At 44.1% G+C, this 71302-nt stretch overlaps 3 protein-coding genes and 1 long non-coding RNA gene across 4 annotated transcripts in view; all 4 read left to right on the plus strand.

The window, feature by feature from the left end:
- LOC120879100 (protein FAM135B-like) overlaps positions 1-9407 on the plus strand; it is a 122174-nt gene extending 112767 nt beyond the window's left edge. Inside the window, exons 7-8 of the mRNA XM_040262161.1 lie at positions 6511-6664; positions 9058-9407. Of these exons, the coding sequence (XP_040118095.1) occupies positions 6511-6664; positions 9058-9137 (234 nt within the window). The 3' untranslated portion in view covers positions 9138-9407. The remainder of the gene's footprint in view (positions 1-6510; positions 6665-9057) is intronic.
- A 7147-nt stretch (positions 9408-16554) lies between these two features.
- Positions 16555-24823, plus strand: FAM135B (family with sequence similarity 135 member B). Its single transcript, XM_040262160.1, has 4 exons — positions 16555-16784; positions 17783-17856; positions 21507-21661; positions 22739-24823. The coding sequence occupies exons 1-4, from the start codon at positions 16629-16631 to the stop codon at positions 24757-24759; spliced, it is 2406 nt and encodes an 801-aa protein (XP_040118094.1). The 5' UTR covers positions 16555-16628; the 3' UTR covers positions 24760-24823.
- Positions 24824-27001: 2178 nt separating this feature from the next.
- On the plus strand, positions 27002-36991 carry LOC120879126 (protein FAM135B-like). The gene is made up of 6 exons (XM_040262176.1): positions 27002-27168; positions 28671-28762; positions 29783-29880; positions 31817-31968; positions 35489-35599; positions 36969-36991. The coding sequence occupies exons 2-6, from the start codon at positions 28745-28747 to the stop codon at positions 36989-36991; spliced, it is 402 nt and encodes a 133-aa protein (XP_040118110.1). The 5' UTR covers positions 27002-27168; positions 28671-28744.
- Positions 36992-37121: 130 nt separating this feature from the next.
- On the plus strand, positions 37122-46287 carry LOC120879101. The gene is made up of 2 exons (XR_005724704.1): positions 37122-37232; positions 37539-46287. It is a non-coding gene; the product is annotated as an uncharacterized LOC120879101 (long non-coding RNA).
- Positions 46288-71302: the final 25015 nt, after the last annotated feature.

Raw genomic sequence — 71302 nt, forward strand, 5'->3', positions numbered from 1 at the left:
GAGCTTTAAGCCAACTTTTTCACTCTCCTCTTTCACTTTCATCAAGAGGCTTTTTGGCTCCTCTTCACTTTCTGCCATAAGGGTGATGTCATCTGCATATCTGAGGTTTTTGATACTTCTCCCGGCAATCTTGATTCCAGCTTGTGTTTCTTCCAGTCCAGCATTTCTCACGATGTACTCTGCATATAAGTTAAATAAGCAGGGTGACAATATACATCCTTGACGTACTCCTTTTCCTATTTGGAACCAGTCTGTTGTTCCATGTCCAGTTCTAACTGTTGCTTCCTGACCTGCATACAGATTTCTCAAGAGGCAGGATAGGTGGTCTGGTATTCCCATCTCTTTCAGAATTTTCCACAGTTTATTGTGATCCATACAGTCAAAGGCTTTGGCATAGTCAATAAAGCAGGAACAGATATTTTTCTGGAACTCTCTTGCTTTTTCCATGATCCAGCAGATGTTGGCACTTTGATCTCTGGTTCCTCTGCCTTTTCTAAAACCAGCTTGAACATCAAGGAGTTCACGGTTCACGTATTGCTGAAGCCTGGCTTGGAGAATTTTGAGCATGACTTTACTAGCATGTGAGATGAGTGCAATTGTGCGGTAGTTTGAGCATTCTTTGGCATTGCCTTTCTTTGGGATTGGAATGAAAACTGACCTTTTCCAGTCCTGTGGCCACTGCTGAGTTTTCCAAACTTGCTGGCATATTGAGTGCAGCACTTTCACAGCATCATCTTTCAGGATTTGAAACAGCTCCACTGGAATTCCATCACCTCCACTAGCTCTGTTCGTAGTGATGCTTTCTAAGGCCCACTTGACTTCACATTCCAAGATGTCTGGCTCTAGATTAGTGATCACATCATCATGATTATCTGGGTCATGAAGATCTTTTTTGTACAGTTCTTCCATGTATTCTTGCCACTTCTTCTTAATATCTTCTGTTTCTGTTAGGTCCATACCATTTCTGTCCTTTATCGAGCCCATCTTTGCATGAAATGTTCCCTTGGTATCTCTAATTTTCTTGAAGAGATCTCTAGTCTTTCGCATTCTGTTGTTTTCCTCTATTTCTTTGCATTGATCGCTGAAGAAGGCTTTCTTATCTCTCCTTGCTATTCTTTGGAACTCTGCATTCAGATGCTTATATCTTTCCTTTTCTCCTTTGCTTTTCGCCTCTGTTTTTTTCACAGCTATTTGAAAGGCCTCCCCAGACAGCCATTTTGGTTTTTTGCATTTCTTTTCCATGGGGATGGTCTTGATCCCTGTCTCCTGTACAATGTCATGAACCTCATTCCATAGTTCATCAGGCACTCTATCAGATCTAGGCCCTTAAATCTATTTCTCACTTCCACTGTATAATCATAAGGGATTTGATTTAGGTCATATGAATGGTCTAGTGGTTTTCCCTACTTTCTTCAGTTTGAGTCTGAATTTGGCAATAAGGAGTTCATGATCTGAGCCAGTCAGCTCCTGGTCTTGTTTTTGTTGACTGTATAGAGCTTCTCCATCTTTGGCTGCAAAGAATATAATCAATCTGATTTCGGTGTTGGCCATCTGGTGATGTCCATGTGTAGACTCTTCTCTTGTGTTGTTGGAAGAGGGTGTTGGCTATAACCAGTGCATTTTCTTGGCAAAACTCTATTAGTCTTTGCCCTGCTTCATTCCGCATTCCAAGGCCAAATTTGCCTGTTACTCCAGGTGTTTCTTGACTTCCTACTTTTGCATTCCAGTCCCCTAGAATGAAAAGGACATCTTTTTTGGGTGTTAGTTCTAAAAGGTCTGGTAGGTCTTCATAAAACCATTCAACTTCAGTTTCTTCAGCGTTACTGGTTGGGGCATAGACTTGGATAACTGTGATATTGAATGATGGAAAGTTTAGCTATCTTCATTAGGTAATAAATGAAGGAGAAAGATGAACTTCCTAACTAACATTTAACAGATACCTTATATAAACCAGACACTGTACTGAACAATTGAACTTTATTATCCCCACTTTCCATGTTTGGCAACTGACATTTCAAACGTTGAAGGACTAACTTAGTCACATGGATAGTATGCAAGCAAGAAATAGAACCTATTTGACTTCGGATTCTGTGTTCCAACCAAACTTTATCCCTGCACAGCTCCCTGAAGTTTTCCATTAAGTTAAAGTCCACTTGTCGGTTTCAACCTCCTGGATGACCGTGGAGGTGCGAGCTGCATAATTGATAGTGTTTTCAAAGGCCATCAGTGGGTGTGTCCTAATTTTAAAATTTCCTTTTGGTGTACCCTGACATTGCACTGAGCGATCATATAAGTCTGTGTTTTACCCAAGTGGTTTTGTTTAATCCTTAACCCTAATAGACCATACTATGATCACTTCCTTTATGTACATGTTGTACAGATGATCCCATGGGGGTGGGCCCTGGCCAGGAGTGCCTTCCGTTGTGAGTCTGCACACAGTCTCATGTTTGGCTCACCCTGCATGAATCCTGTTGTATTATTTAGGGTTTCCATGCCAGATTGTTGATCAGGAGGGTGGCTAAAAAGTTCTCCCTTTGTACTGGGGAGATTGGGCAAGGTTTTTCATTCCACTTCTTGCAGTTCTATGAGGGGCATAGGTTCATCCATGCTGGCTCTGCAGGCCTGGAGGGTCAGTGAATGGGATTTTCTATGGCAAATCACTCACTTTCCAAATATGCAGTTGAGTACTTATTGAAATACCATTTGTTTTGTTTATAATAATAGGCATATAATATCAGGCATATTTTATTAGGATTTCTCTTTGGCTTAGCATTCTGACTTCATATTATCTCAGTAATCACATTGAATCAGCCTTCTGAAGGTTCTCCAACATTCTGTGTTGGAGAATAAGATTCGTGTAAGAATAAGATTCGTATAAGATTCATGTCTAGTCTGAAAAGTGGAACTTAATAATGGACTTTATAGATCTATAGACTTTATAGACTTTGCCTCATCCATGGGTCCTGGAGAACTTTCAAAAGGAGACCTTGGTGATAAGAAAATGCAGTTGTGAGCAGGACTGGAAAAAGGAGGGTTTTGGGGCTGTTGGAAGCAAACAAGCTGGGAACTCAGAGGTCCGATGCCTTTGTTAATCCCCTGTCGCTTTTATTTCTGCTTAGTCACGGCTGAGGGAGGCACTGCAGGGCTTGTATTCAGGCCTCTGTCGCAGTTAAGTGGAGCAGCTGTCCTCTGCCAGCGTGGTTCCCAGAGGCACACGTGGCAGGTGAGCGAGGACTGCCTTCGCTGAGCCCCTGAACTTGAGAATCCTTTCTGCTGTGGGCAGAAACGCAGAGTGACCCTGCGCAGCTCACTGTATTCTTTGAGCCACAGCCTTCAACCTGCGAAATGGGAATTGGATTTCTATCACTTATTTGGTCTGAGAAGAAAGAACTTCAAGGCATAAGTGATAAAAATAAGTAACAGAGAAATGTCCCAGAACATCTTCCAACATGAGTCTGTCTGTTTTAGAAAATACATGCATGTATGTGCACATAAATATACATGGGTATGCATGTATATGGAAGCTTCATAGAAGGATGTACAAGAAAGTTATTCACTCTGGGGAAAAGGGAACTATATATTGTGTTTCCTTTGGTAATACTGAGATTTTTTTTTTACCATATCTGTATTATATTTTGAAAATCAAAGTGCAAATATCTGCCTGATAAGGTGCTTGTTAAGGATCCAGTGAGATACAGTGTGATGGAAATGTCTAGATGGTTCATGAACTGTGAATTATTTCTTGCTCCGTAGACCTGGAGAGTGCAGCACACACGCACCCTGCTATGCACAAACTTTGCTTGTCTTCCCACAGCTGTACTGCTTCTGGTCGTAGTATAATAGGAAAGATGAGAAGTAGGAATATTCAGATTACCCTGGGCCCCTGGTGACGACAGGTGTCCTGCCTGGGTTTTCTGCTTGATGAAATGCAGAAGCCTTTCAATGCCAAAGCTTATTGAATGTCTTTCTTCAGTTCAAATCAGTAGGGACCTCGTTAGGCAAAGCCAGGGTTAATTTGAGGTGCTGGGGAGTGAAGGATGCTGCTGGGACTTTCCACAGGGAATTCTGTGATGCCCAGTTTCTACCTTTAGACCTGAATCTCTCCTTCCTGCTCTGCCAAGGACAATGGTGGCCAACAGCGGGTGGCCGAGTCCCTCTCTGGAGGCTGCTCTGTCTGAGAGAGCTGCTGACCAAGGTCACACCTCCTCCCTGGGTGACCAGTAACAGTCAATGCATGAGTCCAAAGGCCTGGCCAGAGAGCTCTGCAGGTCCAGAGCTTCCCCTGGGATTGACTGAGGTCTCTGTGCAGCGGGCTCCTCCCTCTGCCCCACCCCCTTCCCATGGATGTTGCTCTCCAGAGCACAGGCCACGATCTTCCTGCCGGCTAATGTCTGTCGTGCAGTCTTTTACCAGGGAATTTAAAAAGCAAGTTGAAATCTTTTGAATTGTGGCACTGGAGAAGACTCTCGAGAATCCCTTGGACTGCAAGGAGATCAAACCAGTCAATTCTAAAGGAAACCGACCCTGAATTTTCACTGGAAGGATTGATGCTGAAACCCAATACTTTGGCCACCTGATGTGAAGAGCCAACACATTAGAAAAGACCCTGATGCTGGACAAGATTGAGGGCAGAAACGGAGGTGACAGAGGATGAGATGGTTGGATGGCATCACCGACTCAGTGGACATGAATATGAGCAAACTCCGGGAGATAGTGAAGGACTGGGAAGCCTGGTGTGCTGTAGTTCATGGGATTGAAAAGTCAGACATGAGTTAGTGACTGAAAAAAAACAAGGAATTAACCTAAAACTGACTCAGAGAGAGGTGACGGCAGACCTGACTGAGACTTCTATCCAGGTTTCCTAATTTGTACCACTTTGCATTCCATGACCCAGCTGGAGAAGGCAATGGCACCCCACTCCAGTGCTCTTGCCTGGAAAATCCCATGGACGGAGGAGCCTGGTAGGCTACAGTCCATGGGGTCACTAAGAGTCAGACATGACTGAGCGACTTCACTTTTCTCTTTTCACCTTCATGCATTGGAGAAGGAAATGGCAACTCACTTCAGTGTTCTTGCCTGGAGAATCCCAGGGACGGGGGAGCCTGGTGGGCTGCCGTCTATGGGGTCGCACAGAGTCGGACACGACTGAAGCGACTTAGCAGCAGCAGCAGCAGCAGCATTCCATGACCCAGCAATCATGATGTAGTGATGAGAGTGCAAACAATTGCACCCACCTTCGTGACACCATTGGGAGTAGAGGAGGTTCAGATGGCTGCTGACCCCTATCAGACCTGTCCTGCCCCCACCGACTCAGCCCTCTTAGGAGGAGGCAAGGGAGAAGGAGACAAAGAGGGCAGGAAGCTGCCTCATGGACAGCATGCAAGTCAACTCACAGGAGCCAAGAGGATGTAGTTCCGACAACATTTTACCTGGAGTTTCACCCAGCAGGACAGGCTAGGAAGCACGAGATGGTGAAAAGACATTTGCTTGCTCCCCTCATAGTCACACAGGCCATAGATTCCTACCCCATGGAATTCTCCACTCAGTACTTGGTGTGTGTGGGTGTGTATTCAGTTGCGTCCAACTCTTCGTGACCCCATGGACTATAGCCTGCCAGGCTCCTCTTTCCATGGGACTCTCCAGGCAAGAATGCTGGAGTAGGTTGCCATTTCCCTCCTCCAGGGGATCTTCCCAACCCAGGGATCAAACCCATGTCTCACTTTGCTCGCATTGGTAGGTGGATTCCTTACCTCTGGCACCACCTGGGAAGCCCACAGTACTCAGTACCTCTCTTTTTCTGTCCAAACCCATCTCTGAGAATCCTTTCTCTCATTTTTAAGTCCTTCCTGAAATTCACCCGAAGTCATCCTTCTCTGGCAGGGTTGCAAGAAATTCAGAATTGTCCTGGTCCTCCTCCATCGTGTCTCGGCCTACAAGTAACTTGTGGACTCAGGCATCTGTTCCTCTTCAGATAAATGACTTGTAATGTGTCATGATGGGTGTAATGTGTCTTACACCTACAAACACAGTGTGGAGCATTCTCAGGCTCCATAGTCACACCCACAGCCTCTGACACTGTCAACACTGAGAGCTGAAACTCACCGACTTCCTCCTATTTTGCAGCAAAGCGTTTTTCTCCTTCTCAGTACTGTGCTCTTGACCCGCCGATACAGAGGTCTTTCTAAATGCCTGTGAAAAGGAGCGCCCTCTGTCGGTCACATGGCTTCTTCTTACAGCGGCAAGAGAGGGCGACATTCACTTACCCCAAACCTGTGAGGTCCGTGCCCTCATCACGGTCATCATCATCATCTAATGTTGTTATTACTATCATTATTGTTTTAATTTGAAAATTATAAGACGGAGGCTTGGCCAGTTTCAGTGGGTTTCCCATGCGGAAAGGTAGGGAGGAGATTCCAACTCTTTTGCTGCAGTCTTGACCGTCTTCCCCAGTTTTCTCAGGACCAGGCCACAGGGATGGTCCTCAGCTTCTGCTTCTGTTTCCCGCCACAGGGGAGCTTCTACGTGCCCTCTGAGAATTGCATGCAGCACGCTTACAAGTGGCACCGGGAGCTGTGCTTCCTGCTCTTGCACGCCTACCGGGGACTGCGCGCCTACTTCCTGACCATCCTGAGGGACATCCCCGAGCTGCCGCGCATGGAGCTAGGTAAGGGGCTGGGAACTAGGGACTGGGGAGACTCACCCCAGCAGCTGGCCCTCTGCCCTCGGCAGTCAGCATGCTCTTGTAAATGTCACAGTAGCAAGCACTGTTTCAGGTAGGTTTGGTTTGGTTTTTGTTTTGGTGTTTTGGCATTTTACATCCTTCCAGCAGGAGGACATCTTGGGCATGCCAGTGCAGGAAGAAAAGGCACACGTGCCTCTAGTCATCACATTCATTTACTCATTCATGCATTCATCCACCAAGTTATTCAATTTATTAAACATGTATTAAACGTCTACCCTGGGCACATAATGTGAAGTTGCTTTCTAAGGGAAAATGCCTGTTTACACCCTTTTTCTTCATGAGGCTGTAGCTATGGGCTTGAAACTTACAAGAGTGTAAAACAGTCCAAGAAATACCTAAATGTATGTGTTTAATGGGTGACTAGAGAAAGCTCTCAGTAGTCATCATCTTGGCTTTCCAGGGATGACTTGCTTCTTGTACATCACCAGACATCATGATCACTGGGCCCCGTCCCTCTTGACTGACAGATGGTGGGACTGCAGCTCAGAGAGGTGAAATGACCACTCCGGGTCACACAGCTGTGTGTGGCAGGATGAGGCAGGAGCACAGAGGTGCTGTGCTTGGGGCAGCCTTTTATATCAGGTCACCCTCATTCACAGCAGGTAGTGGGTTATTGTTCTGCTTGAAGTCCCCTGAAGAGGCCCTCTGTCCTTAGAACAGAAGCCAGGCCCTCAACCTGGTGCATGCTTAGTCGCTTCAGTTGTGTCTGACTCTCTGCGACCCCATGGACCATGGCCTGCCAGGCTTCTCTGCCCATGGGATTCTCCAGGCAAGAACAATGGAGTGGGTTGCCATTTCCTTCTCCAACTCAGCCTGGTATTCACAGTTAATAACAGTCCTGCTGTGGGGAACCTCAGCATCTCTCCCTGAGCCCTGAGATCTCACCTGTGGAGCAAGTCCTAGTGTTGGTGGGATCAGTGGCCTTGTGTGTGTCTGTTATTACACTGAACATGCCTTACAACAATCCTGTATTTGCATATTTCTCTTCCCCACTAGACTGGGGGTCTTTACGGGCAGAAGCCGGATCTGAGCCCAGATCCCTCACACACAGTGCTTGGTGTGCAGAATGAAGAAGTAGGCGCAGCATTGTTGTTGCCTTGACCTCTGGCGCCCTCTTACCAGCTGGGTTTTGTCAGCTCTAAGCCCCTCTTTTGAAAAAAAATTGTATTTGGCGGTACCGCATGGGATAAGGGATCTTTATTCCTTGACCAGGGATTGAACCCGTCTTCCCTGCACTGGGAGCACAGACTTCTTAACTGCCGACTGCCAAGGAAGTCCCTCTGATGCCCTCTTTGAAGCACATGATGTTGGAGTTGAAATTTTTCAGGTCAGATGCACTAAAGGAGACCCGCACAGCTCGGGGCCAATTTAGCTCAGACGGAAAGTGAAGCGAGTGTCCTGTAGCTGGCTTCTTGCTTCAACCTTTTTTTTTTTTTCTAACCGAAAAAAGAACTGAATTTATTTGTTTATTCACTCACTCCCCATGTTTTTATGGAACGTTTACTGTGTACCAGGCATTGTACCAGACCCCGAGTGCACAGCCATGGACACTGACCAAGGCCTGTTCTGCCTCGTGGGGGGCTGAGGGCAGCTGCCAGGTAGGCAGGTGTGTGCCCACCCGTGAGGCCCGTCGGAGCTGAAGGTTTCCTCGCACTCACCTTTTCGACGATGCTTTAAGTAAAACTCGTGCAGCAGCCGCCCGCAAGGTCTTACCACAGCCGCGTGGAACTAGGGAGAGTTCAAACACAGGCAAAACTGTGAAGCCACAGATGGCCAGAGTCCACCCAGTTCCAACTGAGAAGATGGCAAGGTTGCAGGCTCCTCTACTGCCTGCGTGGAAGGTCGTGATGAGGTGGTGGTGCTGAGCAGGAGGCTAGGCTCTGCCATCCCACGTTCCTGGACTTCTGAACATCGACCTGAGTGAAGGAGATCTAGATCTAGGTCCCAGATGTCAGGACCCAGATGTGTGTGTGTGTGTGTGTGTGTGTGTGTTTGCATGCACACATACCCACAAAAGCACAGCAGAATGTGGGATTGCTTTGGACCACACAAGTGAACTTGGGGATCTTCTGTTTCTCAGAAATGCTTCACATGGAACATGTTGACTTTAGCCCAGGGTGACAGCACATGGCTTCAAATCATGCTTCTTATAAACAGGATCTTTTAGACACAAGAGATGACAGGAGTCCACAGAGCCTGTATTTTTTTCTGTGACGTCAATGCCGACTTGAAGTCTGTGCTTCTTTCCTTCCATTAGCAATTCCACAGCTCATTATGTGTCTGTTTCATTGTGCTTTTTTTTTTTTCCTTTCTAGAGTCACTTGCTGTTGAAGAAACACTCTCTCAGCTGTGCTCAGAGCTGCAGGTAATCAGGGAGCCAACTCCTTGCTTCTGAACAACAGCAGTAGTTATAGGGGGCAGCATTGGTTGCTTGGTGTAGAGATCAAAGATGAAAAGACACGCCTGGTAACCTCCTGTTACATCTTCAACTGAAGAAACACTCTCCCATCCCACTGCCCTAAATCTCTGGGTCTCTTAGACGTCTATTGTGTGCCCGGCCACATGCTAGATATTTTGAAAAACACCAAACAGGTTAACAGGTCTCAGTTTCCCTGACATTTACACTATTTATTGGGCTTCCCCAGTGGCTCAGCAGTAAAGAATTTGCCTGCAATGCAGGAGCCACAGGAGACGTGACTTTCATCCCTGGGTCAGGAAGATCCCCTGGAGGAGGGCATGGCGACCCACTCCAGTATTCTTGCCTGGAGAATCCCATGGACAGAGGAGCCCGGCGGGCTACAGTCCAGAGGGTCGCCAAGTCGGACGTGACTGAAGCAACCTAGCACTCACACTTTTTATTGTTCATTATCCATCCACCTAACAAACGTTTGTTGACTTTGGGGTATGTGCTTCTCATGGAGGGTGACAGAAATCTTGCGGCTCGGCTCAGACGGCTCACACATATCATGAGGCTAGCTTCAGTGATGACGATGATGTTGAAACAGTGATGTGTATTGGCCAGATGTTCATCAAGCGTGTACTAAGAGTTTGTGCTTAATAAGTACTTGGCCGATGCAAGCAGTTGTTTAAGTCTCTGGAGCACTGTCACACCCCAAGGTGTTGCCAGGTCTGGGTGAGTACGGTTATCCTCATGTAATGAGAGGCACATGAGGTGGAAGGCAGCATGCACTTCAGGGTTGGTGACCTGCTAATCCATGTCTGGGCAGGACTTGAGATGGTCTCATTGCAAACTAGCATTTCTGCCTTTTACACCAGTGTTTCTTATCCCTGGCCTTTCAGTAGAAGTACACTGGGACTTTAAAGAAACATCTTGACCTGGGTCCCAGCTAAACTGGTTGAAACAAAGGAGATGGGAATAGAGTGGAGCTCATGGGTTTGCATGTTTAATTAAAAGCTCTCCAGATATTAATAAATCAAAACTGCCATGAGGTATCACCCCACACTTGTTAGAATGTGCTGTGCTGTGCTTAGTCACTCAGTTGTGTCTGACTCTTTGCGACCCTATAGACTGTAGCCCTCCAGGCACCTATGTCCATGGGGATTCTCCAGGCAAGAATATTGGAGTAAGTTGCCATGCCTTCCTCCAGAGGATCTTTGCAACCCAGGGACTGAACCCAGGTCTCTCACATTGTAGGCAGATTCTTAACCATCCACCAGGAAAGCCCACCTGTTAGAGTAGCTCTCATCAAAAAGACAAGAAAAATGTGCCGGCAAGAATATGGAGAAAAGAGGACCCTTGTGCCCTGTTGGTGGGAATGTAAATTGATGCAGACACTATGGAAAACAGTATGGAGGTTCCCCCAAAAAATTAAAACTAGAACTACCATACAATCTAGCAATTCCAACTTCTGGGTATTTATTCAAAGGAAATGAAATCACAAAGAGATATCTGCACCCCCATGTTCATTGTAACATTATGTTCCCAAGACATGGGAATACCCTGAGTGTCAACCTGAGTGCATAAAGAAGATGTACCGTGTCTATGTGCAGTGGAATATTATACAGCCATAAAAAGAAGGAAATTGTTATATTTGTGACAACATGGATTAAACTTGATGGCATGTTGCTGAGTGAAATAAGTCATTTAGAAAAAGACAAATGCTATATTATCTCATTTATATGTGGAATCTTAGAAAAAAAAGGCTCATAGGAAAAGAGACCACATTGGTGGTCTTACATTATAAGTAACTTCTGGGGCTGTAATATACAGTATGGTGATTATAACTAACACTTCTGTATTATACATTCAAATTTACCAGAAGAGTAGATCTTAGAAGTGCTCATCACAAGAAAAACTATTTTAGCTCTATGAGGTGATAGGTGTATTAAAGAAGTTTATTGTGGCAGTCATGTTGTTACCAGCTAGGGTTGTTGGCCTTCTTAATCAATAGAAATTGATCAGAGGCCAGACAGGAAATTCAGGCAAGGCTTTACTGGGGTCCCTGCTGCAATAGGAGGGAGTGAGAATAAGTAACAGGTTCCCTTGCTTGCTCACTCCTCAAGGTGGGGACCAGCTGGTTCTTTATATCGGGTGAGGATAGGGTATGTCCAGGGCCAGGGGAAGGGCTTAGGTGCTGTGCCCACCCCTTAGGAGGTGTCTTGTGCAGGGGGCATGCTTTTGCTCCAGGCTCTTCAAAACTGGCAGTTGGGTCTTGGTCTGTTTGTGTCTTTTGCCCGGAATTTGTTTCAAGTCTCCATGCACCCGGTTATTTGTAGTCTCACACAGTTTCTTTGTATCTGTTGCTGGAGGAGAGGGGTGTCCAGATGCAGGCATTGCAGCACTGCTGCAGAGGGTCCCAGGTCCCAGCCTGTGCCGGGGTCACAGTCTGTGGATATGTCGTCATGCTGTGTGCCTGAAATGCACACGTGCCCCAAGTGCTGCCCCCACGGCAGCCCCGTGAGTGCCTGGGGTCGGGGGGACACAGGTGTGTCCCCATTCATTTTGCACAGAGGAGCATGCTGGTCCCTGAACCACTAAGGGGTGGGCCTGGGGTCTGAACCCAAGGCCATTTGGGAGCCACTGCAGTATTGATGCATCTGGTCCCCGCAGTGGTTCAGGCAACAACTCAGGCTGCTAGACATATTTCATGAAAAGCCAGTGGGTTGCCTGTCTGCTTTGGCACGGAGCCCACAAACTGCAGGGAAATGGCCCCTGGTTTTGAGTGACAGTGTTGCCGCAGACTTTAATCTGGTTCAGAGTAACCAGATTAGCTGCAGGGAGGGAGGCAGCTGGGTGTCAGGGAGCGAAAATTGGAATTGGGGTGTGCACCGAGCTGCTCTGTGGTTTGCTGAAGGGCTGGCCCGCTGTTGAAGAAAGAGAGCTGCCTCCCCAGAACCTTCCTAAAAGGCACATCACTGCATACAGGGTGTTTAGAGGCAGGGCATCGCCACCAAGTGGTCAACCAAGCACTTGGTCACAAAAGCATCCGTCTCAAGGATGGACTCTGAAGTGGAAACTGTTTTGGGTGAGTTAAGACAATTTGAAAACATAGAGCTCTACAGTCAAGGAGCAATTCACCTGCACTTTTTTTAAATTTTATTTTTATTTTTTGACTGTGCCACGCAACACGTAGGATCTTAGTTCCCCAACCATGGATCGAACCTGTTACCCCGGCAGTGGATCCCTGGGTTCTTAACCACTGGAGTGCCAGGGGCATCCCTGCACTTTTACTCTATGTGAATCTTATTCACTTCGCTTAAGCACCTACTATGTGCTGGCTACTCTGTTGGAAATACAACAAGCACGAAGATGGCAGAGAGCTTCCCAGGATTAACAGCCCACATGAGGCAGGAGCCGTCACTGCTGGACCAGGAGCATAAGATGGGGGGCAGGGCTGTAAGAGCACAGGCGGCTCTCAGTGAGGTCAGGAGAGAGGCAGGGAGGGACCACCGTGAAAAACCAGGGCAAGACTGGACTTGATGGAGTGCCATGGGTGCTTGGGACCCAGGATGGCTTCAAGGGGTGCATTTGAAGCTGACTGTGGGAGGCTGGGCTGGGAAGGTGAGTTGGAGCAGCTGGTCAGGGTGCTGTGCAGTGTGCTTTAAGAAAGGACAGGTTGTGCTCTCTGTAACCGATGAAAAGGTTCTAGTGAAACTCAGCCACGTGTTTCGGTACAGCAGACAGGGTCAGATCATGCAGTGTCCACCAGACAGAAGCTGATCCTGATGTTTGAGTCCTACCTTCAGAGATAAGCCCAAACCCTGTGATTCAGTTTGGGGCTTCAGGTGGTGCTAGTGGTAAAGAATCTGCCTGCCAGTGCAAGAGACTTAGGAGGCGTGGGTTCAATACTTGGGTTGGGAAGATCCCTTGGAGGAGGGCTTGGCAACCGACTCCAGTATTCTTGCCTGGAGAATCCCATGGACAGAGGAGCCTGGCGGGCTATGGTCCATAGGGTAGCAAAGAATCAGACACGACTGAAGCGACTTAGCAGATGATTCAGTTTGCAGCCAGGACTGAGACCCGTGATGAGAGAACACAGCTAACTCAGGGGAGATAAAGCAGGCTTTCTCCACCTGACCCCTGCTTACCTAGAAGATGCAATGCTACTTTCATCTCCTCCAGGAAGCCTTCCATGACTTTTTTACAGTACTCAGAATCCATTTCTTTCATAGCACTTGGTAGGTTTAACTGTGGAGATAGATAGCTATCACGTGCCTCTTCCAGGACTACAAGTATGTATCTTTGGCTCCCCAGAGCTCAGCATCCTCCAAGCTCACAAGAGACATCAGTAAACCACACAAGGGGGTGGGGGTAGGGGCACGATTGAGCAAAGGAGCTTGGCTGGGCCCAAGTGAAAAGCGTGAGGGCAGTCGCAAGGTGGAGCAGCTGTGTGTTTTGCAGGCAACTTCCCCCTGAAATGTCACTGGGTCCAAGATGCCTCCTTGTTAGCAGGAAGGACTTCTCTTTTTCTCACCAGAGAGACCCTTCCACGCCCATCATCTGTAATTGAACAGGCCCAGGCCTCCGTGAGGGTAGGAAAGTCCTCTTGTGGCTTAATTAGAAGCTTTCTTAATCTTATCTGGAGCCATTTCTGTCATCAACTAGGGGAAAAAATAATTCTCCCAAAGACACATTTAATGAATGGTTTTGCCTTATCTCTCTGGTGGCTGAGCTCAGAATTCATGCTGCGTTTGCCAGTATTGCTGAAATGGACGGTGGGGAGGGCTGGGGTGTTGGGATAAGAAGCCCAGTGAGGGAAGTCCAGTTGCTGAGGCCCAGGTGCCTCTCAACAGATGCAGAATCACCCATTTACTTAGAAAAGAGCTGCTGAGTTTTTATCATCCATCAGCTGCGGAGAAGGTACTGAGAATATTGAAAAGGATACACCTCAGCGTGCAGGCCAGGCAGGGCACTGAGCAATACCTGGCAAGTGGTGCCCTGAGAGTGGTCTGTGCAAGGTCAAGTAGACTTCAAGGAGAGGAGGGCTAGTCTCACACTTGAAACACAGCAGAAGTTTCAAAAGAATCGTCAGAAGCAAGGCAGACTGATGTGTGTATATGTATGGCTGATGCGTCTTGCCATACAGTTGAAACTAACACAACATTATAAACAGCCCCAAGCATCCAGTATCATGCATCGAACCTGGACTGGTGATTCATTTCATATATGATATTATACCTGTTTCAATGCCATTCCCCCAAATCATCCCACCCTACGGGGAGGGAGGAGGGAGAGGGGTTCAGGATGGGGAACATGTGTATAACTGTGGTGGAGTCATGTGGATGTATGGCAAAACTAATACAATATTGTAAAGTAATTAACCTCCAATTAAATAAATTTATATTTAAACAAAAAGAAAGCAGTTCTAACAAAAATTAATTTGAAAAGAAAGAAACAAGGCAAACTACATTGGCTCTGGAAACAGTTCCCTGGTAGAGAACAGACAAGTCCAAAGTGGTGAAGAGAAGAGGAAAGGAGATTGGAAGAGGGGAGGAGACCTTCCAAGGAAAAGTGAGAGCCGATCAAGGGTCTGGTGCTTGCAAAGAGCTGTGTGTTCAGGTTGATGTGGCTGGAGCCATGGGTAGCCCCAGGCCAGAGGTACAGCTGGAAACATGATCAGGGCAAAAAAGTGTTTTGCGCTGATACAGGAGCTTGGTGTCCATTAGTGAGGGTAACAGGTTGGAGAATTTAAAGATAAGCCACTAGTAGTCCATCTAAAAGCTTTACTCTCCAGCCTTGAGGTTTTCCAGTGGCTGACCCTGTCCCCCACCCTCCTAGTCCTTCTTTTTCTGACCCTTAACACTTTGGGCCATGGATTATGGGCCTGAATCAAGACTGAACATCCCGTTTTCTCCCTGACTCCCAACAGAACCAGTGATGGAAGCAATGCTTCCATGAGAAGAAAGTAAGGGTCATTCTTTCATTTTGGAGTTTTGCACCTTGTGTCTTCATCAAAGACATATCTTTCCCCTTGGAAGAAGCAGCTTAGAGACACTACAGTTGAATGATGCTTTGTTATCTGGAAGCTAGTCATTAATTACAAAGCTTCAATACCCAACAATTAAAGAGCCTTACTGGGTGTCAGATTTCTTCTTTTCTGTTTTTCTCGCTCTCAGATGCTTCACTCCACCCCATGTGCATTTTGCTAGTGTCAGCTGTTAGTCCAAGAAGAGTGAAGAGACCTTTCAGTGTTTCAGGCTAGGCTTTGGACATCATTACGTCTAATAAACAGTTATTTGCTTTGCACCTTCATTTTGCAGATGAGAATCTGAGGCACACAGCAAAGAAGGAGCTCAGAGATGAGTTTGAAATGGCATGGTTATGTATCTTTGCATCATCTTCCAGGGCAGATAGATCCCTAAACTTTTTTTTTTTCAATGTTCTTGAGTTCATGTTTAACCATATCTTAAGGATAAGGATACTATACACATTTGTATTGAAGTATTGTTGAATTATAATATTACATTGGTTTCAGGTGTACAACATAATCTTTGATATTTTATAGATTATACTACATTTAAAGTTATTCTAAAATATTAACTACACTCTTCATGGAAAACTCACTTTCCTACTTCCTGCACTGGATGAGGCTCTCTGTAGGCAGAGACTCTCTTATTCATCTTCGTGTCCCCATGTATTCTAAGCATGAGCCTGGGTCATGGGAGATGCACTTTAAATTATTTTAGATAAATGATGAAGCCTAGGATTCAGTGTTAGGCTTGGACCACTGGTTCTCTGGCTGTCCTCAGAGATGTAATCTCTCTTCTCACCTCTCCAGAACAAAAGTCACCCCCAAGCAGGTGGCTCTCCTAGCTTTAAACTGAAGCTAGCCTGAGGTTCCTCCAAGAGCTCTAGGCCCTTTCTAGGCTGAACCTTCGAGCTTTCGTTTAGGCAGCCTTGGATTCTACCTAGGAAATATGAAGTCGTGGCAGCAAGATGGTGCTGGGTCTGTGGAGCCCAGCCATGTGGAAACCACCTAGTGAGTTTGATGCTGTCTGTGAAGTTATAAAGACTTCATCGTTTCTCAGATGTTTTCCAGCACCTACTCTGGAAAGGCAGCATGGTGCCCTGGCTTTGTGGGGGGATGATCTTACAGCTTAATCCCAGCTTTTTGTGACTTTGGGTATGCTCTATTTAATTCTTTCATTTTATTTTTGTGTAAAATGATAGTTACAATCATTGTAGAGATTAAGTAGTTCATGCATATATTTAAAAAGACGCTTCATGCTTTACTTACCAAGTAGTAACTTAATAATTGGAGGCTATCATGATGGCCAGATACTGGGTTCAGAACATAATGGGCTATAGAGGAGAGTCTGGGGAGAGGGATTCATTACAAGCAGAGAAGCCAGCAAAGGCTTCAGAGGAAGATGGCAGTGGCTACATGGAGCAGAGGTCCTTCACTGCAACCTTTTGCCTCCCCAGATGTTGAATAATCCAGAGAAGATAGCTGAGCAGATAAGTAAGGATCTCGCCTGGCTGGCCTCCCACCTGATGGCCCTGTGGACCCAGTTCCTGGACACAGTGACGCTGCACTCCCAAGTGACCACTTATCTCACCCAGGAGCATCACACCCTGCGGGTAAGGGGTCAAACAGTATAAGTTCTGTAGTCACATGGCAGAGATATCTCAAGGAAGCTTTTCAGCAGTTGGTTCATCGGGCAGAATAAAAGTCAGGATTGGCTGCTGTCAATCCAAGTGCTAGTCCTGACCCACCATGAACTTGCAGAGAAACTTTGTGAACTTCCTTTGGTTCTCAGTTCTTTGCTCTGAAAGTTGCTTAATTGAGTCGTGTCCGACTCTTTGCGACCCCCTGGACTCTACAGTCCATGGAATTCTCCCAGGCCAGAATACTGGAGTGTGAGTAGCCTTTCCCTACTCCAGGGGATCTTCCCGACTCAAGAATCAAACCAGGGTCTCCTGCATTGCAGGCAGATTCTTTACCAACTGAGCCACAAGGGAAGCCCATTTGTTCTAAGGAAGTTCTTTGCTCTTCTGTTCATAAAGTACCAGTCTTTGCTACCAAGTGATGGCGAGCCAATATTAAAGGATACGATGAAGTACTTGGAAAGTATTTTGAAGAAGTGTCTTCACATGTCATCCATTGTTCTTAAGGCCTTTTTTTTTTTTTTTTTTTTGGTGGGGATGCATGCATAACAAAAGATGTTGGTCTTCTCATTTCCAGCAAGAGGAAAAATAGCTGAGTCTCCGGACACACTTACATGACTGAGTTTGCACATTCTAATTCATCTGCATTTATTTATGGCCTCTGTTTTCAAGTGTCTTTTATTCTAGTAGAAGAAATAAGACCTAAATTTTAAAAAAATGACAGAATGCCAAACAAGAGCAGATTAAAACATATGTTCAATTGTGTCCATAAATCAGATTTGTGTTAAGAACTAGAAATGAGAGAGGGCAGCTGTGGAGGGTATAAAGGTGTTTCAGAACCTCTGGGTGGTGGGCTCAGCTCTCTTCTTATTAATATATGTTACTTCCGTCACTGAGCCTTAATTTCCCTTTAGAAAACGAAGGCAAACCCACCCAATGAGTCACGCTGTTTACACTGTTTTATTCTTTAGGTCCGAAGGTTTTCTGAGGCCTTCTTTTATATGGAGCACGAAAAGCTTGCAGTCCTGACTTTTCAGGAAAACCTGTAAGTAACCAATGGCATGTCCACATCACACCATGAGTGCCAAGGACATTCTTGTTCAAAGTTAGCTCTTCCCTTCATCCCCGATTATGGAGAGAGTCTGCCCATCTCTTTACATTCAGGTGCATTTTCTCTGAAGGCAAGAGCCAGACAGATTGCAGAGGTTGGAGCTGGCAGGTGGCAGAGAAGGTCAAAGCCAGTTTTTGCTGTTGTTGAGTATCATGATGGTTCTGTAGACAGATTCAAGACTTCCTAGGTCCCTGAAGACATCTGTGCTGAGTCCTCTTTGCAAAATGAAATAGGAGCAGGTGGTATGGCCACAAGCTATGTCAGGGGAAAAAAAAAAAAACTACAGAATTCACCTGAGACTTTGTAGCAGCTATGAAATGCATTGAGCATAAGAATTAATACTGAACTACCTAATTAGGAGGATAGATGGGAAAAAAATGTAAAAATACTCAGAAAAGTCAGAGGGTTGACGGAAGAGGAGATCATTGTCTCTCCTTGTAGATTTCCCTGGTGGGCAGAGTCAGTGCTTCCTGCTTCCTCCAAGATGTTTGGTCTTGGCTACACAAGTTTATGGGTTTCTTTCTGTTTCTGAACAGTATGTTTTTCTCCAAAATAAATTTGGATGGAATAATGTTTGAGATGCCCCAGTAAATCCAGCAAGAAAAACACTGAAATTCATCTATCACTTAGGACAGACCGGAAGATCTTTTCACTTTCATCTTTTTTACACCTGTAAAACCTGTATGTAGTCATGTGTGGATGTGAGAGTTAGACCATAAAGAAGTCTGAGTGCCAAAGAATTGATGCTTTCAAATTATGGTGTTGGAGAAGATTCTTGTGAGTCTCTTGGACTGCAGTGAGATCAAACCAGTCAATCCTAAAGGAAATCAACCCTGCATATTCATTGGAAGGATTGATGCCGAAGCTGAAGTTCCAATACTTTGGCCACCTGATGCAAAGAACCAACTCATGGAAATATTGATGCTGGGAAATACTGAAGGCAGGAGGAGAAGGGGATGACAGAGGATGAGATGGTTGGGTGGCATCACCGACTCAATGGGCATGAGTTTGAGCAAGCTCTGGGAGATGGTGAAGGACAGGAAAGCCTGGTGTGCTACAGTCCATGAAGTGGCAAAGATTCAGACCCAACTGAGCAACTGAAGAACAACCTGTATGTCAATATAATATGGCGAAAGCATTACTTAGAGGTTAGGAATGTTTTGGCCAAAGTGATAAAATACCACTTTTCTGAGGGTGTAGCATTTGAGCAGAGACTGGGATTATACTAGGACTCCAGGTCTGGGAGTTGGTGATGGACAGGAAAGCCTGGTGTGCTGCAATCCATGGGGTCACAAAGAGTCAGACACAACTGAGCAACTGAACTGAATTGGGGTTATAATACGTCATATCCTGATATGAGAGAAGACTGTTGAGTCAGAGGGGATAGCTGGTGTAAAGATTTCTTATATGGGAACATAAGGTGTTTGAAAGCATCAAGAAGCAAGCATAGCCACACTGGAGTGAGCAAGTAGGAGAAGTCGGGTAGGACCGAGCCTATGTGGGAACTTATGGATAAAGAATTCAGACTTCGTGCTATGATAATTATAACTAACGTCTTAAAAAACTGGCAAGTGACTATGGTGGAAAGACCTTGGGTTTCAGATCTCATATACATGTTTTGAAATTTTGATCCTGGAACTTCTACTACTTGTGACATCTGACTAGTTACTGAACCTTTCTTTGTGGTTAGGTGTAAAAGGCAGATTCCTTCATTTAGCAAGGGCCTATTTAGTGTTGACTGTATGCCAGACACTATTTTGGGCATTGGATATCCAGCAGTGAACCAAACAGACACATTCTCATGGAGCTCATATTTTAGTAATGGAAACATATTTAAACATAAATAAATAAATATGATATGCCAAATGTAGTAAATGCTATGGAGAAATATATCAGTGTGACAGGCTGTAGAAGGTGCTATTTCATAGATATACCAGAGACGGGCTCCCTCAGGAGACATTTGAGCAGAGCTCTAAAGCAGGTGAGGGTCTGAGCCCTGCAGATACCTAAGTGATTATATAATTTGTCCCATAGTGTAACTTCAGATATTAGAGAAATTGATTACCATTTAATTAGTAGTAGATATTAACCTATAATAAAGAGCATACACTAGGATGGCAATGATGCTAGGTAGGAGGAGGTAAACTTAGAAGGCTCTTGAGAGTCCCTTGGACAGCAGGGACATCAAACCAGTCAATCCTAAGGGAAATCAACCCTGAATATTCATCGGAAGGACAGATGTTGAAGCTGAAGCTCCAATATTTTGGCCACCTGATGTGAAGAGCCAACTCACTGGAAAAGACCCTGATGCTGGAAAAGACTGAGGACAGGAGGAGAAGGGGCCGACAGAGGATGAAATGGTTAGATATCATCACTGACTCAATGGACATGAATTTGTGCAAACTCTGGGAGATAGTGAAGGACAGGGGAGCCTGGTGTGCTGCAGTCCATGGGGTCCCAAAGAGTCAGACATGACTTAGTGACTGAACAACAACAACAGAACTTTTAATTAGGTCATTAAGAATAAGAACTGTATCCTAAAGGGGTGGGAGAGAGGGGTGGGAGGTAGGCTCAAGAGGTAGGGGATATATGTGTACTTATACTGCACATTGTTGTACAGCAGAAACCAATACGACATTGTAAAGCTGTCATCCTCCAACTAAAAGTAAATTTTAAAAAATAAAAGAATAAGAACTATAGAAGTGAGAGGGAAATTCTATTTCAGATGAGAAAATTACCAGGGGACAGGTCCTCAGTGCTGTGAACAGATTGAAACCTTAGATTGAGATAGTGAACCTGGGCTCTGTGATGCTGGCAACAAAGCCTGCACACAGGCATTCTTGTCTAGAGTCAGAGGCGGAGGGGAGGGAGGTCATGGTGTTTGCATCAGAGACAGAAGCATCCTCGCAAATCAGGGTGGACAAGTGAAACTCAGCTGTCAAGGCCTGTCGTGTTCAAGCACAGACTAGAGTGTGTTTCTCAAGTAATAGGTTACAGCCATTTAGTGGACTATGAGTTTGTCTTCATGGCTTTAGAACAACACTTTTAAAATGAAATAAGATAAGATAGGTAGTAATAAGAAGAAGTATTTCTGAAGCTTTTGTTTCAGCGTGAGTGTTTCTGGGAGTGTGTGTGATTGTCCTGGGCGGCCATGGAAAATGAAGGGCATTTCTTGCCATGGGTTGCACTATTTAAAAAGTGTTTAAAAGTGACGTACAACTGGTTTTTTGCAAGGGTATGTTTTATCGCCTCTCTTCCTGTTTCACCAATGCCAGCCAGTTCTTTTCACATAGGAAGGAAGTGTTCAGTGACAGTTTGTTGAATGAATGAATGTGAAAATGTTGATATGAAGACCTATAGCCGGGGCTTTGGGGGCTGGATAGGTAGCTGGGAAGAAAGGAAGGGTGGATAGACAGATGGCAATTGTTACTGTCTACTGTACACCTTCTAAATGCTGTCTTGGGGCGAGAGGGAAGGGGCAGCAAGAATAAAACCTTTAAATCTCCCTTGGGGGTGGAAGGGGAAAAAAAAAAAAATAAATAAATAAATCTCCCTTGGATGCTCACCGGGTCCATGTTTCCCAGGATCCAGACCCACAGCCAGCTGTCCCTGGATATCCGGAATTCGGAGTACCTCACCACCATGCCCCCGCTGCCCGCAGAGTGCTTGGACATTGACGGAGACTGGAACACCCTGCCTGTTATCTTCGAGGACAGATATGTGGACTGCCCAGCCACAGGTGTGTCTTTTTAGTTTTGGAAAAACTCAAGAGTTGGAATTACCATTGGGTTCCCATCGGCTGCTCTGCTTACCTCCCAACAGCCATGGGAACAAATCAGTGAGGTGTTTTGTCAGTTCACAGAGGAAAAGCAGGAACTAAGATTAAGCTTGTTGTTGGAAATGACTTCTCCCCGGTGAATGGACAAACTCATGGAACTCAAGGACAGTTACAGGAAAGACCCGCTGGGGTAGGATGTGGGAGGGAGGTTCAAGAGGGAGGGGACATTGTGTATAGCTATGGCTGATTCATGTTGATGTACAGCAGAAACCAACACACTATTGTAAGGCAAATATCCATCAATTAAAACATAAAAGTGTAGGTGACTTCTGAAAACAGTACAGCGTTTCAAACAAAACACGTTGTTTGGTTTTCAGTTAGTTGTACCCTGACATCTAGTGTCTAAACTGTGCATGACAGCTTGAATGTGTATAAGCTCCAGAGATAGCAGCCAACCCAGCTGCTCAAAACAAGTGCAAAACATTGGCTTGTGTGTGTGTGCGCGTGCATATACACCTGCACATATATATATATATGCTAATATATGTTATAGGTATGTTAATCTTCTTTATATTTATATGGTTGAACTACAGAAAATTTGAACAGTTGGAAAAGATATTTAAAATAAGCACCACTGTCTATCAGAATCCAACATGAGTAACTGACATCCTTTGTTATCATTTAGTTGTTAAGTCACGTCCAACTCTTTGCAGCCCCACGGACTGTATCCTGTCAGGCTCCTCTGTCCATGGGATTTCCCAGGCAAGAATACTGGAGTGCGTTGCCATGCCCTTCTCCAGGGGATCTTCATGACACAGGGATCGAACTTGCATCCCCTACTTTGACAGGTGGATTCTTTACCACTGAGCCACCAGGGAAGCCCTTCTTACTTGCAAAATTTCAAGAATTTAGAGGTTATCTCTCAGGATCAAGGAAAAGAGTAGACAAACTTTATTATACAATCAGGTGGATCATTTGTGAATGTAGATTCTGAAGAGTATAACACATTTTTCTTTCTTTCTTTTTTTCTTTCTGTAGGATGTAATTTGAATATTTACCCTAATTTTGATGTTCCAGCAACAAGTCCAGCAATAATGAACCTAAACAACAGAGAGGAGAACCTTGTTGTAAATAGAAAATCACCTCTGAGGGAAAACCTAGTCTTGGACTCCATGGAACCACCCCCCACGGACTCTGATGAGGAGGTTATTAGGTGTCCAGGGCCCAGTAAGAATGTCGCCATACCCATTCATGTGGACGTATGCTCTGAATCTCAGGTATATCTGACAGTTGGTGAATTCCAGAGCAAGGCAGGTGTGCCTGAAGTTGATCATCAGACTGGCCCAAGGTCTGATGTTGGGGGGCATCCTCTGGCAGATGAGGACCTGCCCAGGAGGAGCCCTGGTCCAGAGGATGGCCAGGCCCCAGCACTGACCTACATTGACGTGAAATCTAGCAATAAGAACCCCTTCAGAGCAGAACCCACAGTGCTCACTGGTGCCCAGCATGAGAGTGGGTGCTCCAGAGACAAGCACGGATTAGGCAGAACTGAGCGAACCAAAGGGGTAGCAGGTGGAGGTCATCACAGTGCTGTCTCTTCAGAGAAAACCACCCTGCATGAGTTAAGTAGTCTAGGAAAGGGGGTAGACCAAGGGAGCAAGGTGGTGCTGCTGAGTCTGAAGGTCACCCCCTCGGAGCCCTGCGAGCCCCTGAACTCTTCTTTGAGGGACCCCTTGGACATCAAGGGTTCGCCAAAGGACCCTCAGGCAGAGGAGAAGGAGGAAGTATGTGTCCTCTCTGGGGTCATCAAGAGATCTGCTTCCATCATCTCCGACTCAGGCATTGAGAGCGAGCCAAGCTCCGTCGCCTGGTCCGAGGCTCGCAGCAGAACCCTGGAGCTACCCAGTGACAGGGACTTCTTGCACCAGCTGGTCCGAAGACACACCCTGCACAGAAACTCCCTGGAAGGGGGGCACACCGAGAGCAACACGAGCTTGCCGAGTGGGATCCAGGCCTCCCTCACGTCCATTAGCTCTTTGCCTTTCGAGGAGGAGGAGCGGGAACTGGCACTCACAAAGCTGACCAAGTCAGTGTCCGCGCCCCAGATCAGTAGCCCCGAGGAGTCTGCTGAAGATGCGGACTCCACACAGCATAGGGGAGGTCCCTGTGAAACTTCAGCCGTGCCCACCGAGAGCACCAACCCCTCAGGACGCTGCCTTCGACCCAGCGATGGCCCCGCAATCCAGGAAGCTGGGGTCGACCATGCCCTTGTGGAGGAAGTCTCAGATGCTGACAACTTGCAGGGCCCCGGTTATATAGATATCCCCAAAGGTCAAGAGGATCGGTTTGACCCCCAAGGCCCCTGTTGTCTGGATGGCAGGACTGACAACCCTCCAGGTATTGAAACCAAAGGTATGGGTTTAAAAATACCACACCTCCTTGGACTTGCATCACCTGTGCACAGAGCTTTGCCCAGAGAACTTGTGGAGACTCCAAAAGACGTGCCTGGAGACTCCGATGCAGGGACAGGAGCTCCTCTCGACAGCGGCATGTTGGATGTTGAGAGTTTCACCCACCCCAAGGTGCCTGAAGTGAGCTGTGCACCAGCCACCAAAACCATCAACGTGGATTCTGCAGGTGAGCAAAGCAGCTCCCTTGGTGTCATGGAGGATATGGCACCGAGCAGAGGGGCTGACACCTTCCCAGAGGATGACCGTGAAGCAGGCGTGGGCTCTGCCGTGACTCAGTCCGTTCCCTCCCCAGTTTTGGGAAACCAGGAGCCCAGGGCAGGCACCTCCATCATGCTGTCCCACGTGACCTCTGCAGAGACCTTCTCTCTGGACAGCCTGAAAGCTGTCGAGGTCGTCAACCTGTCTGTTTCTTGCACTGCCACCTGTCTCCCTTTCTCGTCTGTGCCCAAGGAGACCCCTGCCAGGGCTGGATTCTCTTCCAAACAGACCCCGTTCCCCATCACTCATCAACCTTTGGGTTCCTTTGGAGTCGTTCCTAACCATTCCAGAAAGCTGGAGGAGGAAGTCAGCGAAAGGATGTTCAGGTAGGTTTGCTGATGGCTAACCTATCCCGGTATCATCTTTCAGACTTTCCCACATATTTCTCAGGTTCACGCATACTGTTGCAGGATGGCGTACTAGGTATTTTCTGATTTAAATAAAGTAAGATGCTCCTATTGTACAAGTCAGGAATGTAGAATAGTAAAAGGAAGTAAAAATGATCAATAACCTCATCTCTCAAATATAGCCCATGTGTAAGTTCCTCTATATTTTTTCCTATGTGCATTCTTATGTATATATTGTGTTGTTCTTCTTTACTCACTAAGTCATGTCCAACTCTTTGCGACTCCGTGGACCACAGCCATCCAAGCTCCTCTGTCCATGGGATTTCCCAGGCAAGAACATTGGAGTGGGTTGCCATTTCCTTCTCCAATGTATATATTATTAATTTGCAAAAGTAAGATAATTTTTACAAACTCCAAGGTTTTTCCAGCTTCATATATTGGAAACATCTTTCTATGTTTATAAATCTGTTTTCCATTACCATTTTAGTGTTTAAATAATGTTCCATTGTCTAAATGTACCATGAATTATTAACAGAATCCTTTAGAGATAAACTGTAAATGTTTTTTCAGTTTTTCTTATGATGAATGACCTCTGTCTTTGCACAATTCCTTTAAGCCATTTGAGAACAGGACTAATTCATCAGACTTTCTTCCTAAATACCTCTTGTGTGATTATTAAGTTTATCATTCCTTTTGAAATGCCAGAATCCATGCCTTTATCCTTGTCTTGGGATTGTATTCATAGTAGTCCTTCCCCTATAAACTATGCATTTGATTAAATATAGTATTGAATCATTTAACCAAAATATCCCATTTCACTCACTTGTTCAAAAAAGCGTTGAACAGTTACATATTAACAATATCTCCAAAAGAAATGGCACAGACAGGTAAATTTTGGATCCCATGTTTTATGAAGGCTATTCAATACCTATTATATGCCCATGTCATGAGTTTAATTAATACATGCCAGACACTGTCCGGTACTGGCTAGTGTTCTGGTCTCTCAGTCTAAGAAGGAGGTGGAGAGATGACAGAAGCAGATGAGAGCAGTTGAGTGCACGGGGTGGTTCATGTGTGCACAGCTGAGCCAGAAAGAGCAGGGCCTAATTTTTCTGTGGAGCAGTCAGTGTGGATGGAAATGGATGGTGGCCAGGAGAAGCTCTTTAGAGATGATGCCTAAGTGGAGGAGAAACTATGAGACACCATGTTGATGACAATGATAGCAATGATGATAAGGCTGGTAATAGATTTCATCTTTTTATTTCACTATTTACTCTGTTCCAAGTACTATTTTAAGCATTTTGCATTGATTATATCACTCATACACAAAACAGAGACACCTTTATGAATTCAATGAGGGTGTGATTCCTCATTTTTCACAAATGAGGAAACAACACAGGGCAGTTACTAGTTGGCCCACAGGTGGTTGTTGTTGCTGTTTAGTCACTAAGTTGTGTCTAACTCTTCGCCACCCCATGGACTGTAGCCCACCAGGATCTTCCATCCATGGGATTTCCCAGGCAAGAATACTGGAGTGGGTTGCTGTTTCCTTCTCCAGGGGATCTTCCCAACCCAGGGATGGAACCCACGTCTCCTGCATTCACAGGCAGATTCTTTACTACTGAGCCACTAGGGAAACCTCCAGGTAGTAAGTGTCAAAGCTGAGATTGTGACCTTGGGGTTCTGACTCCTGTGTTCATGCTTTCAATCACCACCTGGTCAGGTAGCCAGGCAAAGATGATGATAACCAGATGGAAAGGGCATTTCAGGCAGATAGACTCGAATGTACAAATGCATGAAAATAAAGATAAGAGACATAATTCATGCAGGGAATGAAATATCTTCTCCAACTGTTCTTTCTGGGGGCTGGGGAATGATGACGGAGAAGTAGGTGGTGGCCAGGGTAATAAACTTTCATTCCTGGAATACTGCTTAAAGATTGTATGGGTCCTTGAAGCTGGATAGAATCTCTGAGGTTCTGTTCATTGCAGGAACCACATCTGCAGAAACCAACTCAAGCTAGCCTTTGTTTTTCCTGGATTGCTTTCTTGCCTCCTTCAGAACCAAGCCTCCTTCACTAGCCTCTCCCTTGAGGTACCATATTCACCCTTTGCCGCTTGGCAGAGACTTATAGATGTTCATCACTCCTGCATCTCAGCTCAACTCATCCCCTGTTCAACGTGGAGCACACAGCTCACCTTGTGATTAATTAGTGTATTCTCCAGTTTTTATCAGGCCAAAGAGAAATTTAAAAAAGAGCTGAAGATTGATGGATTTCTGTACAGTGACTTATCTGTACTAGCTTCTGACATACCGTATTTCCCACCAGAGGAAGAGGAAGAAAATTTGGAAGATGGGATTCACCTGGTAGTCTGTGTCCATGGCCTGGATGGTGAGTTCTAACAGGTTTCCTCCGCAAAATGTGATATAGACACATCATCACATTTATGGTTGACTCTAGATCAGGGACTTGTTCAACAAATGTTCAGTAGGCAACTGTGGAATGATAGTAAGTATACTGGATCTAGGAAAATGGCATGGCCTTGCTCTCAAAGGAAAGATCTCTTTGGCCAAAAATATGTTTGAGTTAATGAAATACCCAAATAAATGAATTAATGCAATGGAGGGATAAATAAGTCATATCCACTTTATATGGGATCTAACAAATAATTAAGGGACAAAGAAATGAAAGGGCTTCTCTAGGGCTTCGCTGTTGCTGAGCAGCAAAACCTGTGGTCACATACTTCTTATGATAACCAAATAGGGAGTGGCGATGACTTCACTTCCATGACACACTCTTGTTAATATCCTTAATTTTTCTCACTCTTGGGGCTAATGCACTTAATTGTCTGTATCCAGTCCTGGCTACATGCACTGCATACCAGAACGCTGAGTCAATAGGTCTATTTTGGTGAAGTGTCCAAGAATCCAGCAGTAGATCACCCATTGCAGATGATTATGGCGGTGGTGGTAGTGATGATGAAGACCAGGTTGTATACATCACTCACCATGGTCCCAGAGCCTTCTTAGATGCTTAATATATATTAATGTTGTTGACCCTGACAAGAGCCCTGCAGAGTAGCTGCTATTATCCGCCCCTTTTATAAAGGGGGAAACTGAGTAAGAGGGCAGCTAAGTAACTTGTATAAGGTCCCACAGCTACTGCAGTTGACTCTCCATGGTGGTCTAGTGGTTGAGACTTCGCCTTCCAGTGCAGGAGCTGGGGATTCAATCCCTGGTCAGGGAACTAAATCCCACCTGCCTCATGGCCAAAAAAACAAAAGATAAAACAGGAACAAATTCAACAAACTGTAGCAAATTCAATAAAGACTTTAAAATTGGTCCACATCAAAAAAAAAAAGTTATCAATGCGGGAGGGAATATATATATGTACTTGCAGCTGATCTGTGCTGTTACAGCAGAAACCAATGCAACATTGTAAAGTAATTATCCTCCAATTAAAATAAATAAATTTAAATTTTAAAAATGTAGAAATGTAAAAAAAAAATAAATTAAAAAAACAGTTATCAGGCTGGGTTTTGCTGCTTATCAACAACACTTGCAGAATGTCCTGAATAAATAGAACTGTCGAAGAAGGGGGAGGCAGCGGGTCTTCAACTGTTCCTGGACCGTTATGTTCACAAGCCAGAAACTGATAGATCGGGGAATAATCCCAGTGAGGGAGGGCTGCCAGGGTGGCCCTGAGCCTGTGTGGACGGGTGGAGGGGGCAGCACGGGGACCAGTGGACTGGACATGTGTTAGTTGCTTTTATTATGGACTTAATGAAAAATGGGAAATAGGAAGGAGACGAGAGAAATGAGAAATAAATCCTTAGTGTGTCAGATGTCACATGATTCAATGTGGGTCTATGTGGGGTCATCTCTCCTCTTTAGGGAACAGTGCAGACCTCCGGCTGGTAAAGACTTTCATAGAACTGGGGCTCCCTGGAGGAAAACTGGATTTTCTCATGTCTGAGAAGAATCAGGTATGACAACAAAAACATCTGAACTGAAACAACCCCTGACTCATGTCTTAGATGAGCCTCCTAAAGTCACCGTGATGGTTATGGCCACACAGGTGGGAGGGAGCTTTGCCAGGTAACCCTGGCCAGGTGCTCAGGTCTGGAGAGCTCCTTTTCCTTGGGGAGGAGAAAATAGTAAGAAGGGGGAACATGTGAGTCAGGTGACTGGCCCTCTCGACCTCACAGGTCGTAGGTTGGCTGACAGCTTTGGAGCATAAATAATAGGGCATCTGTGGGTCTGTCTGGGGAAGAGGTCACTGGTGTTGGTGTAACCGGTGGAGCTGGATCGTGACCTTTTCATAACCAGAGGGAAACTATGGAGCCTTTGCCATTTCAGGGCTGGAGCTTTAATGGGGTGTCAAGGTAGATGAGACTTGCAAGAGTCATGACCAAGAGGTGGGGTTGGGTGTTGTCACTGATTCCCAGCCCAGGGGACTTGAGATGGATGAGGCTAAGTATCCTCTGGAGGCAGAGAATGGCTTGTCACTAGAGGGTCTCATGGCCACGGAACATGGGAGCCATACAGAGAATAGTCAACAAGCGAACACTGGATTTTAGTCTCATTGCTCCCCTCTTAGTGGTCGGTCCTTTTGCCTTTTCTCTGACACCTGCTCTGTACAAGGCCATGTACTCTGCAGCGTGAAGGGACAGACATGTGAGGAAGAGGAAAGAGAATAATTTCAAACATCTTCGATGTGCTGAGCACTTGCACCTGTTTGCTCTTTTAATCTTCACAACCTTTCTTTGAAGTGTGGACCCTGTTTTTTCCCCACGGAAGAGGGAACCCATAGTCAGTCCAATCTGGAAAGCCCCAGTTGGGGGCTTTTTTTCTTGCTGTTGAATCCTAATTTATAGCCTGAAGGTCAGGCATGGGCATACCCCCAGGATGTGCCCTGAGGCTTAGTGGAGGAAAATGGGCTTGTGCGCAGAGCCTGGCCTTGTGCAACTGCCCCCTCGGTACCCATTTCATCTCTCTCCTTCCAGATGGACACGTTTGCAGATTTTGATACCATGACCGATCGGTTACTGGATGAAATCATTCAGCACATCCAGTTGTACAACCTCTCCATATCGAGAATTAGGTAAAAGGAAACCACAGGTAGTTAATGTTGGGGGGAGCAGTGCCATTTTTAAGTGTTTGCTGTGTACGAGTTCAGCATGATGCCATCAGAATACCAGGCTGGGATTAGTTAACTTAGGGCTTTCAAGGGACTAGATTACTTTCAGAGCAGCCGTGGGTCCCAGGCCTGCTTGACACACCTATGTCTGGCATAGCCGCTGTGTAGGAGCCTATAGCTTGTGCAGCTCAGTACAAAGAGAACTGGGCTTAAATATGTGTCTTCCGTGTGCTCAGTCATGTCTAACTCTTTGTGACCCTTTGGACACAGGATTTCTTCAGGCAAGAATACTGGAGCGGGTAGCCATTCCCTTCTCCAGGGATCTTCCTGACCCAGACATCAAACCTGCGTCCCTGCATTTCTTGCATTGCAGGCAGATTCTTTACCTGCTGAGCCATTGGGGAAGGCCTTAAACAAATACTCTAGGTTTTAAATCCTTATTCTTTTGACAGTTACAAGTTTGTGTCCGCATTCTACCATGTAACCTTGAACAAGCTTTCTACATCTCTGATCCTCTGTTTCCCCATACATTAAGTGGGACCAGCCCGAGGGGATTCATTAGCTGCTGCATAAAAGGGCTTCATTCAGCACTAATTGTGACCTTACAGTGTAATAGTGTCAATGTTGAAAGGATTAAGGGGATAGTCAATAGTGTGTTCCTCAGGCACTTGCCAATGTAGACACATCTGGAAATGAGTCCTCGATATCCACGATCCCATTTAGGCCTTGGGGATGATCTATCACTTCTTTATTTCACAAATGAGGATTCAGAGGCCTACAGAGTCAGGTAAAAATAAAAGGACATGGGAATTCCCTGGAGGTCCGGTGGTTAGGGCTCCATACTCACTGCCAGGGCCTGGGTTCGATCTCTAGTCAGGGAACTAAAATCCCACAAGCTGCACAGCACAGACGACAAACAGACTATCAACAAACTGAAAAATTCATGGGAATTCCCTGGTGGTCTAGTTGTTAGGACTTGGTGCCAAAGAACTGGGTTCAATCCCTGGTTGGGTTACTAAGATCCTGCAAGCCCCACAGTGCGGACAAAATTAATAACGATAATACTAAAAAGTAAGAGGATACCAGGGCTTCCCTGGTAGTTCAGACGGTAAAGAATCTGCCTGCAATGCAGGAGACCCAGGTTTGATCCCTCGGTTGGGAAGATCCCTGGAGAAGGGAATGGCAACTGACTCCAGTATTCTTGCCTGGAGAATCCCATGGACAGAGGAGCCTGGCAGTCTGTAGTCCATGGAGTCACAAACAGTTAGACAGGACTGAGCAACTAACACTTTCACTTAAACTTTTCAAGAGGATACCCATGAAAAGAGCTAGGGAGCTCTGACTCTCATCTAGTTGGGTTTCTACAAATAACTATTTAAGCTGAAAGTCCTGATGTGTGAGATCCACAGATCTCAGAGCAGTGGAGCAACCGGAGCAGAGCGTGCGCGGGGGGCTGAGTGGGGTGACGGAGGGCGGAGTGGTCCTGGAGAGGCAGATAGAAGTGGGCCAGGCTGAGAAGCCGGGATTTGACCCTATGAATGACCAGGAGGGGTCATGCCCCATGTGTATTCCAGAAAGAACCCCCAAGTCCCCCGAGGGAGGCGTAGAGACCAGAACTGGGTGGAGGGGCTGCTCTAATAACACACAGTGGGAAGGTGTCCATACTTGTCCATACTGGGCCCAGGGTCTCCGTCACAAAGGCTCCATCCTGGGCTCTACATATCCAGCATTTGGAAACCCAATGGGAATGAATTATTGCTCCCCTCACTTCACACCGCATGTCCCCCTAAATCCTGAGGGAGCTGGAGGCTGGCTCACACCTCAGTTCGCCTGGCACAGCATCTTCTGGGCTGCTGCTGTCCTGCGCTCGCTCACGTGGACCCTTCCCATCTCTCCGTAGCTTCATCGGCCATTCTCTCGGCAACATCATCATCCGATCGGTCCTCACGCGGCCTCGGTTCCGGTATTACCTCAACAAACTCCACACCTTCCTGTCACTGTCTGGGCCCCACCTGGGGACCCTGTACAACAATAGTGCCCTGGTCAGCACAGGTAAGATGCCACCAGCATTAGCACTCCTCAGCATCATTGCAGGGCCCAGGGGAGGGCAAAGCAGAGATGGAGGCTCTTCCTGATGGAGCCTCCTGGCTTTGGAGCCAGCCTCTTCAAAGTGGTGGCGCTGGCTGTCTGACACTGTCCCTGCACCATACCTGCCTGCCCTCAGGGCAGACTGGGCTGCTCGATGTCCTCACAGGAGGTGGCTCAGATCCGTTTGCTTTCACATTATTACAGATCATAAGCTGGGAACATGGGTTATTCGAGACGTCAATATATAAGAAATGAAGTTCTTTCCTTTGTCAAGCTGTCTTCCCTCACAATCCAAGGAAGCCAGTTTTAAACAGAAACAAATGATTTAGACCACATTTTCCCCAATAGTAATTTTGCAACACTAGTGAAATGTCTCTCTGAAAAATGAGACATTCCCAATAATCCTTCCCATCTCGCACATTTAGAGTGATTCTGTATGGCTCGCTCTCCTTATATTTGCATTCATCCACATTTGCGTGGCAGTAAGTCTTCCCAGGTGTCTCAGGGGTAAAGAACCCGCCTGCCAATGCAGGAGAAATGGGTTTGATCCCTGGGTTGGAAAGATTCCTGGAGTAGGAAATGGCAAACCACTCTAGTATTCTTTCTTGGAAAATCCCACAGAGAAAGGAGTCTGACAGCCTACAGTCCATGGGGTCACAAAGAGTCAGACACAACTGAGCATGCACACCATCACGTCAATCATAATATGTACCCGCCCTGTGTCTTACTTATTTCCTTGCATTTTTATCAAATTCATGTATTTGTGCATGTGACATAATACTCATCCATGTTATTGTCAGCATAACCAGAGTAAATAGCTGGACTTCAAAATGAAAGGTTGATTTTCACTTTTCTGTATCCTAAATGGATCTGTTGAGTTCAGTTCAGTTACTCACTCATGTCCGACTCTTTGCAACCCCATGGACTGCAGCATACCAGGCTTCCCTGTCCATCACCAACTCCCAGAGCTTGCTCAAACTCATGTGCATTGAGTCAGTGATGCCATCCAACCATCCTATCCTTTGGCATCCCCTTCTCTTCCTGCCTTCAGTCTTTCCCAGCATCAGGGTCTTTTCCAATGAGTCAGTTCTTCACATTAGGTGGCCAAAGTATTGGAGCTTCAGCTTCAGCTTCAGCATCAGTTCTTCCAGTGAGTGTTCAGGACTGATTTCCTTTAGAATGGACTGGTTGAATCTCCTTGTAGTCCAAGAGTCAAGAGTCTTCTCCAACACTACAGTTCAAAAGCATCAATTCTTCTGCACTCAGCTTTCTTTATAGTCCAACTCTCACATCCATACATGACTACAGGAAAAAGCATAGCTTTGACTAGATGGACCTTTGTTGGCAAAGTAACGTCTCTGCTTTTTAATATGCTGTCTAGGTTGGTCATAGCTTTTCTTCCAAGGAGCAAGCATCTTTTAATTTCATGTCTGTAATCCTCATCTGCAGTGATTTTGGAGGCCAAGAAAATAAAGTCTGTCATTGTTTCCATTGTTCCTCCACCTATTTGCCATGAAGTGACGGTCTGGATGTCATGATCTTAGTGTTCTGAATGTTGAGTTTTAAGCCAGCTTCTGCACTCTCCTCTTTTGTCAAGAGATTCTTTAGTTTCTCTTTGCTTTCTGCCATAACGGTGGAGTCATCTGCATATCTGAGGTTATTGATGTTTCTCCCAGCAATCTTGTTTCCAGCTTGTGCTTCATCCAGCCCAGCATTTCATATGATGTACTGTGCATATAAGTTAAATAAGCAGGATGACATTATACAGCCTTGACATACTCCTTTCTCAATTTGCAACCAGTCTGTTGTTCCATGTTCAGTTCTAACTGTTGCTTCTTGTCCTGCATACAGGTTTCTCAGGAGGTAGGTCAGGTGGTCTGGTATTCTCATCTCTTTAAGAATTTTCCACAGTATGCTGTGATCCACACAGTCAAAAGCTTTGGCGTAGTCAATAAAGCAGAAGTAAATGTTTTTCTAGAACTCTCTTTCTTTTTCTATGATCCAGCGGATATTGGCAATTTGATCTCTGGTTTCTCTGCCTTTTGTAAATCCACCTTGAACATCTAGAAGTTCTTAGTTCATATACTGTTGAAATCTGTCTTGGAGAATTTTGAGCATTACTTTAATAGTGTGTGAGATGAGTGCAATTGTGCGGTAGTTTGAGCATTCTTTGGCATTGCCTTTCTTTGGGATTGGAATGAAAACTGACCTTTTCTGAGCCTGTGGCCACTGCTGAGTTTTCCAAATTTGCTGGCATATTGAGTGCAACACTTTCACAGCATCATCTTTTAGGGTTTGAAATAGCTCCACTGGAATTCCATCACCTCCACTAGCTTTATTCCCAGTGTTGCTTCCGAAGGCCCACTTGACTTATCACTCCAGGATGTTTGGCTCTCATTAAGATCTTTTTTGTATAGTTCTGTGTATTCTTGCCACCTTTTCTTAACATCTTCTGCTTCTCTTAGATCCATACCATTTCTGTCCTTTATTGTGCCCATCTTTGCATGAAATGTTCCCTTGGTATCTCTGATTTTTTTTAAGAGATCTATAGTCTTTCCCATTCTATTGTTTTCCTCTTATTTCTTTTCACCGATCACTGAGGAAGGCTTTCTTATCTCTCCTTGGTATTCCTTGGAACTCTGCATTCAGATGGGTATATGTTTCCTTTTTGCCTTTGACTTTCACTTCTCTTTTTTTCTCAACTATTTCTAAGGCCTCCTCAGACAACTATTTTGCCTTTTTGCATTTCTTTTTCTTGGGGATGATCTTGATCACTCCCTCCCATACAGTGTCACGAACCTCTGTCCATAGTTCTTCAGGCACTCTGTCTATCAAATCTAATCCTTTGAATCTATTTGTCACTTCCACTATATAATTGTAATGAATTTGATTAAGGTTATACCTGAATGGTCTAGTGGTTTTCCCTACTTTCTTCAATTTAACTCTGAATTTGGCAATAAGGAGTTCATGATCTGAGCCACAGTAAGTTCCCAGTCTTGTTTTTGCTGACTGTATAGAGTTTCTCCATCTTTGGCTACAAAGAATATAATCAATCTGATTTTGGTATTGACCATGTGGTGATGTCCATGTGTAGAATCGTCTCTTATGTTGTTGGAAGAGAGTGTTTGCTATGACCAGTTTGTTCTCTTGGCAAAACTCTGTAAGGAGCGTCTATATATGTATGTATGTATGTATTTCAGACTGTTTCCTTAGGCTAGATTTATGGAAGGGGATTGAAAAATCAAAGGGTTTGGTTAACTTCATGACTCCTGAAGCCTGTCTCAAAAGATTTTATCTCTGCTTTCAGAATATAACAATACAAATGTACCTCGAACTTCCCAAGGATTTGCTAAATTGCACACTCTCCTTTTTTAAGTTAACTAAAAGCCACAGTTGAATGTTAATCTTTCCCCTATTCTTTTTTGCCTTTTTTTTTTGGTTGGATGTGTTTGATGTGGGTCTGGTTTGGTTGTCATCTTTCTAGGCTTATGGCTCATGCAGAAACTGAAGAAATCTGGGTCGCTTTTGCAGCTGACCTTCAGGGATAATGCTGATCTGCGCAAATGTTTCCTCTACCAACTAAGCCAAAAGACAGGTGAGTGGATTCCCCATCTGCACCCTGAGGTGCCAATGAGTGGGAGCTGGAGAGCCAAACCTTGAGACCCAAATTAGATTCAAAGTTGCATTAATTCACTCACAGAAGGATGCCATCAGGAGCTGCAGTGTGACATAGCTTCCTTAGTTCACAGAAAGCCCAGCAGCTACCCAAGAACTAGCTGCCCCTTGACCGCCTCCCTCACAGCCTGGGGGCCAGGGGCAGGTGTCTGCAGTGTCCTCTACCCTGGAGTTGCAGCATCCACTTCCCACCAAGCTTTTAATGTCCCCAGGTCTGTGTGCCAACCAACGGCTCCTTTACCAGGTGCAGATTCCCCTACCAAAAGGGCAGGTAGCCACTGTCCATCTCTGTTGACAGGGCAGGGGGACATGGGAGTGCCTAAGATCACACCTTCACCCACACTTGCAATGAGGAAGCACATACAGGTGTTGAAGACTCTACCTGCCAAGTGAGTGAGCAGAGCATAGTGGTGACCTCATGTCACTGAGGGAGCAGAGAGGTTGACCAGTTGTCCCACTGAGTCCTTCCCAGCAAGCTGGCCTGGCCCAGGGTCTGTCCCATGGCTCACAATCTTCCATCAGTGTCAGAACACTGACTCTGATGCTATCTCTGCCTCCCTGGATGTGAGCCTGGCATAGCCCTGGACAAGTTCCAGGGCTTGATAACCTTGGACGAGTCCCTTACCCATGTCTGTCTCTGTATGCTACCATGAGAGCTACACCCCCATGGGGAAGGGAGGGAAGCAGGCTTGGGCAGAGGAGCAGTTGGATCACAACGTGGCCCCTCCACAGTTATCCTGCAGAGGGAAGAGTTCTGGTATCTGCCCCCTGCGGATCACTGAGAGTTGGCCAACCCCAGCTTGTGGTCTTGGGCTGATATCTGGGATGAAAAGGCTCATTTCATTGGAGGCATCCCCCACAGGATCCCTGAGCTGAAAGCAGTCCGATGGGGGACCTGGGTAGAGCATCACAGTGTCAGGATATCCCTGGTAAGCTCGGGGACTGAAAGAATAGGCTGTGATGCTTCAACTGGGACATCCCTGGGCCTCAGAGCAGGCTGATTCAAGGAAGTGAGGTGACCTGCAGAGTGATGAGGCTGTTTTCCTCCAGCAGGTGATGCTACTGGGGCTGGAATGCAGGGAACCATGGGGTTGGGGAAGAGGAGTGGCAAAATACTAGATTTATTTCCTTACGGACTCCTCACTGTTCCCAGCCCAGAAAGGCATTCTTCTCACTTACCTGTTATTTATCTTCCACTGCTCAGGGTCGTGATCTCCTTAGTTTCTGCGGCTGATGTAGTCAAAGCCGCCCCTCCCCCCTAACTTGCAGAGCTTCTTTCCCCCTCCCAGACCCAAAGACCCTCATTCAGTGACTCCACTGGTGTGTCTGGTGTCTTCCCACTTTTCCTTTCTCCCGGGCAAGTTTGTGAAATGTGTACAAAGCAGAGGCTGTGGGTTGAAACTGCCTGAGCAAAACAGCACCCACCCGGTTTATTGCAGGTCTGCAGTATTTTAAAAATGTTGTGCTGGTTGCTTCTCCCCAAGACCGCTATGTGCCCTTTCATTCAGCCAGGATTGAGATGTGTAAAACCGCCCTCAGAGACAGACACACAGGTAAGCCACATTTCCTTTCCTTTTTTCTCCTTTTTCTCCTTCCCTTCCCGTTTCTCCTCCATCTCCCTCTTCTTTTTCTTCTCCCCGCCCCCTTCTCCTCCTTCTTCTTTCCTCTTCCTTCTTCTTCATTTTCGTGACTTTCTGATTTGAAAAGCAAAAGGAAATCATGATGAAGGTAACTCTGCCTAGTAGGGCGCATCAGATATTCCGCCAAGGACTAGGAGCCCAACACACACCTGGTGTTTTTCTGTAGATTCCACTGCTGAACTTTTGCCCCCACGTCTCATCCAGCTTCCCTCCTTCCAGGCCCTGTTTACGCGGAAATGATCAACAACCTACTCCGCCCTCTGGTGGATGCCAAGGACTGCACTTTGATCAGACACAATGTGTTCCACGCCTTGCCCAACACTGCCAACACCCTGATTGGCCGAGCGGCTCACATCGCTGTGCTGGACTCCGAGCTCTTCCTGGAGAAGTTCTTCTTGGTGGCGGGACTCAACTACTTCAAGTAGTGGCTTTGAGCGTGCGGGCCTTGGGGAGCTCGCCAGAAACGTTTAAGATCCGAGAGAGCTCTGGCTGAGACATCCTTTTACAGACCTCTGTCATTCCAGGGTTGAGCTCAGAGAGGAAGGCGCTAGGGGTAGAGGGTGGGGTGGGACCGGACATTCGAGGTGCTTCCCTTTTTGGAGAGTTTGGGAAAGCTGAATCGATAGTGTCAAAGACAACAGACTTTGCCCGAACCTGTCTAGCCACCTGGAGTCTCATTCAAGATGCTTTCTAGCAAAATTTGGAGAAAATAAAGAAACAGAATCCTTGGAGTTGGTGAGCCCACCTTCTTAACTCCCCCTGGCTCACAAAGAGATGGCTCCAAGTTAACTAGCTTTGTTGGGTATGTGACTAGTTCATAGCTTTATCATTTTTGATGCACTCAAGCATTTCAGAACTCAGGTTAACCTCTGTGCAGAAGTGGAACATATTTGTGTAAATATAATCCTTAATTGATTCAAATGTGCCACTTGTTCAAGACCGTGTGAACCCATATTCTTATGCTTTCCTCATTTTTTCTCAACAAGGGACAAAGGAATGCTTCATAAACTTTGGTTTTATTTCTTAACAACAGCTGGTGGGGTGATTTGAGGTATAGAGTGATGCTATCGGTAAATGCAAGTTTGTTGCAGAGAAAAAGTTGACTGGTGAACTGGCTGCTCCAACTACTCCTCCAGACTTTTTCTATGCATAACCCTGGTTCACACATTATTTTTTGTGATGGCTGACATCTCTGTCTGTAGTAGGGAAAATAGACTGAGATTAAACCTAGCAGAAGGTGGCCCTTAATAGAACACACACCTTGTGAAGCTCCTGCTGATACACGTCCAAAGAAATGCTATGTTAGCATTTGATGCACTCGCAAAAAAATTAAAACCATCCACATGGCCAGCTGCTTCTCCTCTCCATGGAAGGGGAAAGACATCTCAATGGAGGAGTGCTGGATTTAAAACCTCAGGGGGGCTCTGAGAAGGGTGCTGGTTATCTTTCACTAGAAATGTCTTCTTGCCTTAGGAAAATAAAGGGCTAGGGAAGGTTACCATTGATTCACACACACACGCACTCACACAGACACACACACACACACACGAGACAACAGGACAAATGTGAGATCAGAGAGAACAACAGCCAGGTTGGGGACTCAGATTGTTATCGGTAAGTGACTTAAGGGGACTTTTGAAAAATTACGGGGCGTGTTTAATATGGTCCCAAAGACTGAGTGTGTGCTATGGGCTAACAGAAGCCTGCAGGATCATTTAGTTGTAATGAAGGAACACATGAACAAGGACCATAGGGATCATTATCACAGGAGACACATCTTCTGCAGACAGAAGCTCCTCCCACTTCTGCAAAAGTTGCTTCTGAAACTGGGAACTCGTCTGGAGCCAGGCTCCTGGTCCCAGTGCCTGGATGATAACTTTAGTGATGCCCACCAATGCCATGGTAGTAAGCCAAGGAATTCTAGACTCAGCTGAGACTTTCAGTTCCTCAGGTATTAACAGTGTGAGTTTGAAAACACAGTAGACCATGGCAATCAAGTCCAGGTAGACAACTTTGCAGGAGAGCAGACTGAGGCATTTCTAAAGAAAGGAAAAGCTGGAGAGGAAGTTGGAAAAACCTCCCACACAAGAGATTTCGGGTCTCTGTGGGTCTTCTTCAAAATCTCATTGTATCTTAGTCTCAACATGTATGGGATAAGTAATGCCTTGGGTCACTCTCCCACTGGGTACTTTTCCAAGCTCTTGATGGGTGTAGACTCTGGTTACTTATGAACATGACCAGTCTGCTGTATGACACAGAGCGGGTGTGGTTCCCACAGCACAGCCTATGAACTTGCAATTCCTTACAAGTGCCCAAGTGCAGGGCGGGACCATGGTTTATAGCATCTTCTCCTTTTTGGCCAAATGAAGAGCATTTCACGTTTGTTTTTCCTGTGCCCATCAGCAAAGTTTGTCATCCCCTGGTCATTTGAAAGACCGTGCAGCCAGCAGCTATGAAGCCAGGGTGAATCAATGACCGTCGTCTTTTCCAATAACCCAGATGCCATTTTTAACTTCAATATGCTGTCTGGACATAGAACTAATGGCAATAAACATCCAGCTGTGTGGTGCACCTCTTTTTTATAGGGGTGCTCTGCTGTCTTTGTAAACCCTCTCTGGCCTCTGAGCATCTATTATAATTGTGTAGAAAGTATACATCTCTGTATTGTAAATAAGAGCGTCCAGTGTTGCGTGTCATGCCTCATTTGAAAGGCTTTTTTATGTCTCTTTCTATCGAAGTATAGACATATATATATATACGTAAATATACATATAATGTAAAACAGGGACTATCTATTATTGACTATAAAATTATAACAAAATGCCTGCCAAGATAATAATAGTATGTCTTCATTTTCAACAGAATTTTTGTTTTTGTCTTTATGATTTGTTAAATTTCTCAGAACTAGTTTAGAAGTACAAATGACTAATATTGAGATGAATGGAATTTGTTGTTCATGAGCCAGATACACCCAGAGAAACAAATGTGAAGCTAAAGTCACCTTGGGGCAAAAGTAATATCTCCGTGGCAGGTTGAAATCAGCTGAAGTGCTGTGTACCTGGGGAGCAGGTGGGACAAGAATGGATTCCTACTGGTTTCTGGAGTCCAGAGGTATTCACTGAGCACCTTCCACCTATGCCAGGTGGGAGCACAGGGCTAAAATGCAGAGGCTGTGTCCTCAGAGAATGCACGGAAGATCCAGCCTTGTTAGTAAAGCAAGGTATGATGAGGGCTTTAATGAGACACAGGCAGGATCAAGGGGATTCTAGAAGTCTAGTCTTCAGTGCCTGGAGAATAAGAATGGGGCTTTCAAAGTGAGATCCGAAAAGCATGATACTGGCCTTGCACAGCCTGTTACCACCAAGTGCACGCATTCGTCAATTCATTTATTCAATCATTCATTCAACAAACACATCTTGAGGGCTTACTGTGTGCCGGGAATGTATTGGTAAGATTCAGTAGTTCATAATTTAGCAAGGAATACGGCCAATCAGATGGAAAGTTAGAGCAGGTGGGCCCCAGGGAAGTGGCAGGGATCTGATGGCGGCTTAGAGGAGGGACCCTGAGGATGTAGGGCGGTGTGTGATCAGAAAGGGCCTCGTGGAAGATTCCGTGTCTTCACCCAGATGCCAGGCTGAAGAAGAGTTGCCTGGGTGGAGGGTGGGTTGTGGGGACCCTCAGGGAGTGAACAGGGTAAGGAAGAGAGAGAGCTGAGAGCCTTTGTTACACTGGACAGGCAGATAGAGTCAGTTTTGGTACAAGAAAGGAAGTGTAGGAAGTTAGCCACCATGGGGGATTGTCTTCTTATATCAGGAAGAAATTTCCATCATTAACACTAGTAGGGAAATTTCTGCTCAGTAAGGAGGGTCCCATGAGAAACCAGAGTTCACACCTGTAATCACATCTCTCTCCAGGATTTTTGAACTGAAAGCATTCTCTTAGGTATTTTGCTGTACACTGCTGTTTAGTTGCTAAGTCATGTCCAACTCTTTTGCAACCCCATTAACTGTGGCTCACCAGGCCCTCTGTCCATAGGATTTCCCAGGCAAGAATACTGGAGTGGGTTACCATTTCCTTCTCCAGGGGTCTTTCCTTCCCAGGTAATGAACCTGTGTCTCCTGCACTGGTAGGCGAATTCTTTTCCATTGAGCCACCAGGGAGGCTATTCTTAGGTATTTACAAGCCCCCAGTTGAGGGCTTCCCTGGTGGCTCAGCTGGTTAAGAATCCACCTGGAATGAGGGAGACCTGGGTTTGATTCCCGGGTTGGGAAGATCCCCTGAAGAAGGGAAGGGCTACCCACTTCAGTGTTCTGGCCTGGAGAATTCCAGGGACTATATAGTCCATGGGGTCGCAAAGAGCGGGACACAACTGAGCGACTTTCACTTTCACTTTCAAATGTAACTGACAAGTTGTTTTTTTTTTTTTTTTGGCCATGCTCTTTGCTTTGATGAGATCCCCTGGAGAATGGAATGGCTACCCACTCCAGTATTCTTTCCTGGAGAATTCCATGGACAGAGGAGCCTGGGGGTGCATAGTCCATGGGCTCGCAAGGAGTTGGACACAACTGAGCAACTAACACTTTTCTTGCTTTGATTTCACAGAATTTACTGCTAAGCATTGGCAATAACCAGGCTGCCATGTGCAGCTGCACGAGTTGGATAAAAAGAAAGTGAGGTCATGGCACGGGACACATTGAGGAATGGTGTTGTCTTATGCTGTTCTTCCAAGGAGTCCCTCTCAATATCCTTAGGGAAGATAAATGTTGTTCTCTAATTTATAAAGCCAAACACCATGTGCTGAAATCTGGATCCATTTTTTCCTTTTTTATTTTTTCATTCACTTACTCTTTCCATGTTTTATTATAAATCTCTTTTGCATTGGCTGTCGTCCTAGGCTGTAGAGATATTAAGATACATCGTGTAATTCTAAACACTAAAAGGATCTGGATCAACCATCAGGCTTCATGTTTTATTTTTAGCTGGTAGTTTTTAAATTGCAACCTTGAAATCTCAGAACTGGAAGAGGACCGAGGTGTTGTTTCATTCAGACTCTACCTGATATGTAGCATCTGAGCTTTGTTCTCCCAACCTCCACTAACCACATGAGTCTTCATCCATGTATGTCGAAGTGCACTCTTTTGAAGTTACACGCAGTAGTACATGCATGCCTACCTGCACGCTTCTTTCAGATAAAGGACTGCCCCACGAAGACTTTTCTAAACCTTCAAGGTGCCTTCCTAAATCTTTCTATGTCCCCTTCTCTTTTGACTTTTTTTCAAAGCTTTTTATCCCCGAAGTACCTCTTTACCTTTATACATAATGCTAGAGATATTGCAATAGAAAATTGCAATAGAAAAGGAAAGTCTCGAAAAAAGCTGAACTTCTCCCAGTGCTTGTTTTATGTTGAATGGTAATAACACACTTTACTATTCAGTGGATCGAATTCTAAAAACCAGTTTTAATTTTAGGGAAAAAGGCTCCAGTGCCTTCTCTCAAACAAAGGAATGGTCTTACTATATACAAGTACGCTTAGAACAGGTGTAAACGTATGGCCGTGTGGGTCACGCTCTGTTTATATCTAAGCCAGGTCATAGCCCTACAGTTGATCTTTTCACAACTAAATTATCAAGTGTCTCCACTTGTGTGTGTCTTCATTTCATAGATGTGGTTATGATTGTATGACTGCAAGGCACGATCCTCAAACCCGAAACTTCATGACTTAACACGGATTCAGAGACCTCTAGAGGTAAAAGAAATCCGGGCTCTCATTTATCTTCTTTTTAACATGTGAAGGAGTGAAGGAATGGAAATAATATGCAGCACTCCACTTTGGTTTGCTAGGTCATGTGCATCTATGAGTCCACCTAATCTTTAAAACTCATACAGCATGCAGATGGTATTGGGAGAAGTCAGGTAACTTGACTAAGGTCACACAACTTAGCCATGGTGGAGTCAAGATTCGAGCCCTGAGCTTCCCTGTTATCCTTCATGCTATTGAACGCATCCAACCCAGAGACATTAATAGATCACAAAAGTCATATATCTGTTAAAAGTCAATGCCAAGATTCTTCAAATCCTAAACCGTAATCTTATGAGCTTTCTCTCATAATATATTCCTGTTCAAGGCACCTACATAACTGATAAGTGAGATGGCAAAGGAAAGCATAATTCAATGATAATTCAATGATAAGGGTGGTTTTATAAAGCACTGTCCATAAGCATAATGGGGTGATTGGCTGGCCTGTTGGCTCTTGATCAATCATCTGTCTTTCCCAATCACTGTGTCTCAAGTTTTTATTTCTCCTACCGGCCTGAAACCACTTTCCCCTAGACCACAATGCGTTCCATAACTGCCCAGACCATACCCTTCCATCTATACCTCCTGTATCTCTCTGCTTTTCCCACATTGGAGGGGTTCCTCATTTTCTTGTGGGAGTCAATTCCTTGTCCGTTGGTTGTGAACCGGGACCCAGTGGTTCCTGGCCTGTAGATCCTGCTTCAGCATGATGTCTTACCATCAGAGCTCGGTTTTCTCACGTTTCCATGAACCCACTCTCTTCTCCTTCCTGTATTCTGGGGGTTCTCCTCCATACGGGCTCCTTAGAGCCAGAGTCATGTCTAATTTGCCAGTGTTTCCCATTACAGAGCCAGGGTTCAGTAAGGAAGTTCTGGACAGGGCCAGTTCTTTGAAAGCTTGCGTTTTCTTCTCTAGCACCTCATCCAACACACAGCAATGGATTCCCATAAAGAAACAGTTTGACCTTGGTTCCTGTTTGCTGTCTAGGCTTCTGGATTTGCAAGAGGAAAGTAGTTGTGTCTGAGAAGATCTCACTGTGGCAGTTTCCTGTAATGGGAAGAACCACTGTATCTCTGGGGTGTCCTTTCAAGCCAGTGGGCTAGTGCCCTCAGCTATAAAACAGATTTCCACGTGTCTACTTTGAAAGGTCGCTGTGGGGGTTGGAGGGGCATCTGGATGAGAAAGGGGGTAACCAGAGAGGAACAATGCCCGAGCAGAGTAAGCACTGAGGGGAGAAATATTTTATAGCAAATGTTAGCTCTGAGGAATTTTCTTTATAAAAAAATAACTCCACACCTTTTTACATTCGTACTTGATGGTGTGAGGGAGATCACCCTGTTTGAAACTTGAAGACTCAAACTTCCAGAAGTTAGAACATTCCGTTATGATTCCAAGAGCCTCCAAACTGGAGTTTTCCAGCTCAGTTCTATGAATAACTGGATGATCTAAGCAGTAAAACTATTTTCCTTCTCAGGGTATAATGTAAGCCATGGTTAAGTTGAGAGGAGGGGCTGAAACCTGACACCCAACTAAGAACAATATTACATCAAATTTAAGGTGTTCAGAAGTGTTAATTCTGTAAATGTCACTCAGAATCTTTTTATTGCATCAAACAAAAAAGACTTTTAGCACTTGGGCTAAATGTCCTTTAGTCCAAGGTTAAGCTTACTGCATACGGCAAAATATTCTGCTCCATTCTTCTTGCTCCAAGGAAGTTTCATAATAATCCAAATACTGAATTTAATAATGATCCTGATAACCTATGCATATATTACTATCTTTTGCTTGTTTGAAACTGTTTGTTTTTTTTTTAAAGGAAGCATCCCATTCTGTCCCACGAACTGTCTTGCTCCTATGTAACAAAATCAAAGTCTGATTTTCCCTTCATTCCTAATATTCCTGGAGCTTACACTTGACTGCATTTCTTTTTAAACAGTGTTTATTTAGTCTCTGCTGAGTTCTATGCTAGCTACAGGTGGCTACAGAAATTCATCAGAGACCCTGCCATACAATAGTTTATAATCTGAGGGGAGGAGAGGAGACCCACATACACAGAAGAATGTCCACTTAGAGTAATGGGGAAAAAGAGCAGATGAGAAACACCAAGAGCATTACCACCTCAGCATCTCTTAGAACAAGCCAAACTGCTTCTACCAGGATGCCAGCATCCTGCCAGGGTCTGGAAGGCGGAAACTAGCCCAGAGGAGATGCTGTAGTGGTATAAGCCGTGCCTCTCACGCAGGACCTCCAAGCTTCCTTGCTGACCCTGACACCATCCCCAGGTCAATGTCAAGGCAGGAAATTTGTCAAAGATGTTCAGTGCTGCTGGTTCCAGCTCAGTCTGCCTAGAAGCACCACCTCCCGAATGGCATCTTATCAGTCTGTAGTACAAAGTCTCTGGATGCTCTGTGGCTAAACTGTTTATTCTACTTTTTTTTTTTTCAAGTTAATAGGTGAAAGTGTGAAAAGTGAAAGTGTTAGTTACTCTGTCTTGTCTGACTCTGATCCCATGGAGTGCAGCCTGCTGGGCTCCTCTGTCATGGGATTCTCCAGGCAGGAATATGGGAGTCGGTTGCCATTCCCTTTGCGAGGGGTTCGTCCCAATCCAGGGATCAAACCAGAGTATCCTGCCTTGCAGGCAAATTCTTTAACATCTGAGCCACCAGGGAAGCCCCTTAATAGGTGAAACAGATTATCAAATAAATAAATGGTCCACTGATTGTGTCCATAAACATTATCACACTCTAGCTTAACCAGGAGAACCAGCCTGTGGCTTTTTGTTTATCCATCATACAACGCAGGGATCTGGAATTCATTTTGTTTTATTATGTTTTAATTTAGTTTTCAAATGTGACCTCCTATGCTGTAGAAGGTAAATAGAGGCAGGGTCTTCAGCACGGTCCCTTTCTCTGAAAATAGAACCTGAATGTATAGCTTGATGCCACTGTGAATTCCTAATGCATATTTATTCTGGTGACAATGTATACAATAATTATAATCTCCCAAACATCCTTGGAAATTGTAAAATTACGGTGATGGGAATAACAAAGTCATCAGAACCAATATAATTCTACTATTTTTCTACATTTGCTTTTTGGTCAGCATTTTGTGTAGCTCGTGATGTGTATCAGTGATAACAACCATCATAATAAAAAAAATCCTTTGACTTTCTTTGGCCGGGACTTTGTGTTTATGAAATGTACATTAGCCTCTCTCTAGGAATGCACTTAGGGCTGAAGGGGTTATTTCTACATTTGGCAGGACATCTGGCAGGTGGAAGTTATTTCTGTTACTCACACAGCAAAAAGGGTACATGGTGTCTTGAGGTGGTTGAACAGAGCAGTGAGGAGATTCCAAACTGGCCTTTAGGAGGGTCAGGTCAGGACGTGGGCCGTGTCCTTCGGTGAGAGGGGACACCCAAGTCTTCATCCGTGTGCCCAACGTACCCTGTGTACTTGGACACTTTAACCATCAGAGCTGTCACTCAGAATGCTTCTGGAGGAGTGAACTCTCAGACTCTGGATGGTGGTTTGGCTAAAAGTGTCTGGATGATCAATATTCTGAGAGAAACAGAATTAAGATATTTAAGTCAACTACTGGGATTAAGTGTTCTAAGTATTTTAAGTGGATAATTTCCTTCTCTCCAAAAAGAGGTGTTTTTTTTTTGTTGTTGTTGCCATTTTTTTTGCTAGAAATCACAAGGACAAATAACAGATTTTTTTTTCATTTCTTAAAGAAAAGAAGGAGCACACCATGGAAAAAAGAACCCACTGTTTCCTGCTACATGGAAAGGCCCTTTGCCATGAACTCATGCCCACTGCCCACTTCCAGTAGAAACCGCCCATCAGCGTAGCTCCCGTAGGGCTGGCCCGCTGATGATTCTCATGTCTAATAGTTAATAGTATTAGTGATGACTTCTCCTATTGTTGAGGGTTTGATTTTTTTCCCCTGTCAGATTGTACTCTTCTCGGAGGAATTTGTGAATAAGAATAAAACAGGGATTGACCTTTCTAGATTTCCTGCTCCTCATTTGCAAACAGTTGCCATAACCCCCAGCTGTCAAAAAGGATAGAGCCCAAGGGATTCACTTGGGGAGCTGGGGTCCAGAATTCCTGCTCTTCGAAACTTACAGCAGAATACTTCTAGCATCATTTTCCCTCTTTGCACTTTTTCCTGCCCCTCCTGTTTGTATGTTAAGTGAATTTGTTTATTCCAAGAGTTTATGAAAGGCTCTGATGTGTGTCAGACAATGTGTAGGGAGGAGAATGGTGTGGCCACAGACCGAAGTATCTATTGCTCAGAGTTTTCAAAAAATGCAAAGGAGTGGCCAAGCTTTTCCCAGGACCTAGTATTCTTGCCCACCCTGGAACCAGTCCCTTCTTTCCTTATGACAGAGAGGTGTTGGCATTTTTAGAATGGGGACGTCCCTTAAAAATCATGGGTTCAAGCACCTATTTCACAAATGAGGAAACTGAGACTCAGAAGGAGGTAGCTAAGCTGCTCTAGGGCCCAGGTCTTTGCCTGCTGGCCTCTAGAAGCCGTGACCCAGAGCCACCCTGGCTACAGTGTAGACTGTGTTCCCCTGTCTGTGTCGGGGGTTTACTGACACTGTCTGAGCCTGGAGTTCGGCCTGTTACAGCTGCTTCTCCCCCAGGGGGTCACCCCACAGTCGGGTCTGGGGCTGCTTTTTTAACACTTTCTGCCCCAAGTTTCCTTTCTCTATCTTGTCCCTTAAAAAATGAACTTCTGAGCGACGGAGAGTAGCTTTTACTCAGATATAAATCACAGGGGCCCTCTGAGCCCTTTTAATGGGAGACCAGATGTTGGATGAGTTCTCATTAAGTCCTGGGCTTGTAGGTTGAGTGTTAATATTTGCCTTTTGAATTCATATCATTATTACTCCTGCCAGTAATATACTTTTCAATAAATTAAATTGAATTTTCCAATATAATAAATGGAAAAGGCTTTTGGCCATGTGTTTTGTTTTTTTTTTTCTTTTTTCCTTTTTTTTTAATGCTCTTTCCACAGTCACCCTCAATGACAAGGCTCATGGTGGCTGATCCACTGGTCTCAAGGATGATAATCAGAAGTGAGGCAGTGGAATTCATGGACTTTGGGCTTGGGACCTCATAGGGGGAAAAATTCACCCCTTACATTTGCAAAACTCTCACTTCACAAATTCGTCTTTAAAAAGGTAAATATGATATGTTGCCTTCAGTTTGTGACGTTACAGTGAGTTCCATTGTTCTTGGGACAAAGGCTAAATGTCTTGTAAAACCTGACCTATTCCAGCCATCTATAAGCTCTGTCTCTTGCTTATTATTAAAGCCCTAGAACCTAGTGCAGAGCACTGATCATGGGGCTTTGAACTGCTCACCATTATCCGTTCACCCAGTTGGCAAATGCAATTATAAGATATTTTGCATTTTTAAATAATTGTATTTCTTTGACTGCACTGGGTGTTCGTTGCTGCACAGACTTTTCTCTAGTTGCGGTGAGCAGGGTCTGTGCTCTAGTTGTGGGGCCCTGGCTTCTCACTGTGGTGGCTGCTCTTGTTGGGGAGCACCTTGTTGGGGCGGACGGTATTTACAGAGGACAACGTGACGATGTGATGTGCAAATGCACGGTAAAGGATCCTTCTCCATCTAGCTAATGATCACATTCATCACCTCACATACTCATTTCTTTTTAGGGTGAGAACTTTCAAGTTCACATTAGATCCTCAAATCTTGCCATTCCTGTAACTGCAAGTTTGTATCCTTTTACCAGACTCTTCCTATTTTCCTCACCTCCCAACACCGGACAATCACTTTTTAATTCTCTGTTTCTACTGATTCAACATTTTTTCTAGATTCCACATATAAGTGCTAGCTAGCATGAAGAAATTTTTTTCTCTGTCTGGTTTATTTCACTCAGCATAATGCCCTTCACTTTCATCCATGTTGCTTCAGATGACAGGATTTCCCTTTTTGTAAAGGTTGGAAAATGTTCCATTTTACATATATATTATCCATTCATTCATTTAAGGAGCACTTAGTTTGTCTCCATGTCTTGACTATTGTGATCAATGCTGCAATGAACATGGGACTTCAAATATCTCCTTGAGATTTTTTTTTATACCCAGAAGTTTGAATTGCTGAGTCACATGGTAGTTCTATTTCTAATCTTTGAGGAAGCTCTGCACTGTTCTCCAGAGTGGTTTCGCCTGTTTACGTCCCCATCAACAGTGCACAGGGGTTCCATTTTCTCCACATCCTCACCAACACTTATCTCTTGTCATTTTGGTAGTAGCCAGACATGAGTGTGAGCAAACTCCAGGAGACGGTGAAGGACAGGGAAGCCTAGTGTGCTGCAGTCCATGGGTCCCAGAGTCAGACAGGACTGAGCGACTGAACGACAACAAAAATGCTAACAATGTGAGGAGACACCTCACTGCGGTTTCAATTTGTGTTCCCCTGATGTTTAGTGATGCTGAACACCTTTTAATGCATCTGTGGGCCTATACCTTCTATGGAAGACTGTCTATTCAGGTCTTTGCTGATTTTTAATATGGATAATTTAAAACTCAGCTAGAATATACCTTTTATGAAAGCCAGGATCTTTCTTGTCTATTTTGCTCATCCCTATCCAGGGTATTTGGGTCAGTACACAGCACAAAGCCAACCCACACTAATCCCTCTGAGATACCTGAGGTGAGGCTAAGCCCTCTCCTTATGAAGAGGCTAAGCCCTCTTCAGTCATGTCCGATTCTGCAACTCTAAGGACTGTAGCCCGCCAGGCTCCTCTGTCCTCGGGATTCTCCAGGCAAGAATACTGGAGTGGGTTGCCATGCCCTCCTCCAGGAGACCTTCCGGACCCAGGGATTGAACCCAGGTCTCTTGCATTGCAGGAGGATTCTTTACCAGCTGAGCTACCAGGGAAGCCCCATGGTGGCCCTAAACCAGTCTTATTCCTGAGATTTTACAATGTGCAGTTTCTGAGTCCCTGCATGTACAATTTTCCCCACTAGAGGGAAGAGTTCACTGCTTTTTCTTTTTTTTTTGGTCCTTTAAAGGACCTAGCACCACGAGGCCTCTAACAGTATATGGTCATCTTTTTCATCTCTATTTAGGGATATCACATAAGTAGTTCTCAGTACCCACAAAATAAAATTGCCTAATATAATTTGACTATATTATTCTGCCAAAGTTAGAAAGTAATACAAATGAATTTCAAAACAAAAACCTAACATTTCTCTATTAAACAATTTTCTTCTTACAAAATGCTGTCACAGCAATAAAATGTTATTATAAAATAATAAAATAAAAACCAAGGAAACACATTCATGTACCTATATCTGCATTAGTAGCAAATCAATCACTCTAAGCCCCTATGAAATAAATGTTAAAGAACACTTAAGGATGGTCAATTTGAAGAGCACCAAATTACTGGCCATCTACTTCACTCTATCTGGTGGGTCTCTCTTGTCCATCACTGCTAAGTTGCTTCAGTTGTGTCCGACTCTGTGGGACCCTATAGACAGCAGCCCACCAGGCTCCCCTGTCCCTGGGATTCTCAAGGCAAGAACACTGGAGTGGGTTGCCATTTCCTTCTCCAACACTAGGTGGGGCCAATGAGCTTTTATTGCCTCTTATCCCCTTGCAAAATCAGGCCAATTTCTACGTCCAGGCATAATTCTTATCCTTGGACAGGAGACACATAGTCAGCTGCCTCAGTTTTACTACAGTGGAGCTCAAACTTGCTGGATGATAAGAATCATTCTATGTGATTCTTAAAAATACACATACTTGACTTCCAGAAATATCCAATATGAGCTTTATCTCCTTCATCATGTAACCAGGCCTGGTGAATAATGTCCTTTTCCCTAACCCTGAGTATATGTAAATATCATTTCAGAGCTTAAAAAAAAAATCCTAATGCCCACTCTTGTCCCCAGTTCAACCAGAGTCTCTGTGGGCGGAGCCCAGGTCATAAGTGGTTTTAAATCTCCACGGTTGATTCAGTGGGCAACCTGGATTGAGAATCACTGTGTCAGACTCTGATATGAGACTCAAGCTTGATAACCAGCGTTTTCATAGAGTCATTCCTTCATTGATACCTTCATTCATTCGATTATCCATTCATCTAAAGTGCTTTGGAGTCAGACAGTTTTTGAAATTCAACTGTGAGATCTCAAATAAATGATTTACCTCTCTAAGCTTCATGGGTCTCATGTCGGCTTTGGAGACTAAGACACCCACCCACATTACTAGACTGCTGTGACAGCTGGTTGAGAAAATACATGAAAAGTAGCTGGTAAATAGTATGTATTCAATAAACAGTAGCCATTAAGTCATTCAATCATTTCACAAACATGTTGTCAGCACTGCGCTAGCCTGTGTGGTTGTGGTAGCCCTGACACACACAGGGATGGTATCCGTGCCTTTTCTGGTGTCCTGCAATTGTAAGCATCAAAGTACCCCACAGAATATTGTAAGGTACAGATGATAAAGAGCTCTCATTCAAATGCTCTGATGGTCCTATTAACTAAGGACCAAGGTAACGATCAAACCAATTGGTGTCTGGAGATCCCTTCTGGATGGGCAGGAGCTGTTGTGCAGGGTCCATATTTGGGCTTCACTGGATCAAGAGACCATTGGAACAGTGTGACCTGGGGAAACAAAATATCCATCAGAGCAAACTGGGCAAATATAGGGGTAAGGCCACGGGGAGTGGGGTGAGGGGCAGCCAGAATCCTCAAGACCCTCCCAGAATTCATAATGGAGAAGATTCTAAATACCTGAAACAAACACAATATTGTAACTCAACTATGTTTCAATAAAAACATTTATAAATGTTGTTAAATCATGATGGGAGGCAACAAGGGGACTGGCACGGGGCAGATCCATCCAAAGACACTATGAGGAAAAGAAGGTTCCAAATGGCCAGATCTTCAGGATTTCTTTAATCAAAAGGATAAATATGAATTTTAATGTGAAATCCTTCATTTCTCAAATGTTGATATAGATTTTAAGCCTGCTAGGCTCCTCTGTCCATGGAATTCTCCAGGCAAGAATATTGGTGTAGGTAGCCATTCCCTTCTCCAGGGGATCTTCCTGACCCAGGGATCGAACTTGGGTCTCCTGCATTGCAGACAGATTCTTTACTGTCTGAGCCACCAGGGAAGCCCCAAACTTAAATATACCATAGCAAAAATGCTTTGGGCAATTAAGACCAATGGATGTAAAATGTAAAATGGGAAGGTAATTCTATCAAGGACTGCTAATTGAAAAATTCAAATAAACACTGTTGCTAAATGAGCCAAAACCTCAACATTTATCTCTATAAAAATTTCCAAAAGTGTTTGGTTTGACTTAAAACACTGTCCTTGTTGAGCTTCTTATGCTCATAGGAGAGTGCTCTCAGAACAATATAACAATTGCATAGAGAAGAGAAGTGTCTTTTTTCTCATTGATTCATGGAATTGTTCATGGAATTGTTTGTGCAGCTATCTGACTGCCCCCAAAGTCTCTTCCCTTAGAGAATTAAGGGGACTTCCCTTGTGTCTCAGACGATAATGAATCTGCCTGCAATGCAGGAGACCCAGCTTTGTTCCCTGCATTGGAAAGATCCCCTGGAGAAGCAAATAGCAACCCACTCCAGAAATCTTGCCTGGAGAATCCCATGGACAGAAGAGCCTTTACATATGGTGGCCCCACATCATAAGTTCAACACTCTCTGGATTTTATTTTGGATAACTCTTCTCTATTAAGGGGTGATTTTCTTTCTCTGCCTGCCATATTTTCTTGAACAATTTCACAAGATGTATTTATGGAATTATCCAATAAGATCACTAAGACTGCCAAATTTGTTTAGCAATTCAGTCAGCAGTTTTCTGTAATAACTTTCTTGGGTCGCTCTCTTTCCCTTTCTCTCTAGACCTGTACCAGTGCTAGACCTGCTCTTCCTTACTCTGAGCATCAGTGAACAGGCCAAAATCAACTGTTTGGGACAACACATTTTACTCCATTTTCCTGCAAAATCACCTTAAACTCTGAGGGATTAGCACAGTTGCTATGCCCACCAGACTCAACCCTGGGAGAATTTTCCAGCAGTAAATGTGTACCCTCCCCCTGGGCTGATTCCCTGACCTGACTTCTTTCTCCTCTTCCACCTTCCCTGCCACCTTGACATTCAGCTCACCTGGCCCCGTGTGGAGTTTCACCTTTATCGTAACCAATTGCAGGGAGGCAGTGTGACTGCCTGACCCTCGTCTACTCCATCAGTCCCCTGAGTGTCTGCCTTAACCCTGAAAACATCAATTCTCCCCCATTGCCTCCATGCAAGTGTGGTATTTCCTCTATAAAAAGTGAAGAAATTACCCAGAGTGGTGCAAGCTACACTTTGCATCTGTCTTAATATATGCTCTCAATTTCTCCTATTCTTGTGAATCTATGCAAGATGCTGTCTCTGTTCTTCCAAATCCCAGCTATGTCCACGATAGCTACTAGGAAACAGTTGGTACCCTGCACAAGGGCCCTGCATCCTTCCCGGTGATGAGCAGAATCATTAAGTCACGTGGAGAAGGGATGTTTCACCCTCTGCTGCCTCCTAGATGAATTGACGCCCACATTCCAGCTTCATACTTATTATCACCATGCCTGTCACACCTCTAGTCATCGCGCGCTCACTCATTCATTCAAAATATCTTTACTAAGAACCTCTTCCGTGTCAGGTGCTATGAACAGTGATGGAGATATTCAAATAATTAAGACAGGAGACTTGCCTTGAAAGCTCTTGTAATCACGCAGAGAAGAGGAATGCGGAGGAAGATAAATTACAGAACAATGTGACGAGACAAGCCAGGCAGATGTCAAAGGTACAAACAGCCCAGCGGAGAAGGTGGGACACTGGGGGCAAGGAGGGACATCTCGAAGAGGGGGCCTGCTTAGATGTTGAATGATGACGAGGGCTTTGTTAGCTTAACAAAAAGAGAAGACATTGCAGGCAGAGGAGAGAGTCTGTGCAAACCTGGGGGTAGGTGCTGCCTTTCTGTTCACCAGCTCATTCAGCAATTGTTTATCAAGCACCTGGGGACACAGCTGTGGATAAAATGAAAAAAAAAAAAAAAACCACCCCTGTCTTCATGGAATTCACACATTCCTAATGTTTCAGGCTTTAGACTAAGAAGATGGAAAAATGACATATGAAAGGGCCAAGGAATAAAATGGGGCTGTTGTATCCAGAACCATGTCACAGAGGGTCTGAAGGACAAGCTGAGGATTTGGACACTGTGCTGTATGAGGGCGGGGTTTCCAACTTCAGGACTGTGGCATGTTTGGCTGGGAAGTTCTTCACTGAGATGGCTCACTTGTGAGCTGTAGGATGGTAGTAGCATTTCATCACTGTGTACCCCACTTCTGACGATCAAAAGTGTCTGCTGATGTTGCGGGACGGGAGCAGGAGAGGGAAATCACCACGTGCTGAGAGCCCCTAGAATCCGACAAGGTTCATTCTAAACAGGTCAAAAGACAGAGCGGTAGTCTCCCTCGAAAGCAGCGTTTTATTTCCACAGGCACATCTGGAAGGGAAGAGTGTGTCTTGGGGGGACTGTCATTTGCTGAGCAAAGACCCTGAGGAGAGGCTGGAAGGTTTCTATTGGGAAATATCCCAGAGTCTGGAGCGGATGGATGAGGGTAGACCTTTAGCTGAGGGAATTCCTCAAAGTCGAATAGGAAGAGATAGACATGCAAAGCTGATCACTCTAGATTGTATTCAATCCTCAGCTCTGGCCTGAAAATGATTTTTTTAAATTAAATTTATTTATTTTTAACTGAAGGATAATTGCTTTACAAGATTGTGTTGGTTTCTGCCATCTGCCAACTTGAATCAGCCACAGGTGTACCGATGTCCCCTCCCTCCTGAGCCTCCCTCCCACCTCCCTCCCATTTCCCAGAAAGGTGCACTGAGGTATGCAGAGGTGAAGTGGCTGTGCCAAGGCCACGTGGGTAGTCATGGGGTTCTCCTAGCTCTTCCATGTCCAGGAATAAAGTGGCTGCATTTGGCTGGAGCGTTTGACCTCTTAGACCACGTGCATGTCCAGTCAGCTTACGGGAAAGGGAAGGACTCCACAAGAGCTAAGGATTCCCTGATGAGACAGAACGGCAACCTCTCCCGTGCTTCGGGGATTCCCTGGCGGCTCGGTTGGTAAAAAATATACCTGCAGTGCAGGAGACCCGGGTTTGATTCCAGGGTCGGGAAGATCCCCCAGAGAAGGAAATGGCACCCCACTCCAGTATTCTTGCCTGGAGAATCCCAAGGACAGAGGAGCCTGGCAGCGCACCATTCTTGGAGTTGCAAAGACTCAGACATGACTGAGTGACTAAACCACCACAACCGGTGCTTAGAGCACACATGTAAACTGAGAGAAAGAAATTGTGCCGGGCTGCTCAGCGGCGAGACGCCTCTCTCCCAAAGCCTCTCTCCGGCGTCCCCCAGCCTCCGCAGAACAGAGTGGACAAGGTCGGGAGGGTGAGGGAGGACCCCACCCCGACTCCTCACAAAGCTTGTTTTCCAAACGTCTCTATAGGAAGCACCTGCTGCTAACTGTCTCATGAGGCACAGACTGAAAATGGCTAAACACTCTTGTAGTGAAACAGGGGTGATGAGACCCAGAGGTGCTGTGAAGAAATTCCTCTAATTGCAATTTTTAGTCATTATCAACATGGTCCCCATACTTCAGGAATAACTACCAGAGAGGTATGTTCTTTTTTTTTTTTCTCTATACTCTCCAGGTCTTTTAAAAATCAGGAGATTTGGAGCAATTACCCACTTCAGGATCGAGAACAAGTCTGCCTATCTCTAGAATTTTAGTGTCACTCCTGAATATTCCTGCACAATCCTTTTCAGAGAGTGAATAATAAAGGCTTAACATTGGGCAAGCATTATTTCCACATTGGCCTTTTTAATATTAATATAACAATTGCTGTTAACATTGATTGCTTACCACAGGCTAGATATTCTCCTAACTGTTTAACATGCATTGACAGTTACATTTAAATTTTCTGGGATTTGTTGGGTGTCAGACATTGTGTTAAATGCTATGCACCTTAAATATATTACTTAATTTTTATAATGACATTTGAATTATTGTCAAACCCTATATACAAATGAAATGCATGGTTGGAGATATTAAATGATTGGCCTAAATTTATATTTAAAAAAATGATTGGCCCAAAGTCACAACAATCGAAACTCCAGTGCTTTGGCCACCTGATGCGAAGAACCGACTGATTGGAAAAGACCCTGATGCTGGGAAAGATTGAAGGCAGGAGGAGAAGGGGACAACAGAGGGTGTGATGGTTGGATGGCATTACCAACATGATGGACATGAGTTTGAGTAAGCTCTGGGAATTGGTGATGGACAGAGAAGCCTGGTGTGCTACAGTCCATGGGGTCACAAAGAGTCAGACCTGACTGAGCAACTGAACTGAACTGAACTGAAAGTGGCAACAACTGGAAGAATTAGAAATTCTAGGTCCAACTCATTTGACTCCAAACTCTGCCTAGCTCATCCTGGAAAGCTGCTTGAGGGTGACTGTGCATACAGTTTATGTTTGTACCAATACCACAGTGTCATGAAGCTTTACTTTTTCTTTATTTACTAAAGCTACTGTAGCTTTATAGTAAGTCTAGACAGTGAAAGTTGCTCAGTCTGACTCTTGGCACCTCCATGGACTATAGTCCATGGAATTCTCCAGGCCAGAATACTGGAGTGGGTAACCTTTTCCTTCTCCAGGGGAATCTTCCCAACCCAGGATCAAACTCGGGTCTCCCGCACTGCAAGCGGATTCTTTACCAGCTGAGCCACCAGGGAACTCTTATTGCCTACTAATAAATGATATAACCTTTTCCTTAAGTTTGCCCTTGCAGTGACTATCACTTTGAAACTCCACATACATTTAGAATCACCTTATCAATATGACTGAACTGAACTGAACTGAACTATCAATACTCAATTTAAAAATATGTGGTATTTTGTCACAATCACTTTATGGTTCAGTTTGAGGAAAATGGAAATATTTCTAATAGTGGGCCTTTCAACAGATTATCAGGATGTATCTCTCCTTATATTTAGGATTCATTTAATTGTTCTCTTTTGTATTTCGCAGTACGGTGAATACAGGTCTTATATGCCATTTATTGTGCTCTGTGCTGTTAAGTTTCTTCCGTCGTGTCTGACTCTTTGTGACCCCGTGGACTGTAGCCCGCCAGGCTCTTCTGTCCACGGGATTCTCTGGGCAAGAATACTGGAGTGGGTTGCTGTGCCCTCCTGCAGGGGACCTTCCTGACCCAGGGATTTTACCTGCATCTCCTGTGTCTCTTGGCAGGCAGGTTCTTTACCACTAGCGTCACATGCAAAGCATGTCACTTATTAGATTTACTGTTAAACATCTGACATTTTAATGATATTTAAGTGGCATTTTAAAACTGCTTATTTACATTTTTTGATGGAATATAAGCAGGTAACTGAGTTTTGCATATTGATCTGCATCCAACAATTATCTAAATTCATTCTTCAATTCTAAATGGTGATTAGTCAACTTTGTTACATATTTTACTTCTGCAGTTATGCTAATTGTAAATAATATTGCTCTTTTCTTTCTTTCTGATCCATATATCTTATTTCATTTCTTTGTACTGGCTGCAGAATTATTTCTTAATAATATCTATCAAGAAAGTTTGCCTCTATTCTTTGCTTAGAGTATTTCTTTTCTATTATCAAGTGATGATGACATTGATAAAATGATTTTCTTCCATCTACTGTGATGACAATATGATGGCTCTCCTTTATTCTGTTGATATTAAAACCCACATTGATTAATTTGCAATTAAGCCACCTTTGAACTTCTGAAATAAACCGGTTGAAAGGTATTTGATGTCTATTATATATCTATTATATATATCTATATCTATTACATGTCTGTTATATATCTATTAATATTTTACTGATTTTTTTTTCATTTTCTATCTGTGAGAGAGATTGGTTAGTATTTTTCAGTTTTGCTATCCCCCTTTCTAGTTTCCATACTAAAGTTACGTCTAGGCTTCATAAAGCAAATTACAGAATTTCTCTATTCTCCCATTTTCTGAGGGGGAAAAAGAAGCATGCTATTAGTGTATATATATATATTTTTCAAATGCCTGGAAGAGTTTATAGGTCTAGCTATCTTTTCCTGAGAATATTTTCATGTACATCTTTGAAGTATTTAATATGGTTATTCAGATTTTGTTAATGTTACACTTTGTTTCAGTTTGTGGAAACATTTGTTTTCATAGGAATTTGTCTTTTTTTAATCTACATTTTCAAATGTAGATTTATTAGCAAATAAATTTAGTAAATTTAGTTAGTAAATTTATTTGCTGCATATTTTAATGTCTTTAAGATTTAGAATACTATGCCCTTTGGTTGTTCAGGATATTTCCTTATATTGTCTCTGTCTCAAAATTTTTGCTAGGGCTTTTCAATTCTATTGGTCTCTTCAAAAAACCAACTGTGTGTTTTGTTGACTCACTCACGCCCATGTGCATAAACTTGCATAGGCTTCCCTGGTGGCTCCATGGTAAAGAATTCACCTGCAGTGTAAGACACACAGGCAGTGCAGGAAACACAGCTTCCATCCCTGGGTTGGGAAGACCCCCCGAAGAAGGAAATGGAAACCCACTCCAGTATTCTTTGTGGAGAATTCCAAGGACAGAGGAATCTGGCTGGTTACAGTCCATGGGATCACAGAGTCAGACATGATTTAGAGACGAAACCACAACAACAACCTTATGTATTTTTTTTTTCTTATCCTGACAGTGTCTGAAGGATTGATCTATGGAGAAGTCCCTGTTTCAGTTCTGACTTCAGCAACTTGTATCTCTTCTCTGTCATTCATTATTCAGTCTGACTAGCGGTTTATCATTTTTATTGATCGTTTCAAAGAACCTTTTCTTTCTTCCATTGATTTTCTATTTTTTTCTCTTTGCAATTACATTTTTTTCTCTTTATTTTTTCTTTCTTTCACTTGATTTGGTGAGTTTGCTTCCCGCCCCCAGTTTCTTAAGGTAGAAGCTCAGATCACTGGCATGAGACTGTCATTCTCTCTAACATGAACATTTAATGTTACAAATGCCTCAAGTCCTGCTGTAGCTGTTTGCACATGTTTTACTATGTCATATTTTTGTTTCCACTCAATTTAAAATGTCTTCTAATTTTTCTTCTGATTCTCCATTTGACCCTTGAATTATTTATGTATATTCTTCAATTTCCAAATATTTGATGGTTTTTCTCCCAGATACTTTTCTGTTATCAGTTTCTTGTTTACAGTCATGTGACTAAAGAATATACAGTTTATCCCACCCCAGGTTCCTATTCCCCTGAGAATGTGGTCTATGTTGCAGAATGATCTCCTGGGCATTAGGAAAAAAGATTCTGTTGGCATGAGACGTTCTATAAATCTCAGATAGATAAATGGTTCAACAATGTGTTAAGTTCTTCTACATCCTTGCTGAGTCCCTCTGTTTGTTCTGATTACTAAGAGAGGAATGTTGAAATCTCTAATGTTAACGGTGCATTTGCTTATTTATAATTTTAGAGCTACTGGTTTTGCTTCATGTATTTTGAAGCTGTATTGGTGGATGGGTATAAAATTAGATTTGTTATGTCCTCTTGGAAAATAACTCCTTTATCATTTAGTGTTGTTCCTCTTTGTTTTCAGTAAAATGCCCTGTTCTCAAGTCTTCTATGTATGATATAAATGCTGCTGCACTAGATAGCTTCTTTAATGAGTACTTGCACTGTTTGTCCTCTTCCATGCTGGAGAGTCCTGTGGATTAAGGAGCCTGGCGGACCATAGTTCATAAGGTCGCAAAGAGCTGAAAACGACTGAAGCGACTTAGCACGTGCACACGCGTGCCTTACTTGTAATCTATGTGTGTGTGTGTGTGTGTATATACGAAATGTGTTTTTTTGTAGACAATACGTAGTTTGTCCTTTCTTTTTTGCTTTCCAAACTGATCACATTGCTGGCCTTTTAATTGTGTTTGGAGTCCTTATTTTTAATATAATTATTTATACTCTGGGGTTTGAACATGCCATCTTGTTAGTTGTTTCCCATTTGCTTCATCTGTCCTATGGTTTTTTTTTATTTTCTTTCTTTCTTTTTTTGACTGTTTTTGGATTAATTGGATATCTTTATGTTTTATTTTGTGCCCACTGTTTGTATATTCCATATCTAATCTTCTTATGCCTTCTTTGGGTTCAATATACACCTTTAATTAACAATATACCACTTCATGTAAAGTGTTATAAACTCATAGCCTTACAGTTATGGTTGCTGTTGTTGTTTAGTTGCTCGGTCATGTCCAGTTCTTTGAGACCCCATGAACTGTAGTTGCCAGGTTCCTTTGTCTATGGGGATTCTCCAGGCAAGAATACTGGACTGGTTTGCCATGCACTCCTCCAGGGGTTCATCTCGATTCAGAGACTGACCTCTGGTCTCTTGCATTGCAGGTAGATTCTTTACCATCTGAGCCACCAGGGAAGCCTGCTGGCCTTATAATAATGCCAGTTAAATCATCCTTTTCTTCTTCTTCTTCTTTTTTTTTAAACGAGCAAGGCCTGAAAGTAGCACATGGTGCTTCTTCCAATCCTCTAGCAGCTAGAACTCAGACTCTCAGTGATACTCACCTATGAGGGAGCCTGAGGAATGAAGTACAACTGGGTGTCCAGAAAGAAAATGACAGGGTCTTAGATGAAGAGCTAGTAGTTTCTTTGTCAAAGGATATGTTAAATGTTCCCGATATGTTCCCAATATGTTATCCTGCCTTTTCCACCAGCCCTGCAAGAAATGGCACTATGTAGATTGAGATAAAGTTTCAGCACCCAGATAAACCAAATGGTTACCTGTCTTTAAGGATAAATATATCCTTGGAACTGGAGACTAAGAAAAATTTCAGGAACCAGGCAGTGCTGGAGAGAGTGTGAGGAACAGAACAAGGTGGGCTTGCATTGAAGTCATAGGTTGAAATGCTTTCTACCGGAGAATGATAAAGAGGCATGTGATAATTTGGCTTAGAAAAATTCACATAATCCATTTTTAGAGAAAATTATAAATGAAAACCATTCAGTGAGTAGGAAATTATGGGTTTCTGGATAACACTGCCACTTAGGAAACTCCTAAAGGAGTTATACAAGCTTTAGAAGAAGAAAGACAGTTTTTAATAGCAAAATAGATAATTTTCAATTTTTTGAACAGCTCTCATGTGAAAGAAGGTTCTGATTTGATTTCATTGAGAAAAATATCCCAAATAAATTTCTCCTAATGTGTTTTATTATCTTTACTAGGAGTGCAGTAAATGCCATGGAAACCTGCAAGAGAGTACCAAGTCTTCTCTGCACTTCTGCAGCCCTGCCTGACCTGGCTCCTGCTGCCCTTTACAGTGTCCGCCTGCAAGAGTCACAAACTGTCCCCCTGAAAAACGGCACCATGGCCTCAGTGTTTGTGTCTCCCCAAAATTCCTACGGTGAAAGCCTAATGATTCCAGTGATAGTGTCAGGAGATGGGACCTTGAACAGTGTTTAGGGCATGAAGGTGGAGCCTTCACAAATGGGATTGATGCCTTTATTAAAGAGGCTCTGTGGGTTCCCTCATCCCTTTCCACCGTGTGAGGAAACAATGAGAGGTATACCTCCTGGAAGAGGGCCCTCACCTGACCATGCTGATGCCCTGATCTTACTTCCAGGCCCCAGAATTGGGAGAGGGAAATTTCTGTTGTTTTTTTGGCTGCCCACTTTGTGATTTTTGTTGTTGTTGTTATAACAGCTCAAATGGACTAAGACAATGGATAAAGCCCCAACAAATGAGCAGCTGGCTTGATGCTGGACGTTAATGCATTTGGCAAACAGCAACAAACACTCTGCAAGATTCTGTAATGTATGGAGATATTTGAGATAATGTAACCAAAACATGAAAGTCATTTTCTGGCAAAATGGAAACCTGTATCCTGTCTTGTAAGTGTTAATAGGAGGGAAGCAGCTTAGCCTCCATCTGGTACCTACCAAGCACTGGGAACTTTTACAAGTAACTCATTGCATCCTTTACAGTTTCAGATCATAATGGCGCTGGAGATTAGAAACAGTAATCTTTGGCATCAAGATTATTTTGTTTTATTGAATGCTGTAGTAGGAAGGGACTGTCATACAGCAGACGTTACTGCTCCCCAAAATAATTGAGTATTCCATCTGTTAAAAAGACTCCAAATTCTAGTGTGTGGAAAAAAGACCAAACAATAGACTTCAAGATGCAGAAAGAAAAAAAAAATCTAGTTCTTGGTTCCGAAAGGATTTCTGTTCAGATGCTCTCTGTTATTTTGATATATAAAAAGAAGTGTGTCTGGATTTTGTATGAAGTATAGGACCAAGGAGAGAAACTCTTCTTGGGGCCATCAAGTATTTTATAGCATTGTGGTAATGAATGATTTAATAGATAGAGATAGCATAGTTCTCAATATAAACACCCAAATAAATAAGTGAGAGGAGACTCAAAGTTCAGAAATTAAAAATTTTAAAAGGAACATAATTCTTTATCTGGATCTATTCATTCTCCCTCTTGGAATGTAAATAAGACTGTTGAAAGATAGAATTGGTCCAATACAAGTTGCCTTGAATTTTTAATCCTAACTCACATCTTTTTTTTTTAATGGTTGCTTGAGAGGAACTGTGTGATCAAGTGACAAGTGGCTCTCTTTACACTGATCTGAGTTTCGATCTACTGTCCATCAGTTAGGAGTTTGAGACTTTTGTCAATTTTATTAAACTTTTGGAGCCCCGATTTCCTTATCTTGAAAACAACCATCATAATTCCCATTTCAGATGTTTTTGTTTGTGAGAATTGAATGAAATCAAGAAGGCAGAGTGTTCAGCATGATGCCTGATAGTCTTACTAAAGTCTGTAAACATACCAAAGATTGGGACCAGAACACAAGCTCCAGACTAGAGGAACAGCCAAGGGTACAGGAGGCCAAAACTTAGGGAACAAAAAGCAAAGCAAATCTGATGAGACCTCTCTTAGTATAAGTTGGATGGATCCCAGTTTGGTGGGAGCTGTGAGCCAGGTATTCAGTCTGACACAAGATGCTTCTGCAGAGTCAATAAAATAAAAAGCAGGCAGGTGAACGGTTCACTTGACTGCATTATTCTGGAATGTGTAAGGTATTTCTCATTTGACTTAAATTTATATTTGGTTTCAAAAGACCTAATTTAAACTCCTGATCCCTCTATTTTTAAGCAAGTCAATCAACGTGTAAAGTACTCCATGCTATATTTGTTATATTAAGTTGGGGGAATCCAGTGTGGAAATTGGTATAAAAAGAGAGTGTGATCACTATTTCTTTGCTCTAAACCTGCACTATCAAACACAGTAGCAACATGTGATGATCAAGCAATTGAAATGTAGCTTCTTCTCACTGAGATGCTCTGTAAACAGATTTCAAAATTGTAGCACAAAAAAGTTGAAGAACATCAGGTTAATGGTTTTGATATTGAGTACATGTTACAGTTTGGGACATGTTGAGTAAAATCAAATATATTATTGAAATTAATGTTATTTGTTTCCTTTTGCTTGTTTAATGTGGCTACATTTAAAATTACCTTTATCGCTGATATGCAGAATCTAATTTTAAAAAAATGATACAAATGAACTTATTTGCAAAACCAGAAAGAGTCTTATGGCTATGGAAAACAAACTTATGGCTACCAAAGGGGAAATGTGGAAGGGAGGGATAAATCAGGAGTTTCCCTGATTGGCAGGCAAGGCTCTCATCCCAAAACCTTCAGGTCCTGCAAGTCACAGTAGCACCAAAGAGCTAGCTCCACAGTGAGTTCCTGAAGTCCAGTCTAGTAGATGGTTTCTTTGGCTCTCCCAACAATTCTATTACCTCCTTACTAAGTCACTTCAGTCATGTCTGACTCTGTGCAACCCCATAGACGGCAGCCCACCAGGCTCCCCCGTTCCTGGGATTCTCCAGGCAAGAACACTGGAGTGGGTTGCCATTTCCTTCTCCAATGCATGAAAGTGAAAAGTGAAAGTGAAGTCGCTCAGTCGTGTCCAACTCTTCCTGACCCCATGGACTGTAGCCTACCAGGCTCCTCTGTCCATGGGATTTTCCAGGCTAGAGTACTGGAGTGGGGTGCCATTGCCTTCTCCGATTACCTCCTTGATACTCTGTAAAAAAATCCCCTGAAACTAGCCAGAGGAGATTCTGTTCTCTGTCAATGAACCCTGATCAATATAGCATTCAATATATATGCTTGTTCAATCACTCAGTTGTGTCCAACTTTTTGCCACCCCATGAACTGCAGCAGGCCAGGCTTGTCTGTCCTTCACTGTCTCCCACAGTTTGCTCAAACTCATGTCCATTATGTCAATGATGCTATCCAACTGTCTCAACTGTCTCATCTGTCGCCCCCTTCTCCTTCTGCCCTTAATCTTTTCCAGCATGGGGGTCTTTTTCAATGAGTCAGCTCTTTGCATCAGGTAGCCAAAGTATTGCTGAAGTATATGCTTAAGGACAGAAAAAAGAAAAAGTATAGACTTAAGAATAGTAAAAAAAAAAAAAGTATATGCCTAAAAAAAAAAAAAAAATTGGACCCAGAGATATGCAGTGCTTGTTGAAGACTAACTTGTCTTTCATGGATTTTTAACCTGATACTTCAAGTAAACATCCAATCAAAATAAAGTAAGAGTAGGCCAGCTCCCAAGCTTGCCCACAGATGCTATCTTAATTTGGAACACAACTGAACTCTCGTCTGTTGTACTCTGTGATGAGTCTTAGAGCCATTTGAAAAACAGAAGCAAAGGGAAGATGTGTAAAGGCAGTTCTTGCACAGTTTCTGAGTGTACATTCAGTCTGAACAAAATTTTTCAACAGGCAAAATTTGCATTTGTCTATTGCTGGGAGCCAGCGTGAGGAACTCCGCCTGTGGCAAAGGTCATGAGGAAGGAGGCTCGGCATACGCAAAGGCGGGATTGAGCCTCAGGAGACCCCCTGTTACCAAGCATCTACCCCCAAACCAGAGTCTGCCTGCTTTACTGTGTTATGCTTTCCACCTACTCTTCTAATATTAACAAGGGGCTGTTTCCCACCCCCCCAACCTTTTTCTGGAAAAAATTAATTTAGAGCTTTTAGATAATAGGTCTCCTGGGCATAATAAGAGTGTTTCAATGCAAAAACCCCTCTGATGGCTTTCTAGCCTGCCTGCTGGACTCTTACAGCTGCGCATGTGATTGTTTGCGGCCTCCCAACCTCGAGCGGCACAGGAGGCTTAAAACATCCTAGGAATGTAGGGGCTTCCAAGGAGTCAAAATCATTAGAATAGGACTGATTAAGGGTTTCATTTGTTGAGCCAATACTTGCTGCCAAGTTTTAATATCTTTTATTTGTAGATATAGCTGGTATATAGAAAAAACAGGTGGTAGCCCTGGTATTAGCAACATTAGATCTTTGAGTTAAGTACTTTCCTTGTTATAGCCCACTGCATCTTTGTTCTACAGGAATGTAACTTTATTTAGTATTTTGAGGGTGATGAAGATTAAGGAAAAACACTTCAGGGGAAAATGAGTTTTCTGGTTGATAGACATTTATCTAGGAAGACAGCCAGAAAAATGTTTACAGGCCTCTGGGCCAGAAGATAATGTAAGACCTGAGAACTTTTGTATACGGGAAGGTATGCAAAAGGAAAGCCTGGTCTCAGGAAGGGTCAGGACTGCTGCCCCTGCATAACTCTGCATATTCCATTATTTCTTTATGTACAACTTGGGGTATATAAGCTACTTTTGAAAATAGGGTCTTGGGTCTGGCACCAATGCTTGGCTCCCCCATGTTGTTCTTTTCTCCCTTTTCTGGCTGAATTCCCATCTGGAGCATAGAGGCTCACCGAGTATACTTATTTGCCCTGGCTTCTAAGACCCACGTGAGAGGGAGCCCAAGGCGGGGCACCCTCCACTATTCAAGTGGGCACTGGTGGCCTATGTAGATGGTGCAAGTTCCTTGTCTTGGAACTTTATTGGTTTTCCATGTAAACCAAGTTATTTAGCATCTTTTCTCCATCAATTTTCCTACTACACTATTCTTCCCTAATCTCTCTTTATATTTCTAAATAAATAAGTTTTTCCTGGCTGACTCCATCCCCGCTTCGAATTCCCTGGATCCACCGGGGCTGGACCCCGGCACACATTAAAAAAAAAAAAATATATTCGCATGTGAAAGTGTAAGTGGCCTAGTCGTGCCTGACTCTTTGTGACCCCATGGACTCCATGGCATTCTCTAGGCCAGAATACTGCAGTGGGTAGCCTATCCCTTTTCCAGGGGATCTTCCTGACCCAGGAATCAAACCGGCATCTCCTGCATTGCAGGCGGATTCTTTACCAACTGAGCTATTAGGGGTTCCCTGGTGGCTAAGCTGGTAAAGAATATCTGCATACCTGTTGATAAATCTGGAATTATCAATCTGTCTGTGAGCAGGACCGGTCCTAAGCAGCTTCTGTGATAAAACAGAAGCATGTCTGTCTAACTTTCTTCTACAAGGATCTTTCACTGTTCTTGTGCTAGTAGACATGGAAAGTATTAGATTCAGTTTCTAAGTGAGAATTACAGTGAGAAACTAATGGTTAATATCCCAGCTGGCCATTGAAGTACTTCATGGGAGAGGCAATCCTAGCTCTACCAAGCAGTAGCCATCATGAAGTTAGCTTTTGTCATTGTAGCCACGTTCCTTGAATTTGTAGTGTTATTTGCTGTGTTATTCAAGAATATGCCTTCACCCTGTCAACAACACATACTTCCATAACACATAGCGATGCACCAAACCGGTGTGCATCCTACAGTAAATCCCAGCCCCGATGTCTTATAGGAGCCTCTCCGGCCATTGTCCTAAGTGAGTCCAATTTTGTGTGAGACCATGAAAACTCAGTGCTTTTATTATGCTTGTGCTTATGATGGGAGGTCTGAGAAGGCACTTCTGAAGGTTTATTCCTACCAGTCGTTGTCATTTGTATAGAGTCTTTAAAGGCTGAATCACTGAGGTGTTGCTTCTACACTTGTACTAGGCTGAGTAGCAAAATGCCCTTTCTCCCTAAGTGCAGTAGAAGTCATTCCCACTTCCCAACATGTCTGTCTTCTGTCCTCTGGAGTATGTATTGCTTGAGCTCACCACAGCCTGGTAGATGGAAATCATCAGGATATTCTAGAAACCCTTTTGATTGCCATCTCTTCAGGAGGTTACAACTACTGCAAACCTCAGGATTTTACAAAGCACTTTTTACAACCTCAGATGAAGGAGAAGTCAACACTTGTGACAGTCACAGGCTTCCATGGCCTGTACGTGATCATGGGCTTTGCTTTCATAATCATCCTGTTTCTTATAACAACTAAGATGTCACTGTATTTTTTTTAATCATCAGTTTATCTTTGATGTTTTTTAGATATATTATGGATTTTCCTATATATCTTCACTTATTGATGAGGGCCTTATGTTAGTAGTAGTTACTAAAACTGACTTCCAGTCAGTTAGCTGTGGTAGAATAGGAAAAAGAATGACCAACTGTATATTATTAACATTATGCATTAATATATTATTAGTTTTATTGTTTGCAGACATCCAATTCTAACATTCAGAAAAATCATGTCCTTTTGAATGTCAGTTTGATTGTATAGGAGCACGGCAATGTTATTACATTAAATTGTTTAGTTTCTATTACGTTTCTCCTGTTTGATGTAGATATTGGCCTTTGTTCTATCACTAGCATTGCAAGTAAAAAAAATTTTTTTAATTAGAGCTCCAATAGTATTTTTACTGTTAGCAATAAGTATAGCATAATGTGTGGCCTAGCAACAGCTAGTGAGCCTAGGTCTGTCTGGAACATTCTTGGATCCTGTGGGGAAAACATCCTGCATGCGCCCCTTGATACCAGGCCTAGGGACCAAAATTCTCGTGAAAGGCAGTAGTGGAGCTGACCCCAGTAAGGCGCCCAGACATGTCTGACACACTGCCGCAGCTTGCTCCTTCATGGGCAATGCTGCTATAACCTAGGAATGTCTTTGCAAGGTTCACAAATGGGATGCGAGATGCTTGGCCCTGCCTCTGAGCTCTGGCCCTGAGTTTCGATCCTCTGAGCAGATCTGGAGGTCTCCCATTGTAGAAGCTAACCCGTTCTTTCCAAATGCAGGCTTGCAAACACAATCCGGTTTGCTGCCTCTTCTTCCCCGAAGGAGGCTGGCTTTCCCTGCATCCTGCAAACTCTGCTTCCCAGCCTGTGAGGAAAGTGCTTCTTGGAGCCTACAGTGCAGGCTGTTTCCCCTGATCTGGGGCCGTGGTAGGGGACCCACAATCACAGGGGAAGGCATAACCATACGGTGATTTCCCCATGGCCTGGTTTCTTCACTGCTGTGTTTTGTCTACATTTTGGGTGATTACTTCTTGGCATTTTTTGTACAATAGTTGTATTTGTTTCTGGCTTTGCGGGGTCTTTGTTGCTGTGCGGCCTTTTGCTCTAGCTGCAGTGTGCAGGCTTCTCATTGCGGTGATGTCTCCTGTGCACGGGCTCTAGGGCCTGCAGGCTTCAGTAGTTCAAGTATGCGGGCAGGCTTAGTTGTTCTTCCGCATGTGGGATCTTCCCAAATCAGGGATGGAACCCATGTTGCTAGTGGACTCTTTACTGCTGAGCCACCAGGGAAGCCCACTTCTTGGCATCTCTGAATCTGCTGCTGGGCCACTGAGTTGTTGGTGTTGACAGTGGCCTTCACAGCAGGCTCATTCTTCAGAAGGAGAAACCCAGGGTTTCTGAGTTTTGCTGAATTCTGTGGACTTTTAAATATGTATAGAGAACAAAGAGGGCTTCCCTTGTAGCTCAGTTGGTAAAGAATCTGCCTACAGTGCAGGAGACCTGGGTTCGATCCGTGGTTTGGGAAGATCCCCTGGAGAAGGAAATGGCAACCCACTCTAGCATCATTGCCTGGAAAATCTGATGGACAGAGGAACCTGGTGAGCTGCAGTCCATAGGGTCGCAAAGAGTCGGGCATGACTGAGCGACTAACACTTAGAGAACAACTGAGCGACTAACACTTAGAGAACAAAGAAAACAAAGAAGACCAGCAATTTTGTGTGATTTGCCTTTAGGCTCCTAACGACTTGGCTGGAATTTAAGATAAGAAAGTTGGATAACACTGAGGGGGCAAATTGTTCCTAGGGTTTTAAATAGATTTTGTTGTCTTTGTTATTTTATTCTCTTGTGTTCTTTATTGCCAACACAAAATGAGAAAGGTTCTGGCAAAGGGAAAGTTTCTTAACAGATGAATGGAAATGGACTGGGACACAGAGTGTTTGGTGAAAGTAATGCTTTTAATTTGGGGGACTCTCCACGTTAATGTTCTTTCCTTATAATTAGGTTTCCTAATATAAAATTCTTGCATGACATTAGGACATTCTTGGTTTAGTTTAGAGCTAGAAGGATGTTTTCTCATATATTCTGGATTTCAGATTCCTGAACTTAGTCATGGAAAAACTTTTTTTTTTTTTTTGGTATTTAAAACTGCTTTGTGGGTTTATATGCTATCACTAGGCATGAGGCAGGATGTAAAGGTTGGTAGTTCTGTGTAGTTAGACCTCAGTATGTGTTCACTTACCAACTCTGTAACTTTGAGCAAATTACCTAACCTCTCTATGCCTCGGTTTCCTTGTTTTTAATATAAAGATAATATATATACATACATATATATATGGATGATAACAGCACTTCCCTCACAAGGCTAAATTCCTCAGTTTTAGGAATGTGCCCATTAAAAGATGAGTGCTCAAGAAATACTAGTTTTGTATTATCAGAAGTTTATTTAGCAAGAGCGAGCATCCTGTGGAGGTGTCAAAGGTCGAGACATCTATCCTGTGGCTCTGACTGTCCGCAGAAAGTAGACTCCAGTGCTTGCACTGCTGGGAGCAGGGCTTTAAGAAAAATCTCTCAACCTTTAAGGTCACTTGACTGAAATAAAAATAAATTGCAGCAATTATCCTACAAAGAGAAACTACTCAGAATGGCAAACTATGCAGACGTTTCAAAAAATGATAAACACAGATTAAGGAAAGAATATATTCACCAGGATGCTCTCCTTACCCTGCAGGCTCTGTCCTTGCCTCTGCTGTGGAGGAAAGCAGCATGTGGAGTCGAAAGGTGTGCTAGATTTCTGCTTTGTTCTGCTAATGTCTGCAGTTTTTTTTTTTTTTTAAAGATGAGGTTTGTGCGCTGATGCAGTTTACAGGTCTGTCCGTTTTCACTGCTGTTGAAAGCATACACCTGGTGACTTCCCTGGCGGTCCAGTGGTTAAGACGCTGCTTCCACTGCAGGGGTCATGGGTGCCGTCCCTGCCAGGTTGAGGAACTAAGATCCTTCCTGCCGGGCTGTGCAGCCAAAAAAAAAAAAAAATACACCTGGTGTGTTGAGTTGTTCCCTCTGGTTAGGCTTCTAGTTTTTTCCTGAACAGTTAGGAACTTTCACATAGCATTCTATGAAAACTTTTTGGCTTCCTCTTGTCTTTCCCTTTGGATATGAAAGCACACCCCTTGGTTTTTTCAACCCTTGGTTCTGCCACTGCTCCTTTATCTGGCTGGTGGGATGGGTGTGCAGGTCTCTGACCAGAACATCGTCAGTGGCCCCTCCCTGGGAGGTGGGCGGGAGTGTCAGCCCTCTCCTCCCCACCTCTGCCTGGGGCCAGGGAGTTGGGGCCAGCTCACCTCCCTCTTTCAGGATCCTCCGCCTCAGGCCCTTCCGTGGAACACCCCAGAAGTTGCATCTCTGGGTCGGACCCCTCAAAGTACTATGGAGGAAGCAAGTCCTTTTGGCTTCTAAGGCTGCCTAGGAGTCTCAATATCCTCTTTTGAGGAGAAAGCCAGAGTGTCCTGGTTTCTGTGTTTGACTGTGATTGATGAAAAGAGTGCTAATGAAGTCCCAAATAAAAGCAGTTAAGTCAGAGAGCTAAGATTGCAGACAGGGCTGGAATTACTCAGCTGCTCTCTAATGGGGTGAGGTGGGGGGTGGAGGGAAGGCAATCAAATTAATGTGGTTTATTCCCTCAGAAGACACTGAGACCTGATCCTACAAGGGGTGGGTGAGCA

Source organism: Oryx dammah, unplaced genomic scaffold (genome assembly GCF_014754425.2).
Source record: "Oryx dammah isolate SB20612 unplaced genomic scaffold, SCBI_Odam_1.1 HiC_scaffold_19, whole genome shotgun sequence".
NCBI classification, from domain to species: domain Eukaryota; kingdom Metazoa; phylum Chordata; class Mammalia; order Artiodactyla; family Bovidae; genus Oryx; species Oryx dammah.

Excerpts from the sequence above, each read along its gene's own strand:
- LOC120879126 (XM_040262176.1), top strand. Across the intron at positions 31,969-35,488 it reads TAGTGCCCTGGTCAGCACAG|GCTTATGGCTCATGCAGAAA; the intron begins GTAAGATGCCAC and ends TCATCTTTCTAG. Across the intron at positions 35,600-36,968 it reads CCAACTAAGCCAAAAGACAG|ACCCAAAGACCCTCATTCAG; the intron begins GTGAGTGGATTC and ends TCCCCCTCCCAG.
- FAM135B (XM_040262160.1), top strand. The coding sequence starts at position 16,629 with ATGTTGAATAATCCAGAGAAGATAGCTGAGCAGATAAGTAAGGATCTC. Across the intron at positions 17,857-21,506 it reads CTGACTTTTCAGGAAAACCT|GATCCAGACCCACAGCCAGC; the intron begins GTAAGTAACCAA and ends CATGTTTCCCAG. Across the intron at positions 21,662-22,738 it reads TGTGGACTGCCCAGCCACAG|GATGTAATTTGAATATTTAC; the intron begins GTGTGTCTTTTT and ends TTCTTTCTGTAG.